Below are 72,089 nucleotides of genomic sequence, written 5' to 3' on the forward strand. Positions count from 1 at the left end.
TAGTATGCATATAATTTTTTTTAATTTTTTATTGTGAAGATACTATACAGAGGGTTACAGTTACATGAGCAAGGGAGCGAGTACACTTCCTATTGAGCATTGCTACCCCCTCCATTGTTTTCCCCCTACCATCCTTACCTCCCTACCTTCCCCGAGGTTCTTTTTTTTTTTTAATTGTGATTAAGTGATTACATAATTTCCCAAATTTCACAGTATTTTGGAATAATGATGCTCATTTAAAGTCACAAGTTCATTCTAACTTTCCTGGAGCAAATTGTCTATCACGGTCTATAACATATAACGGTGTACACATATGCATATAATTTTTAATTACTGTAAATTTACAGAGATTTCATAGTTGTATTTTCATACATGCATATAATGTACATTGTTGAAATTATGTTCCTTTTTTTGGGGGGGGGTCAGTTGTGGGACTTGAACTCTGGGCCTGGGCTCTGTCCCTTAGCTCTTCAACTCAAGGCTAATGTTCTGCCACTGGAGCCACAGTGTTACTCCAATTTTTTGCTGATTTATTGGAGATTAGAGTCTCAATAGACTTTTTGGCCTGGGCTGGCTTTGAACTGTAATCCTCAGATCTCAGCCTCCTGAGGATCTGGGATTACAGGCGTAGCCACTGGCACCCAGCTTGTCCTTTCTCCTTCTGCCGGTCGTTTTTCCCCAACATTCTACCTTTTACTGTCATAGCATCTATTTATTTATTGAGCCAAGCCTGGGCCTTCACTCAGGGCTAGGGCACTGTCTCTGATTTCTCTCTCTCTCTCTCTCTCTCTCTCTCTCTCTCTCTCTCTTTTTTTTTTTTTTTTTTTTTTTTTTTTTGCTCATGGCTTGTACTTTACCATCTGAGCTGTAGTTCCACTTCGGAATTTTTGGCAGTTAAAAGTCTCATGATCCTCAGCTCTTACCTTCCCAACATGTTAGGATTACAGGTATGAATCACTCGTGCCTGACTTGTTATAAAATTTTACTTACCTTCCCAACATGTTAGGATTACAGGTATGAATCACTCGTGCCTGACTTGTTATAAAATTTTAGTAAACATCCTTTTTCAGATTTGTTTCATATTTTGTGATTTTATAATAGGTAAATGAAGCAGCAAGTTAGAGTTGATAAGTTGAAAATGAAACGTTTTGTTTAGAAAATACTACTTAACAAAGATAAATGACTTGATCTTGATGTCCTTGTCTCTGATAGGCCTTCATATTTTGATTATGGCCCCTTTGGTTTGACTTAAAAGTTCTAAGTTTGGGCTGGGAAGATGGCTCAGTGGTAGAGTGCTTGCCTTGCATGCCTGAGGCCCTAGGTTCGATTCCCTAGTACCACATAAGCAAAAAGAAAAAAGCCGGAAGTGGCACTATGGCTCAAGTGCAGCGCCCAGGCTCAGAGTTCAGGCCCTATGACTGGACCCCAAAAAAAAAAAAAAAAGTTCTAAGTTTGTGGTGACTTTGTGTGGGCTTTCTTATGGGCATCCATACTGTTTAGTAAAAAGGTAAAATCTGAGACATAACTGCTTTTCTATATATTTGCAAAAGAACTTCAATCCACATAAGTTTACTGTTAGATTTGGAATTTACTGCTTAATTTTCTCATTGCTTTTAAAAAGCAAATAATAAAAGGAAAGTTCTACAATTTAACCACTAAAGAGAAAGAATAATATTTTTATATTTTAGAATTTCTAAACCTGTTGTGTTCTGATTTTTTTTCCTCTGAACTTTCACAATTTTCCTTCCTTCATTCCTTCCTTTCTCTCTCCCTTTCCTCTCTCCCTCCCCTCTCTTCTTTCCTTCTTCCCTTTCCTCCCTTCTTTCCTCCCTTTAATCTCTTTCTCGAGCTGGTACCAGCACTTTAACTCAGGGCCTAGGCATTTTCCTTTAGTGTTTTTGTTTTTGGTACAAGGCTGGTGCTCAGCTACTTGAGCCACAGTTTCACTTCTACCTTTTGGATAGTTAATTGCAGATAAGTGTTTCATGGCCTTTTCTGCTTGAGCTGGGTTCTAACCATGAACCTCAGATCTCAGCCTCCTGAATAGCTAGATTACAGGTGTGATCCATGGGTTCCTGGCTTCACAATTTTTTTGTATTTGCTATCAAAATGTAATTAGATTATGTCCTATTTCCATTTTGCATATAAAACACTTTTTGTAGGCCATTTGAAAATGGAACATTTCTAAGAGAAAACCATAGCCACAGCCACCATAAGGTGTTCCTTGGTAATTAGCGGTGCGGTCTCTGGGCTAATTTATGTACTATTCAGGAATCTTAGGGGATTGTATCCCTGTGGACAGTTCTTTTGTTCATCAGCTTTGTTTTTGACTTATCAGTCTTGAGCATATTCTTTACCCCACCTATACTTGGAATTGATTGTGAAGATCAAACACTGAACAGTATATTTACTGTTACAATATTTATTTTATTTTTTTGTGTGTGCTGATGCTGAATATTGAATTCAAGGTCTTATACTCTTGCTTGGCTTTTTCAGTGGCCTGGTGTGTGCTACTACTTGAGCTACACCTGCACTTCCAGGATTTTGCTCGTTAATCGGAGAGTCCCTTGGATTTTCTGCCTGGCTGGCTTCAAACCAACATCAGACTGAGCCTCCTGAGTAGCTAGATTACAGGCATGAGCCACTGGTCCCAGACTCTTAAAATATTGCAGCCTCCTGGCTACTTAGGAGAACTGAGATCTGAGTATCTTGGTTTGAAGCCCAAAGAAAAGTGCTTGGGAATCCCAATTAACCAGCAGAAAAGCAGATTGGAGTGTGTGACTCAAGTGATGGAACACCAGCTGTGAGCAGAAAAAAGACAGCAAGAGTATGAAGCCTTGCCTTGAGTTCAAGCCCTCACTATTGGCACAGAAAAAGTGCTCAAACAATAGATTGATAGATCCATTTAGCAAAATGTATTAAATAATTACTGACATGAAAATCTGTTCATATTTAATTAGAAGTATATAATGATGTTTAAATTAGGTACTTTCTGTTTTTTACAGTACTAGAGTTTGAGCTTGAGCTTTGAGGCGTTGAGCCTGGTTCGTTTGCTTGGCTGGTTCTCTACCACTTGAACCATGCTTTCAGACCATCTCTTTGCTGTTTATTCAGACTTGGTGATTTTTTTCTCCCCAGCCTGGCTTTGTCCAGTTTGGGGGGGAAGTTTTTTTTTGTTTTGTTTTTTGTTTTTTGTCGTTCATGGGGCTTGAACTATGGGCCTGAAAAGCCTGTTTAATTAAACTGAATGAGACCAGGTGCTGTTGATTCCTGCCTCTAATAGCCACATGAGGTTGAAATCTGAGAATTGAGGTTCTTAGCCAGTCTGGGCTCAAAAGTTCATGAGAATCCCATTTTCAGTAACCAGTGGAGCTATGCCTCAAGTGGTCTAAAGCTGTAGCCTTGGGCACAAAAGTTCAGGGACAGTGCCCAGGCTCTGAGTTCAAGGCCCAGGATCAGTACCAAAAAAAAAGTTTATGTAAATGAGATGGTGTTATGGATCTAGGAACTCATTACTGAATTAATAAAGTATATCAGATTGACATGTAGTTCTGTGGTTTAGTGCTTGACTTGTTTCTGTGAGACCCTGGATGCAATCCTTAGTACTGTAAGCGAAAAAAAACAGTAGTATTTGGAATAAAATATAGCCTACTTTATCCCTACCTCTAAACAGAAAACATTTATTGTTCTGCAAAGAAATGGAACCTAAAAATCTTTTAGAAGCTAGGTGGCTGGTGTTTCACACCTATACTCCTAGCTATTCAGCCTGAGATATGAGGATCAAAATTCTAAGCCATCCTGGAAGAAAAGTCTGTGTGGCTCTCTTGTGTTCCAAGCTGGAAGTGGAACTATGGCTGTAGTAGAGTGACTGTAGCCTTAAGTAAAAAAGCTAAGCAATAGTGGGAGGCTCTGAGTTCAAGCCAAAATATCTGCATACATACTCCCCCCAAAAAGACTTTTCCAACATTTGTTCTGCCAGTACTTAGAGCCTTCTCATGTCTTGGTGAGATTGTGTTCATTGAAATGAATTCATCAGACTTTATATCCTTGTCTTCCCTTTAATTTGTATTTTATGAAATGCATCCTATAATAGTGTTATTTTAGTAATGTACTATGTATATATTTATTTGAGGTTGCATTGCACTTATTATCTTCTTCTGTTTTAGTGCTTTTTTAGGACCAAAGGATATATTTCCTTACTCAGAAAATAAGGAAAAGTATGGCAAACCAAATAAACAAAAAGGTTTCAATGAAGGCTTATGGGAGATAGATAACAATCCAAAAGTGAAATTTTCAAGTGTACAGGTGAGTCATTGGATATCCACTTAGTTTAGTATTATTTATTCAGTCTTGGAGGAAAAAATACCATCATAGCTATAGGAAAATAAGATGGCATTTAAGAGTCTTAGTAATTTTGGATTAAATTGTGTTCTTATTTATGGAATAAACTTTGACTTTTTATGTCTAGATGAACTACTGAAATTATTATACTGCTAAAGAGACCTCAGAAAACTGAGAAATGCTTGGTTATTTACTCCTAAGAATAAAGTTTAATATATTAGATTTAAAGCCATATGTACTGTCTTTTTTTTCTTTATTTTTTTTTGTCAGTTGTGGGACTTGAACTCTGGGTCTGTGCACCATCCCTGAGCTCTTCAGCTTAATGCTAGAGCTCTACCACTTGAGCCACAGCACCACTTCCAGTTTTCTGGTAGTTAATTGGTGATAGAGTGTCAGGGACTTCCCTTGCCCAGGCTGGCTTTGAATCTCGATCCTCAGATCTCAGCCTCTTGAGTAGCTAGGATTACAGGCGTGAGCCACCAGTGCCTGGTTTCTACTATATTAGCTCTCAGACATTTCCATACATGCATACAAATCGTTGAAAATAAGTTTTATTCTATTTTCATACATGTGTAAAGTACTTAATTTGCCCTCTCCTTGGCCCTCTTCCCTCCTGCTAGTACCTGATCACCCAGAAGAGCCTATATTACTTTCCTTTCATTCATTTTTTTAAGTGAGTATTACACAAAGGAACTTTGCCATGTTATTTCACATATATACATATATGCTATGTTCAGTTCAGGATATTTTTTTGGAGGGGTCAGTTGTGGGGCTTGAACTCTGGGCTTGGGTGCTGTCTCTGCGCTCTTCAGCTCAAGGTGACAGACCAGGGGGTTGTGTGTGTGTGTGTGTGTGTGGTGTGTGCGAGTGTGAGTGTGGGTGGTGTGTGGTGTGTTTGAGCGTGAGTGGTGTGTGTGTGATGTGATTGAGTGTGTGTGGTGTGTGTGTGTGTGATGTGATTGAGCGTGTGTGGTGTGTGTGGTGTGGTATGAGTGTGAGCATGTGGTGTGAGTGTGGTGTATGAATGGTGTGATTGTGAGCAAGCATGTGTGGTGTGTGTGATTGAGTGTGAGTGTGGTGTGTGTGGTGTGATTGAGTGTGAGCGTATAGTGTGTGGTATTTTTGGTGTATGGTGAGTGTGAGTGTGAGTGGTGTGGTATGACTGTGTGATGTGAGTTTGGTATGACTGAGTGTGGTGTGAGTGCTGTAGGTGTGGTGTGGTGTGATCGTGTGTGGTGTATGTGAGTGAGCGTGTATGGTGTGTGGTGTGTGGTGTATGAGCGTGTGTGATGTGTGGGTGGTGTGATTTGAGAGCGTGTGTAGTGTGATTGTGAGTGTGAACGTATGTGGTGTGAGTATAATGGGTGGTGTGATTGAATGATAGCGTGTGTGGTGTGTGGTGTGAGTGGTGTATGGTGTGTGAGTGAGCGTGTGTGTGGTGTAATTGAGTGTGAGGGTGTGGTATGTGTGGTGTGATTGGTCATGTGTGGTGTGCGTGGTGTGTGGAGTGTGACTGTGTGTGGTGTGTATGATTGTGTGTGTGGTGTTAGTGTGAGTCATTCCGTTGTCCTAGGTGCTGGGTGTGAATGTTGCCTTATGCTCCAGGCCGCCCTTCATTGGCTCTCCAGGGAGCAGAGCACAGAGCTTGTGGGTCACCCGCTGCTCTGCGCGGGGCCGGGGTCGTAGGGTCGCTGGGTCAGCGGGGCCAGCAAGGCTGAGGGTTGGCAGGCCCAGCCTGGCCTTGGCTCCCACCCTGACTGCGCCCAACGCCCGCCACTCCATGGCCCCCGCGGTCCTGGAGGCAGAGGTTGGAGGCTCTCAGTTGGAGGCAGTCTGGACCAACTTCACCCTCATCTCAGAGCGACTGGTGAGGAGGGCACCTGGCACGGCAGGGAGGCCGGGTGGGGCCCTGTACCCGGAGGGGGAGCTGCCTGGCCAGGCTCTGGGCCCGCCCGCCCCCCTGGACAGGGCAGCAGGTGCTGCTCCGCAGGTGGCCGCTGGAGGGCGCTGTCTCCCCGGCCTGCAGAGCCGACAGAGGCCTTGTGCAGCCAGGATCCCATTAGTGGTGGAGGGGTGTCTGGTCCAGCGAGAGGGCGGCCCAGGTCAGGGGGTGACTGGCCAGCCGGGAGTGGGGAGGCCCACACGGTGGGGATGGAGGGGTGCGGTGGGAGCAGTGGGGGGCGTAGTGGGGGTGAGGTGTAGGGGGAGGTTCTGGGTGCAGCATGGGAGTTCTGCCCCTGATGACTTTCTTCTCTGCATAGCACCTGATGCCTGGCATTTCCTCAAATCATCTTCACAACACATAGGAGGTGGGCACCTCTGCAGCCCCATCTTTTTACACAAGAAGTTAAGTAATTCAGCGTCAGGTAATCACGTGAACAGGTCTGCCAGAGTTGGAGAACTTCGTCTCTTTGTTCCAAAGGAAATTGGACTATCTGTCTCCAGAATGTGGCTTTGCTCTGTTAAATGGCCCCAGGGCTGGGAAGGTGGCTCAGTGGTAGAGCTCTTGCCTTGCGTGCCTGAGGCCCTGGGTTCGATTCCTCAGCACCACATAAGCAAAAAGAAAAAAGCCGGAAGTGGCACTGTGGCTCAAGTGGTAGAGTGCTAGCCTTGAGCTGAAGGGCTGAGGGACAGCACCCAGGCCCAGAGTTCAGGCCCCATGACTGGACCCCCCCCCCAAAAAAAAATCGCCCCAATAAAAGCTGTTGTCTTCACTTGAAAGGTAGGGGAATCAGGAGATACTTTAGGTGGAGCATAAAAGCCTGTGCAAACATAAAAGATCATCATTCTATTGTTGATATATATCCTAGTAAGGACATTTTAAATGCAATGCAAACATAACACAGATTCCCTGCTGATGTTTCTTACTTAGTAATTTGTGAGTTCGACTTCTGAGCAGATCTTCATTGAGACACTTGAGTCATAGAGAAAAATAACACTTGGCTTTGGAGTTCATCAACTTGGAAATTTTTTTTTACATTTTTTTTATTGTGAAAATACTGTACAGAGGGGTTACAATTACATGGGCAAGATAATGAGTACATTTCTTATCAAGCATTGTAGCCTCCTCCTTTGTTTCCCCTACCCATCCCTTCACATCCCCCCCCTTCCCCAATCCTCCCCGCCCCCTCCCCACCGAAGTTGTAAAGTTCGTTTTCGACATGACAACTTGTACTTCTCATTGTCGCAATGGGTCCACCTGTATCCCCGTTTAAATGACTTGTTTTTCCCTTTCCCCTCCACAAATTATACCGACATCAAATACAGTGAAAGCATAGGTTATACTGTGGGGGAAGGACATACAAAGCAACAAAGAAATAATCTTATAAATGCGTTAGAAACAATCGCATGAAAGAAAACATTTGAATACATATCTTAGGGTTTATTTCCCTAACATCACCTCATCTGACCTTTTCTGCTTGACTCAGACATATACTAGATATTGCAAATAAGGGGAACCATGGGACCTATGTTTCTTTGGGCTTGGCTTACTTCACTTAATATAATTTTCAACTTGGAAATTTTATTATTTTACTTTGTGAAGACAAGGCCTTACACACATGGAAATGAGAAACTAATTCGTAAGTGTACAATTAAACAGACACAGTTTGTATGCAAGTGTACACAGATGTATTAACTGAAGTATGGTATTTGCAGGGGAGAATTCGGATGGTAAAATTCCTCAGGAAAACAAACTCATAGTCCAATGAAATGAATACCAGGAAACTGGCACTTTAAAGGTATGAGTAGGTCAAGGGGAGGGAGGGTGGATGAATGAAGAGAGGAAGGCAACCATAATACTTAATATGTATTCTGTGAAACCAAGAATTGAGAACAGGGCTGGTTTTGGGAAGGTTGGGAGAGAATGATGAAGGAGTGGCATGATCAAGGTGCATTGTATTTATAAACTGACGTGTGCCACCACTGATAACAAAACCACAATATAAAAGGTGCAGCGAACACTGGGAGACATTGGCATAGGTGAGAATTACCTGCCTGACCACTGATAGAACCACACAGGTACTTCAATGGGGAAAACCATTTCACAGAAATCATCTCAGGGAGACAGTGAATGTTTTGTCTTTAGGGGGTATGCAATATTTGGATATCATAGAAAGGAAGGATTCGAGGCACGAGCAGGGGTGGTGGGGGAGGAATATGCCCGGTCCCTTCCTGTGCTGATGAGGTGCAGAGGGACAGTAGGGTTGCGGTGGAGGCGTGGGGAGAGGAGGCTAGAGGAGACCTTGAATGTCACATTGAGGACGGGTTTTGTGCTGCAGCAGCAGAGGACTGTCAGGAGCACAGAGGGAAGATTTCCCCGGTGGTGCTGTGGAGGCAGAGACAGGAACCAGAATACTAATTAGGCGTTCATTGCTAATACGCTCATAGGAGGGGTGGCCAAGAGTAGGATATGAGAGATGTGGAAAGTCAGTATGAAAGCACAGCTGAGTTACTCAAAGACAAATTTCCAAGTGGGTAATGAGAAAAAGAGAAACTCTCTGACACAAAAATAGAACAAGGTGAAGGAATTTGGTGGGGGCGGGTGGTTAAGAAGGTGCCTATTTTGAGATAACAAACTTGCTTCTGGATGTAATGAGTTTTGATGTGCTGTTAGAATGTGACGTGTAGACGTCCACATATAAAATTGCCAAGTGCAGATATCTGAATTCTGATGGTGTGAAGCCCTGGAGTGCCAACGTGAACCGTGAAACCAAGAGCTTCTGAAAAATTTAGGCCCCAAACGCTTTGAGATGTCAAACCTCAACCCGTCACTAAATTATTCACATTTGATTTTGTTCTCATAATGAACAGAGCAAAGAATCCGTTTTTTTCTCACAGATTTTTTTTTTGAAGTTGGCAAAAATAATGGATTTTAAAGAAGTCATCAATGATCAGTGAACTTACTTGGTAGATTCTTTTTTTCTTTTTGGTGAGGAATGACTCACATACTAGAAAGTATAAAATCCAGTGGCAAAATATACACATGAGTCCCCCTATACGTACCACTCCCATCAGGAAATGGAACGCTTCCAGCACTCCAAATAGTGCCTTCCTTATAAGTTAAGGTCTCTCCAGGGTGCTACCTTCCAGAATGACTACCACTTTGAACAATATCCACTTAAGTTTTTTTTGGGGGGGGGTCCGGTAGGAGGGCCTGAACTCTGGGCCTGGGCGCTGTCCCTCAGCTCTTCAGCTCAAGGCTAGCGTTCTACCACTTGAGCCACAGCGCCACCTCTGGTCTTTTTTGCTTATGTGGTGCTGAGGAATCGAACCCAGGGCCTCAGGCATGCAAGGCAAGCACTCTACCACTGAGCCATCTTCCCAGCCCCCACTTAAGTTATTTTTATGCCTTCAGCTCTGTATGAATTGAATCATACAATGATATATCACATACTATATATATAGATCTTGTATCTGTGATAATATATATCTTTGGTTAAGATGCATTTTTCTAGTATAGTTCATGGAAACAAATCTGGAGACGTGGATGCAATTTACACTTATTGAGGAACCATGCCACCCTAGTACATGAGGCCATCGGCCACACATAGGGACTTTGTCTGCATTGGTGTACACACACACACACACACACACACACACACACACACCACAGACATAGGCTGAAGGCCCCTAGGTGAGGTCATGGCAGACTCAGGCACTGGTTATGGCCCAGGTTTTACCCTCTTTTCTCGAGTGGGGGGAAGACTTACAACTCTCATGTGATCATCTTAGGGCAAATGAATATTTTTATTTTACCCCCACTCTTGGGGTAGCGACAGGAAAGTTGTTTAGCCTTTGCAAACTGATTTTTTAATCTAAGTGCTGAAAAGTTAGTTTGCTCTTATAATAGCATAAATAAACACTCTTGGAGCGAGAGCTCAGTTTTATTCTTCCCTCTTCAGCAAAGCATTAAAAACAAAATCACCTCCATTCTAAACACAGAAACCTAGAATTACAGGAAGGACATCTCATTTATTTAATAGTGGTAAGGAAAATACTTTATGGAACAAGGACCAAGGACCTTAGATAAGGGGACTAGAGCCACAGCTACCTGCAGCTGTGCAATGAGTTACAGGCAGGGAGGGAGAGGTGGAGGCCTTGCTATTATGTGCACAGAAACACCTTTCAGTAATCCAGAAGCTCAGGGCTGCCCAGCATGCTTTGTATTAGAGGCTGGGGACACCATATTTCTTTGTATCCTTAGAGTTTCTGTTGCCTTCTGAAACTGATACAATACAAATTGTGTGTGTGTGCATGTATGTATGAAAGAGGAAGCACTTTAGTTCAAATGAGCACTTAATATTCATAATTTCATCTAATTTTAATAAATTATATATGGGAAATACTGAATGGGCCACAAAATATTTTATTATTACTATTTTTTAAAATAAAATGTTTTTCTCCATTTCTTCTGTCCCACCTTCAATTTTTTGTTGCTTTTTTTTCTTATGAGCAAGAATTATATCTTCTCAGATTCTCAAAAATTAATCTGCTTTAAAAGAAGTTAGGGAGAAAAACATTGTTTGAAAAAGAAAACTTAGTCATCCTGTCACCTGAATGCATATTTGTATACTGCTTAGATATTGCTGCTCCAAGTGATTCTGAACAGCTTTTCAAAGGGTGCGTTGGTATGTGGCATTTCAGAGGGAGATATAGCTTAAGTCCACAAAAGGACACATATTAATTGGGGATTTTACTTTATTTTGGCACAGAGTTTTTTTTAAAAAATCACCTGGGTGGATTTTAAGATATAGACAACGTTTCAGATCTGGTTTTGGAAGCCTGATTGAGAAAGTTCTTTCTCCCCAGCATTTAGGACAGCATGTTCTCTCTAAAGAAAGCTGTCTATTTTTCTTTTCTTTGATGGACCTTCAGTTTAGAACAGACACAAAGCTGGGAACACAACCCAAGGCAGAAAAAATTCACTCCTATGTACTGTTGTTCAGGTTGACTGTAGGACACAACCTCAAAGGTTATGGATCGGTGGTGGGGCCTTGTCCCTGCGTGAGCATGTTTTCTGGACTTTGGCTGGAGCTGAATTCCTGACTTCTGAAAGGAGGGATGGGTCTGGGTTTCTAGCGGGAACAGCCAATGGGAAGGAAGAGTGTCTCAGGCAGGCCACACCGCTAAGGCATGCTGTTAACACACCCTCCTGCACACTGTTCGCCTGTGTTTGAAATCCTTCCAGGATACTGGGGTTACTTTTTTTTTTCCAACCAGGAAGAATACATGATTGGATTCTTCTTTTTATCCCTTCCTTCCTTCCTTCCTTGCTTCCCTCCCTCCCTCTCTCACCCATCTCCCCCTCCCCCTCCTGCCCTCCTCTGGAGCTCTTCTTTCCAGCAGGAGCTTGAGAATAAGATTATTATCCAATCAACTCAACAGCAGCCCATGTCAGTGTCCACATGTGCATCTGAGACGAGAAGAGATTCATTTGTGACCTGTAAACTGAAGTCTGCTTAGGTCTGTAAATATGAATAAAGCCCATTCTCCTTAATGATGAAGGTAATCTCCAGTAATGTAATTGTCTTTCTTAACTAGTGGGGATAACCCATTTCTCTCCCCCCCCTCCTCTCACACAAAAACTATGCTTCTCATAGAGTGATCTTTACAAACACAGGGGAAATATGTCTTTTGGTTAATTGCATTTGAAAGAGCTTCCCCCCCCCCTTTTTTTTTCTTTTTTGTATGAGAGACTCTTCTTTCTCCACCACAAATTATGTGTTTTTCTAATAAATATTGTGGTGAGCTGCTGGGGCTCTTATGGGCTAACTGTGGAAGTGGTTGGTGTGTGTGGGACGCACTCCTGGCTTGGGTTAGGTTTGGTGAAAGTTGCTGCTTTGGTTGCTGCTACAGAGGAAGGGCAGTTTCTTTCTGTTGCCATTGTTTGTGGAACTTTGGTGGACCTGGAGTGGATTGTGAGACCCCCCTGCCAGCCCATCCCCTGTGAGCACAGAGCCGTTGTCTCTTTCCATGTGTCATGTGCATTTTCCAAAACATTCAGCTGTGCCTCTAAGAAAGAAGTACAGCTTCTTAAGATGGCCTAGGAATGGAGTTGTTTTCTTTTCAATATGGTTTTGGAAAGAAATTTTAGATGGAAGGTAGAAATCAAGTTGTACAGAAGGTCTTAAGTGTAAGCCAGGAATGCAAAGATTAGACTCACTGGTTTAGTTAGGGCAAATAACTTCACTTTGAATTATTTTCTTCTTTTGAGGGAAAAAAAAGTAGATCTGTGTTGAAAGCAGTGTCTGAGGAGACCAATTTATAACACACAGCAATTGCAGAGACAAGTTAGGTGACACCAAGAGCAAGTGTGTCTAGGCAACCCCTTTAAAAATACCCCAACCGAGGTTATGAAACCACACAGCTTCTTTGAGGAATAACGCATCCAGGGCTAAAGCAGCCTAATTTTATTCAAGGATTTGAAGAGTAAAAAGGGATTTGGTTCTTTAAAAAAAGGAAAAAAGAACAGCCTAGTGAGGATTATTGATCAGTGAGGGATTAAACATTTGCTGGAATACAAAGCGTCAGGAATTATCAACATGGACATCACAGTGGCCGGCCATTCAGCACTTGGAAATGCAAACAGCCCAGTTTCCCACTGATCCAATGGCAGCAGCCCGGAGCTCTTGATTCCCTGTGTGTCCAACTCTGTACTCCCTGCCCCTGGACAGGGATGAGGAGATGGGGTAGGGGTGAAAGGAAACTTACCTTGCTCTTTTAACTTCTGTCTGTCTGTCCCTCTGGAGCAGGCCAAGCACAGACCAGAGAGGGAAAGCACTGGGGAGCCTAGGAGAGGTCCTGAGGTCCAGAGAGGATCAGGAGATCTACCGGGAAACCTCAACTACCACTTCCTCCTGTTGCCAGGGCTGTGGTCCTGTCTGCTTGCCAGCCCGCACCTGCCTCTGTGGTTCACAAGGAAAAGGCACTTGGCACTTGTACAGCCGGCCCCAGGGAGTAGTGCTGGGGCCATCCCGCCCTTTCTGGTTTTGTCTTTTTCTTCCCCCATCAGGTGCCACTGGCTTTGAACCATGTAATTGCATCAATAAGCCATCTCTGGGATGGGTGGGGTGTGTGTGTGTGTGTGTGTGTGTGTGTGTGTGTGTGTGTGTGTCTGTGTCTGTGTCTGTGTCTGTGTGTCTGTGTGTGTGTGTGTGTGTGTGTGTGGGTGTGTGTGTGTGTGTCTGTGTGTGTTCTGCCACCCTGCCTCCTGGAAGGCTTTGCAGGACTGAGGACATTGGTTTGGATCCTGAGGCTGATTTTTATCACCTCTGCATAAGGCTGAGCCTGTGAGGAGAGAAAGTGAGAGGGAGGGAAGAGGAAGTCTGACTTTGCACTTTCAAGAGCATGTGTGATTTTCCAGGATGTACATCATATACATTGAAGCATCTGTGTTGTGGGCTCCCCGGGATTTGCCTGTTCTCAGTGCCGATTCTTTGTGCACCCTGCATACATCCCACCTTTTGGACTGGGGGAGGCAGTGGAGGATGTTGTATAAGAGGACCAGTGTCCTGACCCACGTGCTGGCTGGGTTAAAACAGGCGCACAGATACTTCAAGCTCCAGCCCACGTCTCTACCTACCCCTGGGCAGGAAGAGCCTAGGGTCACCGTCTGCCTCTTGGAGACTCAGTTTCCCCATCCACTGTGAAGTTTTTGATAAAGGCCTTTATTTTGGGTGCCACATTCTCATGCTGAGTCTCCTATTGCCTTCTGTTGTCAACTTGAGGAGCCTTTGAAACTTTGGGGGAGACGTTCCCATCTTTTTCTTCCTTCTTCTTTTCCATACATTGGACTGTGTTGCTATTTTCAGGCCACAAGTGATGAGACTGAAATGTAAGTGTCTTGATGTGCCAGGTGGGGACATCAGGCCATCTGGCTCAAAAGCTGGAATTCTAGGCCATGTTAACTGTCTGAACCGCAGAGGTAGAGAGAGCACACACAGGGCCACACTCCCTGACCCGTGAATGTTACAGATGTGGCCGGACCAGGCCTTGAGACCATGTCAACCCTGGTCCAGAGGAGAAAGGACACACTTCACCCACAGCTCTTTTTAGGGAGCTGGGATTGAGTTCCATCTGTAGAATCGCAAAGTGTTTCTGCGTTCGGAGCCACTCTTTCTCAGACGTCAAGTAAAGACACACAAGGTTGCAATGAGGGTTATGCAAGCCTGTATGCTGGGGTTTGGCTCAGGATAAGCCCTAAAATGAGCACACTTTGCTCATTTTTGCTGTTCAAAATTTTGGTGATCCTCAATGGAATTCTATGCCTCCATCAGAAAGAATGACATTTCCCCATTTGTTAGGAAATGGAAAGGTTTGGAAAAAATTATATTAAGTGAAGTAAGCCAGGCCCAAAGAAACATAGGTCCCATGGTTTCCCTTATTTGCAATATCTAGTATAGGTATGAGTCAAGCGAAAAGGTCAGATAATGTGATGTTAGGAAAATGAACCCTTAAATATGTATTTTAATGTTTTCGTTTCTTTCATGCATGTGTTTCTCACGCATTTATAAGATTATTTCTTTGTTGCTTTGTATGTCCCTCCCCCACAGTGTAACCCCCGCTTTCACTATATTTGATGTCAGTATAACATGTGGAGGAGATGGGGACAAACAAGTCGTTTAAGGATTCAGGTGGACCTGTTGCAACAATGAGAAGTACAAAATGTCATGTCAAAACCAGCTTTACAATGTCGGTGTGGGATGGGGTATGATTGGGTGCGGGGGAGGGGGGAGGCTGGGAAGGTAGGTGAAGGGTAAACAAAGGAGGAGGCTGCAATGCTTGGTAAGAAATGTATGCATTATCCTGCCCATGTAATTGTAACCCCTCTGTACAGTATGTTCTCAAATAAAATAAAATAAAATGTTGGTGATCCTAGGGTTTAAACTCAGGGCCTTGCACTTGTTATACGGATGCTTTACCACTTGAACCTTGCCTCCAGGCTTCCTTTGCTTTCTGCCAATGTTGTATGACTGAGTCTGAACCCACCTCCTCTAGGTTCACTGGTGATGTTGGACTCAGGGGCCCATGTCACCGCACTGTTTTTCTCCCCCAGAAATAGCGTTTTGAGGACCTTTCTGCCCGGTCTGTCCTAGAACCTTGATCCTTCTAATGTCAGCCTGCTAAGTAGCTGAGATGATAGGTGCCAGCCACCAGCATGTAGCTGAGGATGTGTTGTCCCACTGTGATCCTACTGAGCCCAAACCTTAGATGCACCCAGTGATTGTGTTGGCGAATTGACATCATCGGATGAGCAGCATATATGGCTTATTTATTGACAGTCGAGGTCCAAGCCCTGACTAGGCCCAAAGCCTTAGCCTCACTCTTGGTCCATGGAGATGGAAGACTATCCAGGCAGATGTGTCTCAAAACAGCAATGCTGCTGAGTTTGGTGTGTGTGGTTGTTTGGGGTGTGTGTGGTTGTTTGGGGGGTGTGTGGTTGTTTGGGGTGTGTGTGGTTGTTTGGGGGGGGGTTGTTTGGGGGTGTGTGGTTGTTTGGGGTGTGTGTGGTTGTTTGGGATGTGTGTGGTTGTTTGGGATGTTTATGATTGTTTGGGGTGTGTGTGTGTGGTTGTTTGGTGTGTGTGTGTAGTTGTTTGCGGGAGTGTGGTTTGGTTTCCTGCTCATCAGCCTTGGTGGGTGCCATCTTCTCCCCTCCCCATGGGATGCTCTCTGCTCACAGTGGTGTGACCTGTACCCCTCTCTATTCTCAGTGTGTAACCTGTACCTCCTCTCTGCTCTTGGTATGACTCTGTCCACTCTCTGCTCTTGGTAGTGTGACTTGTATCCCTTCTCTGTTTTTGGTGTGACCTGTACCCCCTCTCTGCTCTTGGTGTGACATGTACCCCAGGGCTAATTTAGGCCATTGGGATTTAGAATGCAGTTGGAGGTGGGAAGGAGAGGGGACTGGAGAGGGAGGCTGGGAGAAGAGGTCTGGTCCCACACCTGCTCGCTGCTCCTCAGGGCACCTCTGTGCACTCCACAGGGCCACTGTGAAGCCTGCTGGGGAGGAGCTCTATCCTGGCTGTCCAGGGCCCCGCGGAAGGAAAAGCAAGGGAGGAACGCGCTTGAAAATAACATCGTGACTGTTCATGGGGTAGAGTTCTGCTTTTGCCAGCTTCATTTTTAATGAAAGGATGGAAATGTCCAGAGGCAGGGCGGTGGCTAATGGAGTTGCATTGTCCTCTTCTTATTGGAGTTTCAACAGCAGGGCATCCAAGCTCACTCTCTGAGACTGCATTCACGCCAATGTGCAATATGAAATGGAGTCCCTTCCGCATTCACCTCTCTCTAGTCCCGGGCCTGGAACAGCAACTTAGTCTTCACCTGGTCTGATTTGAAGGGATGATTCTCCAGCGCCCACTCCTTTTCTTATGTTGACAGTGGTAGTGGTGGGGGGGGGGCACAAATTTACATGACAAAGGACATAGTTCACCTTTTTCACCTGGGAAGTACTTGTGTTTGTTTTCTGGGTAGATAAACTACATTTAAATGGCATGAAGGATTAAATAAAGTGTTATATTTATTTCCTTACCATTGTTAAGGACTAAGTACTTCTGGGCTTTCTTTTTCTTTTTTCTTTTTTACTATCTGGCAGCAAAAATGCCAGCTCAAGTAGAAGTGTGGTTCAAGTGGTAAAATGCCAGCTTTGGAAGAAAAAGCTAAGGAAGAGCATGAGGCCACCAGATTGAAGTCTAGGCTTCCAGTCCCAGAGGCAGGCTGTGTGTCACAGCCCATTGGGGTCACCCAGCCCAGCACTGCGTAACAGACAGTGAAAGGGTCAGGACATGACTGCCATCATTTTGTTTTTCTTTGCATGCTAGGCTTTGAAGTCAGGGCCATGCCCTTACTAGACAGAAGTTATACCATCTGAGCAATGCCTCCGGCCCTGTTTGCTTTATTTATTTTTCAAATACGGCTTCCAGGCTGACCCATCAGCACCTCTCATGCATACTTGGATCATTAATGTCAGCTGCCCACGGCACTCATTCTCCCTCCCCCCCCAACTCCTTGGAGTCCAGCTGGAGGCTCACTGTGGACACATCCTCATGGCTGCTGTAAATGGAAGGGACCCTGGTCATCAGCAAATGGCAGTGTGAGGCCAAGCAAGGTCAGAACTGGTCAGGAATCAGGACTGGTAATGACTCTGTGCTTAGGGGCAGGCATAGCTCCTGATGAGTGGGTAGAGGACTGGACTATGTAGCTTCAGTGTATCTGTTTTCGGGCGGTGACTATCATAGACACATTTGGGTTTTGTGAGGTTTTTGAACCGTGAGGATGGAAGTCAGCTTGAGACTCAGCTGTGGATGGGTTGGTTGGTCCGTCCCATGTGCCTGGGACACAGCTTGCTTTGGCAACTAGGTAGCAAGTTGCCCTTACGACGTAAGTTTATGATTTTCTCAAGTAGAGACTATATTAAACTCCACGAAGGCACAAGGCTTGACTTGTTCTGGCCACAACTAGTTCCTCCTATTGTCTCCAGACAGAGCAGCAGCTCCACAAATAAGGGATGGGAGGGGGGCATCACCCAGGAATCATTGTACTTGTAACCTGACTTCTGGAATTGTTACCCTGGGTGCAACCCCATCAAAATACTAATAAAAAAGTCATGTTTTCTTATTTGTTATGAACAAATAAGAAAAATAATTTTAAACAACCACACTCTATAACCCATAGATAATTACTTCTTTTTTTTTTTTTTTAAGAAACAATCATTGGGCTGGGAAGGTGGCTCAGTGGTAGGGCGCTTGCCTTGCATGCTCGAGGCCCTGAGTTCGATTCCTCAGCACCACATAAGCAGAAAAAAAAAGCCGGAAATGGCGCTGTGGCTCAAGTGGTAGAGCGTTAGCCTTGAGCTGAAGAGCTGAGGGACAGCGCCCTGACCCAGAGTTCAGCCCCCATGACCGGACCCAAAAAAAAAAAAAAAAGAAACAATCATTGTTGGAGAGTTTTCTTTGAAATACAAAAACTCTTCTTGGAAGCTTATCTGTGTATTAGACAACAGAGCCCCTGAGTTTGAGTTTGCAAAGACTTGGAAATGGAGACTTTCAGGATGATTGCACTCCTTCCCGGCAGTGTGTTTCCATACCCATGCATTCCCACAAAAATTTCCTCCAGTCATTTTTGGCCCTCTAATCTTTGTTACCTAGTTTAGAAAACAAAACTTGGGGAAAGTCATGTGAATTGAAAGTTGTGCTTTTCTGTATATGGTTAAAGAGATCTTCCTTTGGGAACTGCCTACATTTCTTTGCTGTTTTCGGCAAGTTCTCCTGGCTCTTGCTGCTCTCTTTCTTCCTTAGAGGATTCTGTAAGGTCTATCCATCATCCAGTTACCAAAATGCACCTCACTGGGGAAGGAAAAATAGTTGGCGTAGCTGAGTGTTTGAAAGGAAATAGGAGAAAAGACATGCCTCCACACATTGAACCATCTCTGATGCGCTTTGGGAAATTCATAATGACAGATGGGTTGGGGAGAAGGAGACACACTCCACAGTGGGCTTCCTTTCAGATCCAGAGCTCCTTCCAAGGTGGTCTGAGCTATTCTTAGCAACTGGGGCTCCACACATTCACCCTGCCCCCCCAGAAGAGAAGACTGCTTGAGGCAGCTTTGTTGCTTAGAATTTTGCTCCAAACAAGAGCCAAACCAGGCAATGCAGGCATAGATGTGGAGAAATCTAGAAGTCTATTTCATAGAACTTGAAGGACCAAGGCACCTGACTTCTCAGGACCTGTGCTTCTTCAGTCCTCTGATAGGAGTGAGAAGTTCTTTCTGTCGCATTTGGAATTCTGAAAGAAGTGATGAGAATATTCGTAGGGAATGGTGGAGATAGGAAGGTTCCATAGTCCCTATCTTTTGGACACTTGCAGTGTGGAAATCATTGAAATTGTTTTCCCCTTCTCTTGTTTATTCAACTCTACCTATCATTGGTTGATGGCTCAGATTATCTCCCTTCCCCCCCCCAACCCCCAGTGTAGTAATGCATTTCAGGGTAATGCAGAATTTCAATTTGGGGTGTAGAGTGATATGGTTTGATCATGTGTTACAGAGTTGAAGTTCTGAGACCCCGCCTCCCCCATGGAGTTAGGAACTTTGCGCTATGTAGTCACTCTAAGAGCACCTGTGGATTCTTTCCTAGGCTCTCATACTTAGCCACGGACCATGAGCTTGAGCTCTGCCTCTGATGGGCACCAGTTCAGTGTCCATTTTCACCGTGAACACATTTGTGTGGACAGGACCTTCTGTTTGGGGAGGGGGGGCATACCGTGGTGGCTGTGGCAAGACAGAGAAAATACCTACGTCTGTAAAGGTGTACCCAAGCTGAATCCACAGACTTGTATTCCCAGAATGGCCTCAACTGGTGATCCTCCAGATCTGAGTTCCCTGAGTACCAAGGATTATAGGCACCAGTCATGGATTCCTGGCATGATGCCTAAATATTGCAGCGGATGCAAGGAGTTTGAGAAGTGGCGACTGCCTTACAGGGGGTTGTGAACTCCATAGGGACCACAAATGCCTTTGAGAGGGAAGAGAAGGAGGGAAAACCCTAGGATGTCTTTTAATTTAGTATACTTACTGGAGATACTAGGAACCACTGGAAGTACAGAAACTTAAGCTTTTGACCTTTTTTCTCTGGCCAGAGACTGTTCATTGAATTTGCAGCCCCTTATTCTGCTGCAGATGTCAAATCAGAAGCCATCTATCCACCACAGGCAGCTTTATTAAATGTTCAAATTGGTTATGGAAGTGCCCTGCCCACCTGCACTGGCCTCTTTCCCTTACCCAGCTAAAAAGACTCCTTGCAGACACACCCTCATGGCTGCTTTGCCTGCTGTGATCTCAGCTCCTTTCCAAATGCTTGCCTTGGCAGCTTCCCCTCCATCGTGCCTGTGCCTCTCGGACTGGGTTCCCATGGTGGTTGGATATTGAGCTGCTTGTTAGAGGAGGAAACAAGGGCTGTTGTGTACAATGGCAGGCCTGAACTGGCCCTGAGGCAGGGCAGACGCTCTCCCAGGTGGGACTTGTCAGGGCCCAGGGCAGGCATCCTGTCACTGGGCCTTGGGTCACTGTGGTGAGCAGCGGTCACACTGGAACTTCTCTTTCTCAGAGAACAACAGGTTATATCTGACCAGATTGTCTTCTCTAGGGAATCTGGTTCTCCACCAACTCCTGGGGGATGCCTGGGGCTTGAGTCCATGCCAGGCTTCACTCCTGTCCAGAACTTTTCATTCCAGAAGTTTCAACCACTCAGCCAACCCCCCGCCCTTTGCTGCATTCTCTTCTCTGATTCTGTGGCTTACACTCTTCATTTTCTATGAACTGTGAGTTTCCCTTCTGGCTATCCTTGGTTCCTTCCCTTTAGTTTGATTGTGAATAGGGTCCTACTTTGCTTCTAGAAACTTCTTTCCTTCTACCTCTCATTTGGGGGATACTTTACTATACTTCTTTTGGGGGATTCAAGAGTGTTTATGAATTGTTTCTTAAGTGGGCAAACTGCACATACTCTTTAGAGCAGTTTGTGTGTGGGAGGGTGTGCGTACGTGCAGTTTGTGTGTGTGGGGGGGTGTGTACGTGTACATATGTGCTTCAACACAACTTCAGAAGAGAGGTTCCGCTCCTGATTTCCTGATTCAGAGAATGAGGTACAGAAGATTCAACCCTGAGTAGTGAACAGGGGAGGGCCAGGCAGCCTGAGCTCCAGACCTTGTTCTCTGTACATCACCATCTTATGTGACAATGGGACAAGTCTCAGTGTCAGAGCAGCAAAAGTACTGAGTTGAAACATTCAACCAGGGGAATCTTTTACAGATTATGCCCTCATGAAATGATCGATTTGGCAGGGGTTTGGAGTAACACATGTATGAATTTATTGTAGGAATGTATTAGATCAGTTCTCTTCTCCTCCGTCCTGAGGCTTTGGGATGGTTGCTGACTGGTTCACTTGCAGGAGTTTTCCTGTTCATAGCGCATGAGCAAAATGAGGGTGAGAAAGTGCACAGAGGAAACTGATCATTGACAATTATTTGAGCTCTTCTGCTCCCTCTATCTGATAGTGCCAGCGACTTCTTAACTGGCATGGACTGTTTGCTCTAAGATAGTTTCCTCTTTTCACACAAACTCACAAACTGGTGAACTGTCATACTGTGTCTTTTCAGGAGTATCCAAATGTAAGGCTGGCTGACAGCTAGTTTGTTGACTCCTAGAAGATAATAGCTATTGTCTCCGAACAGATTTGTTTCAAAGATTCTTTACCTGAGTTCTGGAACCACTTGTGAGGTGAAAGATCTCTATCAAGCTGGGAGGAAAGGCCACCATGTTGGGTGCAGCCTGCAGGGAGTAGACTCAGCCATTCTATTTGTACACCCTACATCTCTTTGTGGCTGTGGAGGACCAAAACTTTGAATGCCCTTTCACTATTTGCTGCAAAGTGTCCCAGGCTTTTCATATCTTACTTGCTGAATGGGTTTGAATGGTCAATGCAATCTAAGCTATACACATGGGAACTCAGATAAGCTATACAGGGAATTGTATTTAATCAAAGACTTCAAACAATAGAAATTAAGAGGCAATGGTGTGTTTGTACATTTAGGTTTCACTCTAAAAAAAATAAAACCAAACTGAACAAAAATTGATCTCAGTGCTTAAGAGGAAAATCTGCTTTTAACAATTTCAACAAAGGTTGATTCCCCCCCATCTTAAAAAGCCCCGTCAAACTAACTTCTTAATGATTTATTAACCAATGAGGAAATAATGAGGACTACAATTCCTTTGAATTGTATAAACCTGCATAAAAGATAGATCAAAATGACAGTCCAAGATAAATGAATGTTGAACTGATCTATTGAACTCTTCTAAAATACTCAGGTCGAAAAGAAGCCTAGATCCAGGCTACCTACTTGAACAATAAAAAGACCAGCTCTTGTTGGTTCCAGTTGAGGATGTGGATGGTATGCTTTAGGTCCAGGAGGAAGGTCAATCAGCTAAATATGTCAGAACCCTTGGAGCAGAGGGAGAGCTGTGTGGACAGGCCTTGGGTTTGACCTCAGAGCCTCACCCTGGGTAAGCTGGCCACCACCACTTGGCTGGTGCTCATCACAGCCTTATCTTTTGTGTTTTGAATCTGCTTTTTGTCTTGTCATGGTCTGATGAATATTTGTTAAGTTCTTGTTACTGCTGGTACCAGCTGCATGCCATGGCCATTATGGTAAAGAAGACACATGCTTTCGGCCCTTCAATGGTAAGATCTGGATGAGAAAAACCACTTATTCATCATGTATCGCTACACATACCTGTAATCCAAGCTACTTGGCAGATGAAGGTAGGAGAATTAGGATCTGCGGTCAGCCTGGGCAAAAGAAGAGATCTTATCTAAAAAAAGAAACTAAAAGCAAACAGAATGGGGGGTGTGGCTCAAGTGATAGAGGTCTTACCCAGCAAACATGAGACCCTGAATTCAATCTCCTACACTGCAAGAGAAGGAGGAGGAGGAGGAGGAGGAAGAGGAGGAAGGAAAGCAGAAGAAGAAGGTGGAGGAGGAGGAGAAGCAGCAACAGAAGACGGAGGAAGAGGAGAAAGAGGGGAGGAGGAAGAAGAGATGGGAAAGGAGGGAGAAGAGGAGGAAAGGAAGAGGAGTATGAGACGAGGAAGAAGTAGAAAGGAGAGGAAACAGAAGAGGAGGAGGAAGAGAAAAGATGAGTGAGTTATTTCCAGATAAAGAGAAGGCAGTTTGGGAATGGGGATATTCGATTAGCTCACAAATGGATTTACTGTTACAATAAACACACTATAACTTAAAGGCATCGGAAGTCATAAATACATGAGATACCCGTTATCCACTGAAACTCACAGCTTAGCAGCAGCTGTCCACCTTGTGGTCATGTGGCTGACTTGGGGCTTCTAACTGCGGCCCACTGCCCGAGTTTTGAGAGCAAAGCCTCCTGCATAGTCCTGGCCTGGGAAAAGATCCAAATGCAAAGTTCTAAGTGGAACGAGCAGGGTCATCCATCTAGAGAAGGACTGGTGTTCTGTCCACTGCATCCTGTCTTCCCTTCAGAGTAAAGGACGGATATCCTTCTCCGCTGTGGTCACAGTTGGGAGGGATTGCTTTGTGGGGAGTGGAGGCGTGGTGTAACGATGCCTTGTGTATGAAGACGGCAAGCTATTTTCTCTTCTGGACTCTGTGATCTGTATCATGGTTTGATTGGCTGGAAGCCAATCTCAAGCTAAAATTCCTACCCTGCCCCACCTCCCCTTGGAATACAGAGGTCATTACGTAGTACTCATTGTGTATTTCTGTATTAACTCCTTTCCTGTCTCCATTGTATGCTGGTATCCATATCTTTCTACTTTCCCATTCTCTCATACACCTAGTTTATCAGAGCAGTTCTGGAATACAGGAAGTTATAAATAATTAAAATGTATTAAATTGCCTGGGCCTAGGGTGGAATTTGAGAGCTTTGTTTTGCTCTTCTTTGCTGCCGAGGGGCGAGCCGAGCCATCCTGTTGCTCTCCTGCCTTCCACTCACTTGGCCTTCCCATAGACCTCGGCGGTTTTTGCTGCTGGGTTTGCCATCCAGGCTTGGTTTAGGTTCTCCCTGAATCTTTGTCAGTAACCTTGGTCTAAGGAGCCTGGGTGTCTTTTCCCCTGAGCTCATACTTGAATCACTCCACAGGTTTGTCTTGCCTTTCTTGTCTTCATAAATTGTAATAGCTTCTTTTGTCTTAGACACAGAGGTACAAGGAAGGGTTAAGAGCTGTGGAATGCTGGGTGCTTGCTCCCCAAATCCCTGTAGTCTGGAGCAAGGAGATAAGATTAAATTTTGCAAATCTCTTTACAAGTCCAGTTGAAAATAAGAACCTCCTTACTTTTCTTAGAGGGATAGATCTGTCTGATAGTGACCCTGAGTTTGTAGCCAAAGGCAACTTTTAGAAACCTTGAGTGGTATTGGGCTCTGTCACTGACTGGTAACTCCAGGTTAATGGCTTTGTTGTATGGTTTCATTGTTCTCAGTGGAGTGTTAGCTCCTCCCCATAGTCCAGGGGATAAAAGGTGAATTGTTTGGTATAATATCTAATGATCAATATATATATATATATATATATATATATATATATATATATATATATATATATATATATAACTACTACCATTAGTCTGCCTTCTGCTTATTTGTCACATTAGTTAGTTGGTCTATCTTCTGTAAAGATTATTTATAACAATTATGGTCATTACTATATCCACCATAGAGGAACCATATGAATACACACTTAACATCTTTATTTTTCTGTAAACTTGCCTTTTATAAGTGCTCACTCCTTCTTTTCTTCCCTTCCCTCCCTTCTTTTTCTTCCCTTTTTTGTGCTTGAGCTGAGTCTTGAACTTATGGCCTCTTGCTTGTTTGGCTCTTTTGTTGATGGATGATGCTCAGTCCCTTGAGTCTCACTGACTTTATCTGTCAAGGACTTTGAACAGGACCCTTAGATCTCAGCCTCATGAGTTGTCAGGAGTATAGGGGTGAGATAACAGTGCCAGGCAACTCTTTGCTTTTACTTTTAAAAGCAATGTATTCTTTTATTTATTATCTTTAAGGAATTATACAAAGGAGTTGCTATCTAACACAGCAGTTTAGGAATACAATATATCTTCATCAATATCACCTCTTTCAACCGCTGTTTTGATTCCTCTTTACTTCCTTTCCCTTAACACTTCTCATGACCAATTACTGCATATTCACTTCTGTGGATTTACTGCACAAACATGTGTATGTATGTGCATGCATGTGTGTGTCTGTGTTTGGTGTGCACACTCGGTTCCCACCACAGTCTTTCTAGAACATTGCTTGGCATGTCGTAGCCATGCAAATCTATATTGAATAGTCTTCAAACACCACCACAGTTTCATTAATGAGGCTTTGGATGATACTTGAAGCAGAAAGGGCACTCCTTTGACTGAAGACAGAAGCTCTTCCCAGGGAAGTGGGTGCTTGAAAGACCCAGGGAAGACATGGGATGCATTACTCTTTAAAGGGGCTGCTTGCTCAGGATTCTGTCACGAATTACCACTAGTCTTTGTCACCAGATTGTGGAGTGCCCACTGAGAGCTAGGGAGAAACCAAATGGGAAACCTCGCAGGTGCCCACAGAATGATGTCCCTTTCGATTTCTGTGCAGGGACAACATTTTGGCAGGATCAATACATGTGAGTATCTTAGAATCCTCATATGTCAAGAGCATTTTTCATAAGCAGTCTCTGATCTGCTGACCCCTCTGGGATTAAGAAAGCTGACTGTAAGCACATAGCTAACAATACCCTACGTCCTGATGCATAGAGGAATTCTAAGATGAAGTTGACTCAACACAGGTTCACGCTGAATACACTATGTGTGGAAATTCTGCAAAGCAAGGCTGAGGCACCAAGACAAAGCCCATAGAGCTACTTACACCTGAGGGGGAACAGGAAGCTGACATCCAGGGACAGAGACAATCAAACAACTTTTTTTTTTTTTCAGAGCTGAGGACCTTACTGTTAGGCAAGTGCACTTCCACTAAGCTAAATCCCCACCCCCCACTGCCTCTTGTCTCTATATTTCCTCAATATTTTCCTGACACTTTCACAGAATGTCTTTTTATTTAAAAAAAAAAATCTTAACTGAGGATCATTTCCTTGAGTATGCACAAGTAAGGGTGAATGTTCTTATGTTCTGTATACTTCCCGAATTCTGAGTGAATGCATGCTTTCCTAAACAGAGAAAACAAAGCAGAGCGGTTAAGTTTTGCCCTAGGTCATTAGTGTACAAGTTCAGTAAAGGGAAACTATATTCACCTTTTTTTTTTTTCGCTGTGGGGCCTGAACTCTGGGCCTGGGCACTGTCCCTCAGCTCTTCAGCTCAAGACTAACGCTGTACCACTTGAGCCACTTCTGGCTTTTTCTGCTTATGTAGTACTGAGGAATCGAACCCACGGCCTCATGCATGCAAGGCAAGCACTCTACCACTGAGCTACCTTCCCAGCTTTACATTCACTTTTTATCAATTAAATCCTATGAGTCCTTTTCCTCCCCTTTTTTTTCTAACTACATCCTAATTCCTCAGATGTAGAGGCTCTACTCTCACAGCAATATTATAGCATCCTCTTCAAGAAAGAATATTAGCAGCAGCCATTATATACTCAGGAAACATGGTCTACCCTACCCTGACGCCTACTGGTAACTCCTCTATGAGATGAGTTCCTGGGCAGGTTTTGGACTTTAAGCTACAAGTTAGTTCTGCTATGGCAAAGGGGCCACAGGCAGGACCAGGAAGCAATGCTGCTGTGCAGACTGTGGGGAGCCTATATGTGCTGAAGGTCAGACACTGACCCAGGCAGGAACAAGATGAGGGGAAAGCACATCGCCAGGCATTTGCTTTGCCTGTCTGCTTGTGCTCAGGACATCAATGAAGAAATAGATTCCTTTGTGCAACATATGTTTTAGATTATAGCCTGAAAGCTGTGTATGTGGCACATCAAAGATCTTGGCTGGCATAGCTAATTTGAGGGTAGGCTCATGCAAATAGTAAGAAATTTGAACTAAAGAAGACATCTAAAAGAAATGGGCTTCAGTTATTTTCACAAAACTTATATTGGAAACCTAAATGGACAAGGATTCTAGGAAAGGTTCTGGTGTATCGCCGGTGGAGCCCAGCTATTTAGGAGGAGGTAATGAGAGGGTCACAGTCCATAGATCACTTGGATAAAACTATGAGAATTACCTGAAAAAGCCAAATTAAAGCTGGGTGCTGTGGCTCACACCTGTAATCCTAGCTATTCAGGAGGCTGAGATCTGAGAATCGTGGTTCAAAGCCAGCACAGGCAGGAAAGTGCATGAGACTCTTACCTCTTATTTTCCAGAAAACCAGAAGTGGTGCTGTGCCTCAAGTGGTAGAACTCTAGTCTCAAGCTGAAGAGCTGAGGGACAGCACCCAGGCCCAGAGTTCAGGCCTCACAACTGACAAAAAAACAACCTTCAAATTAAAAGCAAAAGAATTGGTGGTGTCACTCAAGTGTCAGGACATTTCTCAGCAAGCTCAAGTCCTTGATTCTTCTAAAAAGGGGTGAGGAGCCTTTGTCCTTGAGTAGCAAATGACTGTGGTATCATTGCATGGAAAAGCCAGGGAACCCTGGGGGGAGAAGTGGTTTCTCTGAATGCTGTCTGCCCAGGCAGAGCCCTCTGCTCCTAGTCTGTTGGTATTCAGAATGAACAAAACATTGCTGTTGGAAGAGTTCATGCAGTTCTTCCGGAATGTAAAACAATTGAGAATGCCTGGAGGGAGGTGTCCTGAGCCTGCTGTGTGCACCCAGAGCACCTGGAGCTGCCACACCCCTGCGTCAGAGGGGCACCTGGGCTGGGGTTACAGGCCGGATGGCTCCAGCATGGTCCCAGCTCTGTGGCATGGCAGCACAGACTTCTAAACCATTAAGGAGGAGAAACTGAACTCAGCACACCAACTCCCATTATAGTGCACACCTAAGGGAAAGAAACTCCTACTTATTCTGTGTTTTTCTTTTTCTTTGGTGGACTTTTGACCTAAGGGTTTAGCTTCACATTCTGGGCACTAAAATGAGCCATACACCTCTGGGTATCCAAGGATATTGTTTCCTTTGATCATCATGACAACCTTCTGCAGGGCAACCCCATGAACACGGCCATCTTCCAGAGGAGAGAGGATGGGACTGGTGCAGGGGCGCAGGCCTGGTCCTGGCAGGGCTACTTATGATAAGCTAACTTGTATAGTATTATGGAAATGTAAACCCCAGTTGAATTTCTGCAAACAAAATGCCCAGGTGCATCTGTGGGCTTTGACCACAACCCTGGCTGAGCATCCGTGCACTGGCCACTTGTCCCTGCACGCACAGCATTGCCCCTCTGCCCCCAAGCAATCCACCTTTCTCTCTTGCAAGTGCTTTGCTTCTCATTTCACCGGCTTATTGAAGGTGAGCCCCAGCTTCCTCTGGGCGCGTCACACTTGAATTTGTAGGTGCTCTTGTCAGCCTGACCTCCCACCTGCGGATTTTGATTTGATTAACCCCTTTGACTCCTAGCTTTCCTGGTTGTCTCAAGGTGGGATCTTATGCCCCAACCACAACCCTTTAAAATTCAATTTCAGCGCCTTTGCCAGTGTGGCCAACCCTGAGACCCAGCAAGTCTACACATCTGTCTTAGCATACCCAAAGCCAGCAGAGAACCTGCACAATCATTTGGCAGCTGGGTAGGTTCGTCTTTCAGCCCACATGGAGGTGAACTTGAAAATTCCTTCAAGCTTCCGTTTGCTACAGAGAATTTAAACCCGAGCACTAGATGGAACATGTGGCCCTTGGGAGGGTTGGATGCAGCCACATGTTATGGTAGTGAAATGATAAACAGGTGGGGATGATGCTAGGAAAATGACCACTCCGAGAGAGTGATAATTCCCAAATGAATGAATGAACTCACATGGCTGCCTTTGGTGGCTTGGCTCTGTAGACTCTCTCTTCTTCCCACAGTCCATTCACAGGCCATGTGGCATAGTTCATCAGCACTCTGTACTGAAGTTCAGTTTGATAAGGATCTAAGGAACTTGAGAGGGAGATGAGGGTGACCAGTCACTCAGGCATGGATGCCCAGTTTGGGCGTCCATTGTCTGGACTTGACATTGGCCCCGTTGCATGCTGTCTTTGTGATCCTGGACAACTCACCTGACCTCTCAGGGCGTCCATCTCTTCATCTGCAAAAACAGTGATGGTGACAGTGGCGCCTACCGCAGAGGGGTGCTGTGAAGACTGAGGGGTTGTGAGACACAAAACTTCGCATGGCACAGATTACCTGGCAAGGTGCACACAGCCCGTGAGTGGGAGCTGCTCTTCTCTCCCCGAGAGCATGGCAGACATCCTCTCCCCATCACGGGCGGACTTAATAGGTTTTCAGTTTCTAAAAGCCTCCCCGTGTTTTCTATCAACCAGGCATAGGTAATGAACTTGATGTCTTCATAAAGCATGGTATTTTGTGGTGATTATTTTAAGCTCTCTCATGCATTGTCTCATTTCATTAGGTAATGATCATTATGACAAAACAATAAAAAGAGTCCTTTAAAAATGCTTCTGGTGGTACAGATGTCAAACACCAATTACCATAAACGTGATGGCAAGAGTAGCATTGTTTTTCTCACATGATGCTGTGCAATCATTTTCATTGTATGATTTAACTTTTTTCACTGTAGAAAAATTCCTTTTCTCTACATCCCACCTGCCCTGCTCTTGGTGGCTGTGTCATGGAGGGACACGTGCTTATGAAGTGGACACTTAGCTCCCCACCCCTGGTGGAGGAAACCCCAAGTGGCCAGGGCCTCCACAGCACATGGCACATTCTCGATTTCTTCTTATTAGTTCCATGGCAGAACTTAAGTCCTCATGTTTTGTCCAGTCTAAATGTTGTTGGGATTCATGGGAAGGCATGTGATGTGACTGTCCATGGCCTGTCTGTCCCAGGGCCCATGGATATTTCTTTCCTATGTGGATCTGAGATATGTGATTTGTCATGGGCCATAGACTTCATCCTTTATGTCTTCTACAAATGCTGTGATCAGAGCTAAGTGGAACTTAGGATTGAATGCAGGACATCATGGTCACTCCTGGAGCCTTGGTGCACTCAGCCTTTGAAACATTGCTGGCTATGTATGGCAATAGTGATGCTACCCTTTGGTTGTATAGTGCTGGACTGATCATTGTGTTCTATATGCAGCATCTCATTTAAGCAGCATGGTTTGGTTACCTTTTTTTTAAATTGCTGGTTTATATGTGGAAATCTAAGAATTGGAAGAGGAAAGGGGTAGCCATTACATGATACTTTTATATGCATTCTCTCTTTCAACCTTCATAGTAGCTTTTGAGGTAAGCATATTCCTTCCTTACTAGTAAAATACTCAAGGTTCATCAAGAGTGTGGTGGTACATGTGTGTAATCTCAGCAATCTAGGAGGCAGAAGCAGGAAATGGTGAGCTTGAGGCTAGCTTAGGTAAGCTTAGGGAAGACCTTATGTCAAACAAGTGGTAGAGTGCTTGCTTAGTATGGGTTAAATCTCCAGCCTAGCCAAGCTATCAATTGATTAATGAACCATTCAATCAAATCTGAATTTCAAAGGTGCTAATTAATGTTTGGTGCTGGTGGCTCACACTTATAATCCTAGTTACTCAGGAGGCTGAGATATAAGGATCACAGTTTGAAGCCAGCTCTGGTAGGAAAGTCTATGAGACTCTTACCAGATTCCAGAAGTAGAGCTGTGGCTCAAGTGGTAGAGCACCAGCCTAAAAGAGTTCAGGGACGGTGCCCAGGCCCTGACTGCCAAGGCCCAGACCCAGCGAAAAGAAAGTGCTAATTTAGTGTATGATTGAATTGATATTTAAACACTGGTACATTGGGCAATATAACCAATATTCATTCTGTTATCTAGTGGTGGGCCAAACTGTATTATCGAATCAATGTAGTAGAAAGATTTTACTTCTCAGGATTAAAGTTGTTGTTTGAAAGCTCCAGAAACACCAAAATGAAGAAGTGCTGGAGGACAGGGGACATCTTATACCAGCCCTCCTGTGCATCAGGCCCACCACAGAGAACTCATCCTTTACCATCCCAGTGCGCGCGGTGGCGGAGTTCAACACAGACAATTCACACATGGTGGGGCTGGCGTGTCTGTTACTCTGCAGAACCCCTCGCTCCATCAGTACTTGATAGTGTAGCTAAACTCAGCACGGCTCCCCAGTTCTTCTGTGCAGACAGAATGCCACAGACCACCAAGAGCTAGTTCAGGAATGGCTGAGGAAGAGAACAATGGCTTTCCTCCCAGATGCTCTAATGTGCATTTCCAGGAAGTGTGCTCCCCAATCCTGAGAAATGACCCAGTTGACCAGACATGTGTTGGTGTCGGGGGGGGGGGAGCTCTCCCACATGGACAGTATCCTGCTTCCCCAGGTGCATCCCATCATTGCATGCTGATGAACCTGGCCTGAAGGAAGAACCTGGGCATGTGGTCAGAGTCATTGCTTGCTACGTCAAGAGAAAATTCATTTTCCTTGAGGTTTTTTTCCCCCAAGTCACATTTTATGGCTGGAGTTACTCAGCAAATTACTAGGTATAGAAATGCAAAGGTCTTTTTGCATTCTATCGATCTGATTGCAGTGTCATTAATTGAAAGATGGGGTGAGCATGATGGATAGTTGAGAACAGGATTTTACATTCCTGTTGGCCTATTGGAAGAAAGCTGCATGGAGCAGACAGAAGGAAGCCTTTTGGTCTGACATGACTGATTCTTTCTTTGTCAGATCTTGTGAGAGCATTATTCAGCCCTAGTGAGATTTACAATGTGAAAGGGTGAACTGTGTCTGCCCTGAAAGGAAAAATCAAAACCCAAGTTGCTTATTTCTGGAGTTGGAAATAATCCATGTTGTATAACTTCCTCTTAGCGATTCCTTATAGATCACATTTACAACACCCCAATCTGACAACAGCTGATTTTAATCCATTTCACTTGTAATATTGCAGTATTTGCATTCATCCTCATCCCTATGACAGGAGCATGTGAAACTTTAGGAAAGGTGGTATGTGTTTGGGGATATTTGTTTTTAACATTATTTCCCTTATTTGATCATTTGACCTACTATTCCTTGGAATTTGCCCATAAATTCAATCGAGGATTTTTGTGTGTGTACAGAATTGTCCCCATACATATTTCATGGCTAGTTTGTGTGTGAAGGAAAAATTCTTCAGATTGGAAAAGAATATGCCAGTTTATGTTTCACCTGTTTGCAATGGCAAAGAGCATGTCTTTGCTTCCCAGTTGATTGCATGTTAATGAGTCTGGGTAGTTTTCTGTTGTGTTTCTCATGGTAAAGATTTGAAGCTTGGAGTGAATGGGAGGAACAGCTACATTTAAAGCACATCTAAATAGGCCACAGGTCTTCACCCACTCTTCCTGAGCCACGTGCCTTTGAAAACTTGCAGAGTTTGGTCCACATTCTTAATGACTCACCTCCTGTCTCCTCTTGGCCCTCCCATCCATGTTGTTCAGCTTGTCTCTCTCCAGGTGTTTTTTATTTTTTTTTTGTACCTAGCTGTTTGCAGATGTGGGTAGGTAGGATGCAGACATGGTCATGCCTGTGGCATGGTGTCTCTTTGGAGCACCTACTGAAGATGTACAGAGAGCTTTCTGAGCAGAGACAATGGGTGTTGGCTGAGGGTACCACCTCCCTGACCTTAAGTTTGGTGACAAGTGGAAACCATTTCCTCTGGCTTGTCAGCTGCTATCAGAGTTGAAAAGAGGCTGCACTCACGTTGGGAGGCAGATTCTGTGGCTGACTGCACAGGCTGCCTTCCCCATGAGATTGTGTCTAAAAAAAAAATACCTCCAGCGACAGGCAGGCATATGCTGGTGCCTTGGTGTGAAGGAGCTCGCACCTGTGTTTCTTGCTCTTCCCATCCCAGTTCTGGAGTGAGGGGTTAAATGATCCCAGAAGCCCTGCCAGGTTTTGATTTGCTATTGTCTCAGCTTCCTCATAGGTTGTCTTTCAATGGGACTAACAGGAAGTGGCCAGGCAAGATACAGCTTCCAAGGACACATTCCCAGCCACCCACTTCCTCCACCCAGACCCCGTCATTTCCACCAGCTCCCAAGGGTCTAATCAAATCCTGAATCCATCAATAATCAGATCCACTGATCACATCATGATCCGATGAATCCACTGATGATCAGATGTACACTGATCACATCATGATCTGATGAATCCATTCACGATCATCACCCTGATATGATTGGATCATTTCAAAATCCATCATTGACATGGGCAGAAGTGAGCCTCCCCAGTCTCCCCCAAGTTTCTCCATCCAGTCAAGTTGACCAAACAATCAGGGCTAGGACTTCTCAAGCCCTATCACTGGGAGAGGAGGGAGGGGACGTGGGAGTGGTGATGAGGAGGATAGAGAAGAGGGTTTACAAAAAATGGTGTTCAGTAGACAGAAGTGGAGGAAAAGTCCTGGAAACATTTTATTAAGAATTAGGAGACAAAACCTATAGATTCAGAGGCAAGTCAATGACAGACTGGTGGGAAGTTAGGGGGCAGAGGGTCTGCAGGTCTGGAGTCCCAGGCACTGAGCACAGGGGCAGGAAGGCAGGACATCATGTCTAGGGGCATGGGCCAAGATGGACACTGCAGTCCAGAGTGAAACTGCTCTAGGCCTCCCTGAGAAGGCAAGGAGAGGAGTCTATTCTACACAGCTCTCCACCACATGGAAAACATGCGTGTGAGCAGCTCAGGCAGCCAAAGCCATGTCCCACCCCACTTGAGATGGAGGACTGCTGGGGATCTATGGAGGACTCTTCCAAATGCAGCCCCGAAGGCCAGCACGGCAGCTGCGTCCCAGCCAGGGTGCCCTGCTAAGCCTTTTCCATAAGAGCTATTGGTCCATTTGGCTGTCCTCAATGTATTACTCGGTATGTATTGATAGCACAATTGTCAGCCCAGCAAACATTTCCCATTTTAATAGTTCACATGAGATGCTTCATTATTGATCTTACAGCACTAAATAAAAATCTCCTTTGTCAAGGGAACATGAAATGGCTTTTAATGGACACAGCCAAATACCTGCTACTAGTTATGGGAAGAAAAATAATCAACCTGATAGAGGAGATTTGGCTTGGGGATTTTCTGGCCTTTTGGTGACACTGGATATTCCTTCCCCAGCCGACCATCCAAAGGCTGACTCTCAGTGAGAGGAGAAAGAGGAGCCATTGGCCCGAACTTTGCAATGTGCAGGTGGAATGTTTTCTATGCCTCATCTTCCATAGGTCCCCCCACCTCCGTTACAGCCCCAAATGCATGATTCTATCCCCAATAAAAGCAGCTAGGCACTGCAGACATTAACTTCTCACTCAGCCAAAATCTGTTAGTGGATGGTTCCAGGATAGATCCTTCCACTCCTTGGGTTTAGAGCTCTGAGTCCCTATCTCTGTTGTCCTCTTAATTTGATCAACTGGTGCATTAGGACTGCAACCAGACATCTCTGCCATCCCTTTATGTCATCTTCTTCATCTGGGAAGCATGAATAGGGTCCAAAGGCTCCTGGGTTGAAAGCTTGCTGCCATCTGGAGATGAGAGAAATGATTGGGTCATAGAGGTTCTGATTCCACCTATGGGCTCATCCACCAGACATCATAGCTGAATGAACTGTCAGGAGGCAGGGCCTTGATAAGTGATTGGATTGTGAGGGCTCTGACTCTACCAATGGGTTCATCCATCCAGGATGTCACAGCTGGGTGGGATCTGGCTCCTACTTGAAAAACAGGGATCAGGAGGCTCACAATTTAAAGCTAGCTCAGATACACACACACACACACAATTGCAATCAATAAGCAGGTTGTAGTGGCAGCTATGCATGTGGGAGTATCATACAAATAGGAAGTTCACACCAGCCCTGGCAACATGAGACCCTATTTCAAAAGTAAACACCCCATCCTTAACCTAAGCAGTAAGAACTGGGACATGGCTCAAGTAGAGCATCTGCTGAGCAGGCGAGGCCCTGTTCAAATCCTAGTACCACCACAATATAATAATAATAACTTAAGGTACCCTTGGAAAGTCTTGATCGATGTATGTTCTTCCTGGACATCTCCCCTGGGCTCCTCACTGAGGATAGGGGACAGCTTGATTTTTTGAGAAGGGATTAAGAGTTGTGCAATCTCCCTGGCCTTACTAACAAAAGACACTGAGCAGATAAATTTTACAGCAATCAATCTCACCATTAACAAGTGGTAGCCATTTATCTCCATGATAAATCTCATCATTATAAATTGTTTCTACTCCTTATGGAGCTGTTGAGTCATAACTCAGAGCTGAGGCTACATGTGGGACTTACATAGGGCAACAACGGTCCTGGCACCTTATTTCCAAATGGAAGAAACCTGCCAAGGACTCTGGAACTTTACAAATGCAAATAGACCCCCTGAGGCAGGAGAGATGCAGAAACAAGGAAATCGTATCATTTTTAATGAATATTAAAAGTGTCAAACTCAGAAATCAGAAGAAAAAGTAGTTAGTACCCTTCTACCAACTCCATTAAGATGTCAAAACACAGCCAGGGCACCTGTGACTCACACCTGTAATCCCAGCTACTCAGCAGGCTTTAATATGAGGATCACGGTTTGAAGCCAGCCCAGGCAGGAAAGTCCATGAGACACTTATCTCTAATTAACCACCAAAAAGCTGAAAGTAGAACTGTGCCTCAAGTGGTAGAGCATCATCCTTGACCAAATGAAAAAAAAATAACTAAGGGGCAGCACCCAGGCCTTGTGTTCAAGCACCAGGACTGGCACAAAGAAGGAGGAAGAAGAGGAAGAGGACAAAGAGCAGGAGAAGGGAGGTGAGGAGGAGGAGGAAAGCTCCAGTGACTGAGGGATCCTGTATAGTTCAGACCAGAGGCAGGCTCAGCTGACTCCCTGACAGAAGGATGTTTCAGACTTTCATAAGTAGCCCAGACTGTCCTAGAACTCTTGATCTTCCTGCCTCAGCCTTGCAAGTGCTAGGATTTCTGGTGAGTGCTATCAAGCACAGACCTGCCTCCCCCCCCTCTTCCTCAGGATGGGTCACCATAAGCAGTGAGACAGGCTGAGCCCATTCTAGCACCATCAGCAAGTGGCTCCGTGAGCTCCCAGGGAGGAGAAAGGATAAAGTATGAAGGTCACTTTGGACCCTGGATCTCCCAAGGTCACACAGTGCTTAAACCAGAGTCAGGGCCCCCCAACCACAGCACCAGGAGCCCCACATTCCATAGGGCCACTAGTTCCTCTGAGCCAAATAAAGACATGTAGCGAAGGGCAGAAAAGGGATGTCTGTGTCAGGTAATGGATAATGACAGCTCTTCTGTATGTCTTCGGCCATCTTTGGAGAGAGATGTTTGCTTTAGGTTCAACAGAAAGAATCAGGCCGGGAGGAGAGGAGGCAAGCAGAGGCAAAGCAGGGCCTGGTCACCAGTACGTTCAGAACTGGCCAAAGGTGGCTTCAGAAGTGGACTGACAGTTCGTGGTCTTAGGAGAGGTCAGGTGGTGATCCATGGTCTCAAGAGGGGTCAGGTGATGAGCAGCTGCACCTGGCTCTTCGGATGTGAGGAGCCAGGGCCCTGCTGGTCATTGTGAAGGATGATGCCTACCAACTGCCATGGCCACGGTGCTCCAGAATCTATACCCACTGTCACTCCATGGCCACACTCTCCTAACTCCTGACCCACTGCCATGGGTCAGTCAGAGCACTTCTGATTCCCCAAAAGGTGACCATCTTCCTTGATAGCTGTTTGCGGCCATGGGCTCTGACCACCAAGCTCACCCCAGTCTCAGCCCCCCTGTGTGACCCTGGTTCCCATCACCAACCCCTGCACATGGAGTTTCTTCTGGGCAGAGCTCACCCCTTCTCCCCGGGCAGTGGCTCCGAGGACCCCATCCGGGCACAATGGATACACTAAGCAGACACCGAAATGCATGGGCTGGTTTTCCACAGACCTCATTTATCCTAATGGAGCACTAATAACTATGTTTTAAATGTGAATACTGTACTATGTGTCTCCATTAGCTTGCTGTGAGCAGCGAGCAAATGAAGGACAGGATTTCAGGGCATAGAAGGATGGGGAGTAGAGGAAGAAGGAAGCCCCCTGGTGGGGGAGGGAGAGTCTCAAGAGAGCAACTTGGAAAATTCCTGGGTTTCATTACTCTAACCTCGGGGCCTCAAGGACCTCCTGTCCTTACAGGAACTGCCAGTCTCAGCAAGTTCTCCAGCTGCTGTTTCTTGAAAGTGCATCTTAATACCAAAAATGTCCCTTAGCAGGGCTAAGAACACAGAGGTCTCCAGGGGCCCATTCACTCACCCGCTGGCTTGGGGCTGGGGGGGCGGGGAGGGTGCTGTTTCATCTCTGCTATTGCATTAAAGCAGGTAGAAAAGAAAACGGTGGCAAAGAGTGGACCTCTGTTCTGTCTAACTGTGTGTGTGTATATGATTGCTCCCCACCCCATCACCCCAAGCAAAGCTTCATTACTTAGTGGGGATAAAAAAAAAAAAAGCTAGATCAACCTAAAAATAGTCAATAATTACTTTGCAAATGGTTTCAGAGAGCAATTATGCCATTAGTCCAAGTGCCTTTGACTTCAACGAGTTCTCTCAGGCTCTCCACACTGGGAAAGGAGGCTCCAGAGGAGCATAAATGAGTGGCAGGAGACCACAGCATGACTGCCATCCCTACGTACATACACAGGGGCACAACATCCTGCAGAATCCCCCATGGGAAGGAGACCAGCAGTGGCTCCAAGTGACAGCCCAGTAGGGGTCTCAGCCCCTGGGAATATCTGGCCACAGGACAAAGAAGGTGCCATAGGTGCCCTGCCCCCAACACAACTCTTCCATCATCCAGTAACTGGTCTTGGCTGTTCCCACAAACTGAAGCTCAAATACGCACATATATATGTGTATATATATACATAAATATGTATATGGCACATACATATATATGTAGATATATATGCATATATCCTGTAATTTTGCAATTCCAGCCACTAGGGTGGTGGAGTTAGGAATTTGGCTCTCCTGAGACATAGACAGACACTGACACTGCTCACTGCTCACTGCCCCCAGAGCTCGGCACATGTGGCAGGATGGGAGGGATCCAAGCAGATGTTCACCCCCTGCATCATGGGCAGGGAGTTTGTTACATGGAGTACCAACTGTTGAATGTTGGGTGCTACAATCATAGTATCTATTTATGTGGTAATCTCCAATCATGCATCTACCTAATCAGTGCAAATAAGGTGGCACAACCACACTACCTTGGCTACTAAGATGGGAGCCTATCACCACCAATCCATCCACCCACCCATTGATTGGTTTGGGCTAGCTGTCCTCTGGAAACCAGTGTTTTACACCCCAGATCCAAACCACAAGAGCTCCACTCCAAATAAAGGGACACGGTGAGGGGCATGTAAAGGACAATTCTTCCATGGTGGCGATGGGGTGGAAAACAGCTTGGGCACATCATCAGCTATTTTTGGGGTACAGACATTTGCCTTCAGTTAAATAAGGAGACTTTGGCTGGGAATGTGGCTTAGTGGTAGGGTGCTTGCCTAGCATGCATGAAGCCCTGGGCTTGATTCCTCAGTACCACATACACAGAAAAAAACAAAAGCAGTGCTGTGGCTCAAGTTATAGTACACTAGCAAAAGAAGCTCCAGGACAGTGCCCAGGCCCTGAGTTCAAGCCCCAAGACTGGCAAAAAATAAAAAATAAGGAGACTTGAGGACAAAGGTATGCCAAGTTAAAATGGCCACCAGTCCCTGTGTGGCCTAGGTGGTGATCATTCTGGTCCTTGTTTCTGGTGGATTCTGGAGAGGCATGATGGCTGTCTCAGCTGGTCAGGATGAGCATATCCTGTGTCCTGTGGGGTGATCTGTCCTGAGGAGCTCTGCTGGCCCTCAGTGGTGGCTTCATCCCTTGTCAAATTATCAAATTGTCTGGTCCTTCCTGAACCCTAAAGTGATTGCAAAGCAATGGCTGGAAAAATGGTTCAGAGCAGAGACACATACAACATGAGTTAGAGGTATGAGACTCTGCCCCCACTTTTAGTTCATTTGTGGGCCCAACAAAAGTGGCTTTGAAGCAACTGTCACTTGATGCACAATGAGAATTAGTCATTTTTCTTTTTTCTTTTTGGCTGGTCCTTGGGCTTGAACTCAGAGCCTGGGTGCTATCCCTTCACTTTTTTTGCTCAAGGTTAGTGTTCTACCACCTGAGCCACAGCTTCACTTCTGGCTTTTAGGTGGTTATTTGGAGATAAGAACTTCATGGATTTACTTGCCCAGGATGGCTTCGAACTTCGATCCTCAGATCTCAGCCTCCTGCATAGCTAGGATTACAGGGCACCAGGGCGAGCAGAATCACACACACACACACACACACACACACACACACACACACACACACATTTAAATGGGCTTGTCTGAAATGTTTTGCGGGCCATACTGAGGTTGTACTTAGGGCCTCATGCCACACCCAAGCTCTCTTCACTCCAATTATCTTTGAGATGGGGTCTCAACCAATCAGCTGGCCTGTCATAGTCAGTGGCCCAGGCCATGCAGGCCACTTCCCAAACTCCTGAAAACCTCCTTTAACCCTCCACGGACACCATCTGAGGGCTTCCTATACCGAAGAAACTGATCCTTTCTCTCTCAGCTGCACATTTGAGTGATCAAGCTGAGCAGGACTCAACTTCCCACAGCTCCATGGAAGGCAGCCTGGGAGACTACTTCCCACCAGTGGCCTCAGAGGGGCCCTGAAGCAGCAATGCCCTTCTGGCCACACCCCCACACAAACCCCTCTGAGAATGTCTCTTTCCCCTCCCTGTCAAAATCCTCCTGGGGCTTCACAGGAAAACCCTCCAGGGGCTTGACTTGTCAGTGTGAGCTATAATCCCAGGCAGGCCTGGAGTCTAAGCTAAATTGCTCGTGCCACTGTGATGATGAACTCATTCTGCAGGGAATTGGAAATCAATTTTTGTCATCATCCAACAGAGTTCCTTTATCAAGCAGTTCCTGATAATGCAACCGACAAGGAGCTGAAGGGAAACATGGAAATGGGGGGAGGGGCGGGAGGAAACAAGCCTCCGTGTGTGTACATGTGTGTGCATGAACTGTATGTGTGTTTGTGTCTGTGCACATGTGTATATGGATGTATATATGCTCATGTGCATGTGTGCATGCTTGTGTGTGCATACATGTGTTTGCGTGTGCTTGCATGTTGTATGTGTGTATCCCAAAACACACCCTGATCCAATGCTATCCCATGTGCTCCTCATTCTCCCATCTGTAACATAAGACCTGAGGCAATTGGCCTACAGGATGAAAGGTTTCTTTTTGTTCTGGCCCACTTGGCCCTGTTGCTTTGGGTTGTGGAGGGGTAGAACACCTGGTGGAGATCACCAGGTGGGGCAAAATGGCTTCACCCCCACTGGAGACAGACAGAGGAAAAGCAGGGCCAGGCCCCTAACAGCCCCTGCCCGGCCAAGTTTCAATGACCTCACTTCCTCCCTGTGGACCACGCCCCCATTAGCCTTCCTTCTCTAGGCCACACCCCTATGGCCTTACTTTCTTCTCTAGACCCCAATGCTCTTACTTCCTCCCTCTAGGCCACGACTCAAATGCATGGGGTCTCTAGGCCACTTTTCCAATACCATCACTTCCGCCTCTAGGCCGTGCCTCTTACAGGTTCCACTGCCTGCCCATGGTGTGGGGCTGCTGGCCAAGCTGTCAGCCCTGGGCCTTTTCGGGACTGGGACTCAGGCCTTGCCCAGACTCCCCAAGGGGCACCTGGGTCTTGTGGCCCACGCCCAGCCCACCGCAGAGCTGGTGTCTGGAAGCCAGCTGGGCTGCCTTGGCAAGCATCTACGCCCCATGCCCCACTGCTCCTGGGAAGCGGGGCAGGGCTGGACGCCAACTGTCTGGGCCCATATCATTTCAACTATCAGCTGAGAACCCTGAAGCCCAAGGCCAAGACATCAGCCAGGGTCAGCCAGGCTAGGAGCTGCAGGGACAGTGCCCAGGCGCTGAGTTCAAGCCTCAGGACTCGTCCCCATCCCTCTGTGCCCACAACTAATCTTCCCTAAGGTTCATTAGCTGCTGCACTTGTTACACAATCCTCGTAGAACTGTGCTCATAGTAGGTCTGCAAGGAATATCCATGACTCAATAAAGAAGAGACCAGGCTGCAAAAATAAAAAATAGCAATACACACAGGGCCAGGGCCAGCCTTGGCTGTTCCACCCACACACCCACACCCACACACCCACCCACCCACCCACCCACCCACCTACCCACACACACACACACACCCACACCCACACACACACCCACCCACACACGCACACGCACACGCACACGCACACGCACACGCACGGCTAAGCCTTCCAGCCTCCTGAAGCAAAATTTGTAACCCAATAATGTCAGCCCCAACAGGGGGGATGAATTTGATCCAGGAAAAATACCATCCCTGGCAACCCTGAAGAATATTAAGGTCTTAACAGCCCGCGGTTTAGAATTGTCTTGAAAGGCAAGCTGGAAATAATTACACACCTGTTACTCAAAACTCAGCAGTAAAAAGGAATTTACATGAGTGCATAAATTACCTTCCCAGCGATATAAATAGGATATAGGATTTGAGTGCAGGCTGAGATTTCCCAGGATGTCAAGCAGCTGGGGCCCATCCCCCAGGCACCAGAGGACCTCAGCTGAGGGGGGATCTAAAGGCCACTGTCACCAGCCCTGCTGGAAGGTTCCATGGCTCCACAGACCACCCTTGGAGAGGAGTGCTGGCCCCGAAAGTCCAGCCTGAGCTTGGCAGAGAACAAAGCAGTCTTCTTCCCTCTCCTCCAGTCTCCCTTGGACAGAGATTCCCCCAGGGTTTTTTACAGCTCTATGTTCACATTATCTACACTTCCCTTACGGATGCTGGGGACTGTTTCCTGTGGTTCGAGCTACCATGATGATACATGAGGTGGGCTGGTTTAGAAGACATGGAAGTTTCTTTCTCCAGCATTCAAGGTCAAGGGCAAACTTGCTGCACCAGGCCATGGCAGAAGATGCCAGATCAGAGAGCAGGACCTAGGTGAACCTCAACCTCAGGAGCCCTCCTGCCATACCTGACCAACTCTGTTCCATTAATCCACACCACAGACCCACTCTCCTCACTTGGGATTCAGTTCCCACCTTCAAACCTCAGCCATGACACCAACTGCCACTGGTCTGACTCGTGGCAAGCATGGACCAAGCAGTTTGGAATCCCAGACTGTCTTTGCAGGAGCTTTGGAGTCTGCAGAGGCATTTCCACTGGCCCTCCTTGGGTCTGCAGGAAGCATTCCCATTGGTCCTCCTTGGGTCTGCAGGAGAAATGCCCATTGGCCCTCCATGGGTGAACAAGAGGTATTCCCATTGGCCCACCTTGGGTCTGCAGAGGCATTCTTATTGGCTCCTCTTGGGCACACACCCACCTCCTGGACCACTCTTTTTATTGTTTGTTTGTTTATGTGGTGCTGAGGAATGGAACCCAGGGCTCATGCAGGCTAGGCAAGTACTCTACCACTGAGCCACCTTCCCAGTCCCCAATCACTCTTGAGAGGGGCTGGAGTGCTGTGATTGGCTGGGCTTAGGTCACATGCCCCTCACTGGTGATGCTGGTGACGGGAAGAATGGTTTTGTGCCACCACAAAGGTGAAGAAAGGGGACAGGACAACACCCAGAGGAAATGGGGCTGGGCCAGAGGCAATGGTGAAGCCAGGTGTTCGGGGCATCAGTGAAGAAGGCAGCACAGGCCTCTACCCTGTGGCTGGGTCCTTCCCCCTGCCATGGCCACAACCTGGGGCCTGCCTGGTCTGAGGCAGCCAGTCTCTCTCCCAGGGAGCCTGGTGAGTCAGAGAGTAGCCCTGAGCTTGGGCAGGGGGTTTGACCTTCAGCAGATCCTCAGGATGCCCCGGGACAGAGCCACTTGGAAGGCCATCCAGGTAAGCCCAAGGCCCTGTATGCATTGCCAGTGGAAGGGCAGACCGTGGTGTGAACTTCCTGGGAAGCTCTGCACAGAGCTGGGGGCCTGTGAGCTGGGTCCAAAGGGGCAGACTGGACGTCTTAGTAGGGGTTACTTACAGAGCAGGAGACAGCTATGAGCCCCTAGCCTGTACCACCCAGAGAGTCATCACGAGGACCCTGGAAGACAGACACACATATACTACTACCCCTAAATTCTCCTGTGACTCTGTCTTTAACAGAATCTAGGTCAGAGCACCACCTAGTGTCAAGCCCGCAGAGTAGCTGCAGGTGGAATATGGGATGGCCTGCTTGCACCCTGCTTGCTGTCACCCAGGATCCAGCCAAGGGAAGGAGGTCTTGTGTGCTGCAGTTCACCTGGTCCAACAGCTAAGTAATGACTTGCTACAAGATGGTGTTACTCCAACTCCAGCAAGGACAGGACCTATACACCTAGAGATCAGTGCTGTGACCTGGAGCTCAGCACTCCTCATGGATAAACAAACCCCTAAGGGTTCACCTAGCCTCACAGAACAACCTCTCTGGGAAGAGAAGGCTGGATGGTGAATCCAAATTCAGAGGTGCAAGATAAGCAGAGCTTAGTTAAGGTCATGCCAAGGACATGACTGCAGTGAGTCTAGATTCCTTCCTGAAACCCATCTGCAAAAGGGGAGAGGGGCTGAGCACATCAGGGCACACCTGTCATCCCATTTACAGAGAAGACATAGGTAGAAGGATCTCAGTCGGAGGCTGACACTGGGCAAAATTGCAAGGACTTTCTGAAAAAGTATCTATAGCAGCTGGGCACTGGTGGTTCAAGCTTTCCATTCTAGCCAATCAGGAAGCTGAGATCTGAGGATCACGTTTCAAAGCCAGTCCGGGCAGGAAAGTCCGTGAGCTCTTAACTCCAATGAAACAACAGGAAGCCAGAAGTGGTGCTGTAGCTCAAGTGGTAGAGTGCTCACCTTGAGCTGAATAGCTGAAGGACAATCCCCATGCCCAGAGTTCAAGCCCCACAACTGACCAAAAAAAAAAAAAAACTTAATTAAAACTGTTGCTGGTGTGCCAGTGCTTCCTGCCACCATCCCCAGCCTTCACCCCACCAGTCCCTAGAGAGATACCAATTATCTCCCCGGAGGATGTGAAGTGTTCAACACGCTCTCTCCTAAATGACACGAATCTTTAACATATTATACCTAAAAAATAAATTCATATAGCACTTTTCTGAGAAAAAGAAATGCTCCAAGTTTGGATGGATGGATGGATGGATGGATGGATGGATGGATGGATGGATGGATGGATGGATGGATGGATTGTGGACAGATGGAGGATGAATTGATGCATGAACGGATGGTAAAGAGGAGGATAAGGGATGGAGGGTAGAAAGATGGATGATAGATGAATTGAGTGGGTGAATGGATGGATGGGTGGATTGTGGATGGATGAGCATGGATGATAGATGGATAGATTGGGTGGGTGGATGGATGATGTGTAGATATTGGATGGGTGAATGGATTATGGATGACTGATGAGTAAATGGGATTGGATTAATGATGGATGGATGGGTGGATGGACAGATGGTGGAGAGATGGATGAGGGATGGATGGGTAGATAGATGGATGATGGATGGATGAATTGACGGGTGGTAGATGGAAATATATTTGGTCTTTGCTCCTCTTAGCACAGAACTTCAAAAATCTTCTTTAAGAAGATATTAAAGTGAATCATGTTTTGATGGTGAGATTCTTACTAAGCCATCTTGACAGGATTCTTGCTATATCTGGGTGATGTAAGGATGAGCAAACCACCTGGAGAGACTTCAGAAAAGCCCCTAAACTTTGGTGCCATTGGGTTATTATGGGGGAGCACTGCCACCTAGTGTCCAAAGAGGTGAAGAGCAGGAGCCTGAAGAGACCATGAAATGGTCAAAGCAGGGTGGTGGCCCCACCAAAAAATCTAATGATACACTTCTTGCCATGTTGTGTGTGTGTGTGTGTGTGTGTGTGTGTGTGTGTGTGTGTGTGTGTGTGTGTGTGTGTGTGAGTTCTGAGCCATGAATTCAGGGCATGGGTGCTGTTCCTGAGCTTTTGTGTTCAAGACTAGTGCTCTACCACTCAGTCCACAGCTCCACTTTCAGCTTCTTTGGGTGGCTAATTGCAGAAGAGTCTCACAGACGTTCCTGCCCAGGCTGGCTTTGAAAAGTGATCCTCAGATCTCAGCATCCTGAGTAGCAAGGATGACAGAAATGAACCTTGCTTTTGCCACCTTTTAATATTTGCAATTGGTTACATTTTTTATTTACTTTGTTAATTTAGAGGTGATATACAGTGGGATTACATTTACATTCACCAGGTAATAAATACATTTCCTTACATAGAGTATCATCTGTTTCCCTCATCCTCTCCCATTCCCTCTCTTCTATCTGCACCCACGAGTTGCATAGTTGGCTTTCATCCATGTTTAGTACACTCCACTGCCACACTTTTTCACCCTTTTCCCTCAGATTCTATGCCCTCCCCTCCCTTTCCACAGATGTTCATGTGAATACACTATCTATAAGGTAAAGAACACAGAGTCATCATATAAATAAAAAAACTAAGAAAAAAGATAGTTATTTCCATATCTTTGGAGTTCATTTCAGTATGTGTATTATATAAATAAAAAGAGGTGCTTGGGTATTTGAGACTAATAGATTATAGGAGAATTATTTCATAGTCTATGAGATCTGGTTCTATTAAATATTGACCCATGTATCTTACAATAAATATATATTTTAAAAATGACCCATGGCAGCTTTAGAATGTCCTTGTTTGTGATCATTTAGGTAAATGCCCAAAAGTGGGATTGCTGGGTCATAGGGAAGCTCTATGTGGAATCTTTTGAGGAACCTCCATACTGCTTTCCAAAGTGGTTGAACAAGTTTACACCAGACCAACAATGCAGTAAGGTTCCCTTCTGTCCACATCCCTCCAGCATCTGTTGTTATTAAAGTTCCTGATTATAGCCATTTTAACTGGGGTGAGGTAGACGAGCAGAAAAGATCAGAAAAGTTGATGTTATGCAAAATGACTCCAAGATAAGGATTCAAATGTTTTTTTTTTTCCTTTCTTGGGATTGTTACATAAGATGAGTTCTTTATTGCTTTGTACGTCCCTCCCCCACAGTATAACCCCTGCTTTCACTCTATTTGATGTTGGTATAATTTGTGAAGAGGAAAGGAAAAAACAAATCATTTAACTCTGGATACAGGAGGACCCACTGCTACAATGATATGTACAAGTCGTTATGTTGAAAAATGAACTTTACAACTTTGGCTGGTGTGGGGGTGGGGGAGTAGGGGTGTGGGGGTAAGTAGGGATGGGAAGGGGAAAAAGGAGGAGGCAACAATTCTTGATAAGAAATGTACTCGTTACCCTGCCCATGTAATTGTAACCCCTCTGTACAGCATTTTCACAATAATTTTAAAAATGACCCATGGTTTGCCTCATTTGTAAGAACTACAATATGTCTATGATATTCTGTAACAAGCTCTCAATACCCCAAATTGCTAAGTGCATAGGACCACATATAATGAAACATAACAACATGAACTCCAGGAATCAGAAAGAAGAGGCTCTTTTCATATCTTGTATGTAGTTATTATTTTTTTCCTCTTATAGTTTTCTGTACCTTGTGTCTTTTATATAAATTTATTCATTCTTTGGAAAAGAAAGGGAATCACAGAAAAAGCAGGACAAAGGATGAAGTAATGCAACATTAATACTCACTTGGCACTAAGTTGGAAATGAACCTTACAACTGTGGGGAAGGGGACTAGGGATGGGTAACATGGAGAAATAGGGATGGGTTAACACTATTTAAAAACAAATGTATCCATTACCTTACTTATGTAAGTGTATACCCCAGATCATCATCTTTTCAATAAAGATAAAAAATTTAAAAAATGTTTTCCTAAAAAGTCAATTCAGCCAAAGGACACTGGATGGAATCTGCACAAGTTAAAGTAACAAGATTATTGCATGCCAAATTCAGTGCCAGAGTTCTTTTTTTTTGGGGGGGGGTCCGGTCGTGGGGCCTGAACTCTGGGCCTGGGCGCTGTCCCTCAGCTCTTCAGCTCAAGGCTAGCACTCTACCACTTGAGCCACAGCACCCCTTCCGGCTTTTTTCTTTTTGCGTATGTGGTGCTGAGGAATCGAACCCAGGGCCTCTGGCATGCAAGGCAAGCGCTCTACCACTGAGCCACCTTCCCAGCCCTCAGTGCCAGAGTTCTAACAGGCACTAAGTATCCTGGTGCCAGTGGCTCACACCTTTAATCCTAGCTACTCAGGAAGCTAAAATCTGAGGATCACCATTCAAAGTCAGCCTGAGCAGGAAAGTCCATGAGACTCTTATCTCCCAAAAAACACCAGAAAATGGGAAGTGGCACTGTGGCTCAAGTGGCAGAGCCCTACCCTTGAGCTGAAGAGTTTGGGTCAATGAGGCCCAGAGTTCAAGCCCCACCACTGACAAAAAGAAAAAAAAAAAAAGAAAACTGGTACTAAATAAATACTAGAGCCCCTAATTCCTTTGAGGTCCTTTGATACCCTCTTGTTACATGCGATCTTTGGGGAATGATACTGTTTTCCAAAACAGTGGCTCATGGGTCATCGGAATCAAAATCATATGAAAAGCTTGTAAAATGAACATTGTCTCAGTCCCAGACAAGAGATGCATTTGTCTGTATCTAGAGAAATAACCTCTCTGTAACAGTCTGGATCTTAGACTCCCTCTGCGTTCCATTACTTCTGGTTGGAGCTGTACTGCAAAAGATGCTACTCGCTGAGCAAGCCATTAAGAACAGTGTCTTCAAATTCACACATTATGGCTGTCCTCATGAGCTACACTCATATGACTGAGATTTCAGAGGCCAGAGAATGACTAAGATACAAAAGCAAAAACTTTTGGCAGGAAAAACTCATAAATACACAAAGTCCTCTACAGACAGACAACAGGAAAAGCTGGAAGTGGGAATACTGGGTAAGGCCTTGGTCCTTACACACCTTACACAAGAGACCAACACAAAACTGAGGCTAGGAAGCACTGCTCTGACAGTTCAAATCAGCAGTTTACAAGAAGTGGCACTGTGGCTCAAGTAGTAGATTGCTAGCCTTGCACAGGACAAGCTGAGGGACAGCGCCCATGCCCAGAGTTCAAGCCACATGATCGCCAAAGAAAAAAAATCCTCTGTTTACTCACACAAAATGAGATGCTACTTTTTTTTTTTTTTTTGTGGCTCAAGCGGTAGAGTGCTTGCTTTGAGCTGAAGAGTTGAAGGACAGTGCCCAGGCCCAGAGTTCAAGCGCCACAACCAACAACAACAACAACAAAAAAGAAGAAGACCACTGAGGTTAAAAGTCGATATAGAAGCCCAGCAATGGTGGCTCACACCTTATATAATCCTAGCTACTCAGGAGGCTGAGATCTGAGGATCACAGTTCAAAGCCAGCCCGAGCAGGTAAATCCGTGAGACTCTTATCTCCAATAAACCACTAGAAAACAGGAAGTGGTGCTGTGGCTCAAGTGGTAGAGCTTTTGCCTTGTGCTGAAGAGCACAGGGACAGCTCTCAAGCCCAGAGTTCAAGCCCCATGACCAAACAAAAAAAATCTATAGAAAGAATTATCAAATGTGATTATAGACCAGGCACTGATGGCTCACACCTATAATCCTAGCTACTTAGGAGGCTGAGATCTTAGGATCATGTTCAAAGTTAGCCCAGGCATAAAAGTCACCAGAAGACTTTTATCTCCAATTAACCACTCAAAAGCCAAAAGTGGCACCATGTTAAAGTGGTAGAGGACTAGCTTTGAGGCAAAGAGCTCAACGACAGCACCTAGGCCCTGAGTTCAAACCCCACTACCAAATAATTATAATAATAATAATAATAACCATAACCTAAATTGCTAACAAAAAGCAATATTGCTTTACAAACACTCATCTGAGCCAGGCACCGGTGGTTCACTTCTGTAGTCCTAACTACGTAGGAGCCTGAGGTCTGATAATAATAGTTCAAAGCAAGCCCCACAAGGAAGGTCTCTGAGATGCTTATCTCCAATTAACCACCTAAAAACTAGAAGTGAAACTCTGCCTCAAAGTGGTAGAGTACTGGCCTTGAACAAAAAAGCTCAGGAACAGTTCCCAGGTCCTGAGTTCAAGACATGACCAATGACCAATGGAAAAAGAAAAGAAAAGAAAGCACGAGAGACAGAAGGGTAGGGAGGAAGGGAGGGAGTCAGGAAGGGAGGGAGGGAAGGAGAGAGGGAGGGAGGGAGGGAAGGAAGGGAAGAAGGAAGAAGGAAGGGAGGGAGGGAGGGAGGGAGGGAGAAAAATCTCATCTAAGCATTTTAAACATATAAATTTAATCTTCTTTCTTTGCCAGTTCTAGGACTTGAACTCAGGGCATGTGCACTGTCGCTGAGCTTCTTTTGCTCAAGGATAATACTCTATCACATGAACCACAGTACGACTTCTGGCTTTTTCGTTTATATGGTACCTGCTGAGGGATCAAACCTAGGGCTTCATGCATGGTAGGCAAACACTCAACCATTAAGCCACAGTCCCAGCCTCATAAATTCAATCTTTTTAACACTGCTAGATAGATACCTGTTAGAGAGATACCATTATGACCCTGATTTACAAATCAGGAAAATAAGGTCATTTGCCCTACTTAACAGGACTAATATTAGACAAATTGAATTCATACTTCACAGTTTGGCTCCATGATATGTCATTTTAACCTATAATGCCTTTCTGGAAGAAAAGAAATAATTAAAGGAAATAAAAGTAGACATTCTGAAGAAAATAATTCAATGTGTGTTCAATGCTGAAAAATATCAGACAATGGAGTTGGGAGAGACCCTCCAGCCAGGTGCCAGTGACACACACTAAATCCTAGCTATTCAGGAGGTTAAGATCCAGATCATCAAGGTTTGAAGCCAGCGTGGGGAGGAAAGTCCTAGAGACAACATCTCCAAAATAGCCAGAAAAAAGCCAGTCTGGAGGCATGGCTCAAGCAGCAGAATGCCAGCTAAGCATGCATAAGGACTTGAATTCAAACCTCAGCACAGATAACAGTTCCTCTAATGAGAACTGTTTAAACTCCAAGTCTCATTCAAGCCAGGCATCCTCCCACTTAAGCTATACCATAGATGGGATCACAGATATGCACCACCATGCCAGGCTTATTGACTAAAAAGGAGTGGCACTGTGGCTCAAGTGATAGAGTGCTAGCCTTGAGATGAAGAGCTGAGGGACAGCGCCCAAGTCCAGAGTTTAGGCCCCACTACTGGACTCAAAAAAAAAAAAAAAAAAAAAAAAAAAGAATCAACTCAACAAGAGAAAGAACATGTCAACATAAAGATTGGGGGGAGGGGTATGGTCATGGGCCTTGAACTCAGGACCTAGGCATTGTCCCTGAGCTTTTTGTGCTCAAGGCTAGAACTCTACCACTTTGAGCCACAGCTCCACTTGCAGTTTTCTGGTGCCTTATTGGAGTTATCTCATGGCTTTTCCTGTCCAGGCTGGCTTCCAATCATGATCATCAGATCTCAGCCTCCCAAATTGCTAGGATCACAGGTGTGAGCCACAGGCCCCCTGCTGACATAAGAATTGTATCAAATGTTCATAGAAGTCAAAAGTGGAAACAAAGCAGAGGCCTGGTGGCTCACACCTGTAATCCTAGCTACTCAGGAGGCTGAGATTTAAGGATCGCTGTTCAAAGCCAGCCCCAGTAGGAAAGTCCATGAAACTCTTATCTCCAATAAGCCACCAGAAAACCGAAAGTGGTGCTGTAGCTCAAGTGGTAGAGCAAGCTTAAGAGTTGACGGACAGTGCTCAGGCCCAGAGTTCAAGCCCCATAATTGACAAAAAAAAAAAAAAAAGTGGAAACAACTCAAACACCTACTAACTACTGAATAGATAACCAAAATGTAGTATATCCATACCATAGAATGTTCAGCAATAAAAAGAAGTAACATTTTAGCCGGGCGCTGGTGGCTCACGCCTGTAATCCTAGCTACTCAGGAGGCTGAGATCTGAGGATCGCGGTTCAAAGCCAGCCCGGGCAGGAAAGACTGTGAGACTCCTATCTCCAATAAACCACCAGAAAACCGGAAGTGGCGCTGTAGCTCAAGTGGTAGAGCGCTCGCCTTGAGCTGAAGAGCTGAGGGACAGCGCCCAGGCCCAGAGTTCAAGCCCCATGACCGACAAAAAAAAAAAAGAAAAAAAAGAAGTAACATTTTGATACAGGCTACAACATGATAAAGCTCAAGAATATGTCCAGTGAAAGAAGACAAATACTACATATTCCATGATATGAATTAGAATCTGTTAAAAGACAAATGTATATGTTACTGGTAGTTTAAATAATTTTTTTTCAAATTCTAGAATTATGAAGAATACTGTAGCCACTAATAATATGAAAGATTTCTAGTCATTTTCCCTTTCCTAACTAAAAAAGAATGAAACTAATGTGAACTATTGTACCATTAATATATTAATACTTTTGTAGGAAAAAGTCTGGACAAATATTTCCCAAAATATTATTGGCAGTAAACTCTAAGAAGTAGGATTACATTCAAACATGTATACCATCTAGATCTATCCTTGCCAAATTAAGTATGAGAAAAGACTATCCCCTCCCAACCCTCATGATGCTTCTGCAGTTTGTATCTGCCATTACTGTGGTTTAAACTCAGGGCCTTTCAGCATCCCTCAGCAATCTCCTCCTCACACTGGTAATATATTACTTGAGCCATACCTCTGCTTCCAGCTTTTTGCTGGTTAACTGGGCGGGGTAGGGGGAGGTTGGGAAGGTATGGGAAGGGGAAACAAAGGAGGAGGCTACAATGCTTGATAAGAAATGTACTCATTGCCGGGCGCTGGTGGCTCACGCCTGTAATCCTAGCTAGTCAGGAGGCTGAGATCTGAGGATCGAGGTTCAAAGCCAGCCCTTGCAGGAGAGACTGTGAGACTCTTATCTCCAATAAACCACCAAAAAACTGGAAGTGGCACTGTAGCTCAAGTGGTAGAGCGCTCGCCTTGAGGTGAAGAGCTGAGGGACAGCGCCCAGGCCCAGAGTTCAAGCCCCATGACCGACAAAAAAATAAAAAGAAATGTACTCATTATCTTGCCCATGTAATTGTAATTCCTCTATACAGTGTTTACAGAATAAATTTAAAACAAATAAAGAATATAAATAAATAAACGTCTCATGGATTTGACTTCCCAAGCTGACTCTGAACCACATTTATCAGATCTCAGCCTCTTGAGTAGCTAAGATAATAGACATTAGCCACTTGCACCTGGCTTGTAGAATATCTTTTTTAAAAGATTTTATTTATTTATTTATTTGTTTGTTTGTTTGTTTGTTTGTTTGTTTGTTTTCGGTCATGGGCCTGAACTCTGGGCCTGGGCCCTGTCCCTGAGCTCTTCAGTTCAAAGCTAGCACTTTACCATTTGAGCCCCAGCGCCACTTCTGGCTTTTTTCTGCTTATGTGGTGCTGAGGAATCGAACCCAGGGCCTCATGAATGCAAGGCAAGCAATATACTGCTTAGCCACCTTCCCAGGCCCTAGAATATCTTTTAAATAAATTATTTTGAAAACAGAATTAAATATACAGAATATAATCCCCAATTATTTTAGATTTAGCAGAATTTTTCTGTTATGTGACTATAAAAGTTCTACATAGCCAGGTGCCAGTGGCTCACGCCTGTAATCCTAGCTACTCAGGAGGCTGAGATCTGAGAATCCACGGTTCAAATCCAGTGCAGACAAGAAAGTCCATGACACTCTTATCTCCAATTAACCACCAAAAAAACAGAAGTGGTGCTGTGGTTCAAGTGGTGGAGCACTAGTCTTGAGCTGAAGAGCTGAGGGACAGCGCCCAGGCCCAGAGTTCAAAGTCCCACGACTGACAAAAAAAAGTTCTACATATATAGGTTCAATTTCTGTACTTACCTTTTTTAAAACTATATTTAATAGAAAGTTAAATTCTCCTCAAGGGCCCAGTTTTGTAATACCTTAGAATACTGTACTCCACCTACCATAGGTGAATGAACTAAAATTAATCACCTTACTCAAAGGTATAAAGGAATCTATGATACAAAAAAGATGAAGCAAGCTGGGCGCTGATGGCTCACACCTGTAATCCTTGCTATTCAGGAGGCTGAGATCTGAGGATCTCGGTTCAAAGCCAGCCAAGCAGGAAAGTCCATGAGACTCTTACCTCCAATAAACCTCCAGAAAACTAGAAGTGGTGCTGTGGCTCAAGTGGTAGAGCATTAGCCTTGAGCTGAAGAGGTGAGGGACAGCACCCAGGCCCAGAGTTCAAGCCCCATGGCCAACAGAAAAAAAAATCTCATTCTACCTTCAAATGATGCAATTAAATGCATCTTCTCAAAATGTAAACTGAGAGATAAAGTACAAGAGCAATTAACAGTAGAGCTAAAACTAAAAGAATGCTTAAGCAGAAGCAATTAGGGCTACTGAGATGAACAAGAGAAATTAGAATCACAGACATTATGGCAAAATGAAATAATGGCCAAACCCAAGTGGAAATAAGCAGAGACACAAGTAAAAGATTTAGAGTAATGGAAAAGAACAACCAAAGCTCTAGTCTCAGGACAAACTTCACATACACAGAGTTAATAAAGTTCACAAAGAAGCATAATAATCCCTATAGAATCTCTGGACCCAGAGCTATGTTTATAAGCCATCATCCTGTTTGCTCCATTTCAAGATATTTTTACTTCCTTTATGCTTCCATCAAAATTCTTCCAATTAGCTCTGACAGTCACAATTACTTGTTCCTTGCAACGAATAGCATTTTTCAACTAAAAAAAAGAGACTGGAGGCTTACCTTTGAGTATCACCAGTGGCACTATTTGAAGAGTTTACACTCATGGTAAGTCTTGCAACTCCTTAAAAATACCCCACTGTTTCTTAATGATATAGTTCTTTATTGGCGATTGAAATTGTTCAAGATGTCTGTGTTACAGGTTAGGTGGACTAAAGTCTGTTAATATAATAAACAATACAACAGCAAGTTTATATTTGAATCCTGAAAGAACTGATTATTTTCCTTTGGATCTATAGGCTGGTTGCTAATTTTTTTTAAATTATTGTATAACAAACAAGGGATTTTTTATTTTTTTTTATTTATTTTTTTTTTTGGTCCGGTCGTGGGGACTGAACTCTGGGCCTGGACACTGTCCCTCAGCTTTTTCAGCTCAAGGCTAGCGCTCTACCACCTGAGCCACAGCACCACTTCCAGCTTTTTACTTTTTGCTTACGTGGGGCTGAGGAATCGAACCCAGGGCCTCATGTATGCAAGGCAAGCGCTCTACCACTGAGCCACCTTCCCAGCCCCACAAGGGATTTTTTCAAAGAAGGGTTTATTTTTATAAAGCAGCAGGCACTGGTGGCTCACACCTGTAATCCTAGCTAATCAGGAGGCTGAGATCTGAAGATAAAAATTCAAAGCCATCCTGGGCAACAAAGTCCATGTGACTTTTTTTTTGGTCGTGGGGCCTGAATTCTGGGCCTGGGCGCTGTCCCTCAGCTCTTCAGCTCAAAGCGAGCACCCTACTACTTGAGCCATGGCGCCACTTCTGGCTTTTTCTGCTTATGTTGTGTTGAGGAATCAAACCCAGGGCCTCATGCATGTGAGGCAAGCACTCTACCATTGAGCCAACTTCCCAGTCCCATGAGAATCTTTTATCTCCAAATAACTACCAGAAAAACTGGAAGTAGCACTGTGGCTCAAAGAGGGAGAGCACTAGCCTTGACCAAAAGAGTTCAGGGACAGCACCCAGTACCCAAGGTTAAGCCCCACAATGGACCAAAAAAAGCATTGGAAGCAAAAATGACGAAAACATTAAAAAAAAAACCCACAAACATGATCCTTCTTGAAAGAACAGGTATTTACTTTTAATATTTTATAAGAAAAGTTATCCAAAAAATAATAATTGTGGAAAAATAATAACAAATTATGTTTGAACTTGGAAATGGAATATGTAGTACCCAACTGCAGGACAGATAATTCTATTTCTTTTAAAAAAAAAAAAAAAAACAAGCAGCTACTCCTAATGAAGTTTTTTGTTTTGTTTTGTTGGTTCTGGTCCTGAAGCTAAAACTCAAGGCCTGAGTTTTTGGGCTCAAGGTTAGCACTCTACCACTTGACGCACAGCTGCACTTCCAGCCGTTTTAGTGGTTAATTGTAGATGAGTAACAAGTCTCCTGGCTGGATTTGAACCAAGAGAGTCAGATCTCAACCTCAGGAATTGCTAAGATTACAGGCATTAGTCACCTACTCCCTCTGCCCAACCAGATAGTTGTAAAACTATATTGCAACTGAAAAGTCCAAACCACTCCCAAATAAAAGGTCCAATGGTGATTTGTGGTTTCTTTTATTCAGCGTTCCTCAATAGAAATTAAAAAAAAAAAACATGAAAAAGAAATAAAACAAAAAGGGGCTGGGAAGGTGGCTCAGTGGTAGAGCACTTGCCTTGCATGCATGAGACCCTGGGTTCTGTTCCTCAGAACCACATAAGCAAAATGAAAAAAGCTGGAAGTGGCGCTGTGGATCAAGTAGTAGAGCACTAGCCTTGAGCTAAAGAGCTGAGGGCCAGCTCTTCCGGTCGTGGGGCCTGAACTCTGGGCCTGGGCACTGTCCCTCAGCTCTTCAGCTCAAGGCTCGTGCTCTACCACTTGAGCCACAGCGCCACTTCCATCTTTTTTCATTTTGCTTATGTGGTGCTGAGAAATCGAACCCAGGGCCTCAGGGATGCAAAGCAAGTGCTCTACCACTGAGCCACCTTCCTAGCCCTAAAAATTTTTTTGAAAAGCTAACAATCCAATAAAATATACAATTTAAAATGCCCCCTTTTTTTTTTAATTCAGCAAGTCCTGGGAAAGAAAACTACAGTTATCTCTCTCGACAGGTAAACTCTCACTGATAAACAAAAATAAAAAACAAAAGCAAGAAAATTCAGCTGACACTGGTGGCTCACTGATAAGAGGACAATTAAAATTTAAAACCATCCTGGTCAGAAGTCTTTGAGACTGCATCTCAAAAAAATAATAATAAATGAAAGATTGAAATTGGGGCTATGTCCATTTTACTATATGGGCCATGTCCATTTTAATATGCTAACTGCTAATTCTGCTTCTGTAAACCTGCTTGCGCTAACACTGACTCTTCCCCTCCCAGAAATAAGTTAAAAAGTTACAAAGTCCAGATGCAGGCCGGCCCAGGGACAGGGTCTGCAAACATAGATATGTTCTTCTAACGCCCTGTTTAGAAACTCTCAGCAAGGGGGCTCAAAATAAAGACCATCTGGTGAGCCCAGCAAACTAGGGAGCCTGTAACTATGTGGACTCCCCTCCAGAGAAGCCTCCCCCCCCCCTTAGGGAACCAACTAGTTTTCAACAAGTGTTACAAAACTTCCTGTGCAGAGCTGAGCCAATCCTGGGGAGCCTGGGGTCTTATGCTAATCCTGTGGTTTTTGTCTTTAAAAGTGCCTGTAACCTCTGCTCGGGGCTTCCAGTCTGCCTTCGACAGGGAGACCGTTTGCACAAACGCCTAATAAAATCCTCTTGCTTGTTGCATCTGCTGGTTTGGAGTCTTGGTTCTTGGGGTGCCCTCCCGTTGAAGAAAGCATCCCAGTGAGTCTGGGGTCTTTCAATTAAAAAAACAGCAAAAAAGGTAGGGCCAAGGCTCAAGTGGTAGAGGTCCATATATGAACAAGAAAGCTAAGTAAGAGCAACAGGCCCTGAGTTCAAGCCCAATACCAACATAGAAAAGAACAATAATGATTAACTCTCTTGATCATAGAGATATCTCTATAAAAATCTTTTTTACTAATGTGTACAAAAGGCCTTCTTCATAAATTACCTTTTAATAATATAATCTACGGTAATTTTCAAAGGCCTTCTTGCAAAAAGATAAAAGGAAGAAGGAGCCAGGTGCTGGTGGCTCACGCCTGTAATCCTAGCTACTCAGGAGGCTGAATAGTTCAAAGCCAGCCTGGTCAGGAAAGGCCATGAGACTCTTATCTCCAATAAACATACAGAAAACAAGACGTAGCGCTGTAGCTCAAGTGGTATAGTACTCGCCTTGAGGGGCAGTGCCCAAGCCCAGAGTGCAAGCCCCACAACTGACAAAAGAAAAAAAAAAGGAAGAAGGAAAGAGAACTTGTCACTTGCTTTAGCCTGCCTACTTCCTAGAAACCTCTTCTATAGGAGATACTTCAACTTATATAGAGCCAATTTACCTTACTTCAGTATTAAGGAATCTCTGGGTAAATATACTAAACAGAGAGAAAATAATTCACAGCATCCAAATATATGCAAATACTAATAAACCACGAGAACGTCTATTCACAGAAATCTAATATTCTAAGAAGACAATGGGTTTTTGTTATTAATTTTTTTTCATTTTTATCTTCTAATGATTCTACAAAAGGGTTATAGTTTTACATGTACATTTGTTTGTACACTGAGTCTTGATCAGTCACCCCTCCCATCACTCTGTACTACCAACCCACCCATCCAGCAGCCATATCAAGTTCCTGTCCTTCAGTTTTTATTACTTAACCTAGAACTCTGAAAAACATTATTCCTGATTAAGAAAGGGAACAGGTAAAACTTGAAGTGATTTGTTGAAGGGGAAAGAAATAATGAAATAATTATTGACATTTTGAACGTACAAAGACATCCTGAAGGGGCTGGGAAGGTGACTTGGCCATAGAGTGCTTGCCTCACATGCATGAGGCCCTGGGTTCGATTTCTCAGCAACACATAAACAGAAAAGGCTAGAAGTGGCATTGTGGCTCAAGTGGTAGAAAGCCCTAGCCTTGAGCTGAAGAGCTCAGAACAGCGCACTGGCCTGGAGCTCAAGTATCATGGCCAACAAAAAGAAAAAAGAAAAAAATACATCCTGAAGACTAAAAAGAGGAACAAAATACCAGTGTGCTCTGTCTCTGCTCCCACTAAGCAAGCCTCAGAAAGGACCACTGGGGATTTAAAAAAATTATTCAAATAAAGAGACTAAGGAGAAGACACAACACAGTACCAAGAACTAAGTCTCCAGGCTGGGAAGGTGGCTCATTGGTAGAGCGCTTGCCTTGCATGCATGAGGCCCTGGGGTTCAATTCCTAAGCACCACATAAGCAGAAAACGCTGGAATTGGCTCTGTGGCTCAAGTGCTAGAGTACTAGCCTTGAGCTGAAGAGCTGAGGGACAGTGACCAGGCCTAGGGTTCATGCCCCACAACCTGAAAAAAAAAAAAAGTAAAGTCTACCACAAACACAAAATGTTCAAGAGTAATAGACTAATAAAATAGTTTGGCCTAAAAACGTGAAATATCAGCCAAAAGGTCAAAAGGCTGACAAATGAATGACAAATGATGAGGAATGAACGAATGAGTGAATGGCGTGGCTATGCCCCTAGGGGCTGACTGTGGGGAGGCGGAGTCCTACCTGCTCTTCTCTTCCTAGGATGCTCCTCCGAGATCTAGCTGCAGTGGGCCAGGACTGGCTGGGAAGGCTTGTCCCGGCTAACGATGGGGCCCCGTAGCGGCCCAAACCAGCCCGGGGACCCCCGTTCCCCCCACGGCTCCGCTCCACACCTCCCGTCCCAGTCGAACCCTTTACCTCTGGGGGCGTTGTGGTCCAGAGGTCCTTAGACCCCAGAGGCAGCTCCCAGCCTCCGAGTAGGAGGCCCCAAATGAAAACTGTTGGAACCTGAGGGCCTCTAGGAGCCTGGAGAGGGAGGGGGAATACCCCGCCCCCCGCAGCCCCCACTTCTGGGGGCTGAGCAAAGAAGGAACTTCCCTCACACACAGCTCCTAGGACTTTCTCGGGCCTTCCAGGCTATGCCCAAGTCTCACGTCCCGCCCCCCCACCAGCCGTGGGGCCTGCCCTCTGCTCCCGCCGCCTGCCACCAGCCTCTAGCTTCCCGCTTCCCGCTGCCCAGTGCGGGCAGCTCCAGGATACGTACTCGGAGAATGCCGGGCTCTGATTGGGAGAGCTCACCCGCTTCAGCTTTGCCTTCGCCTAGACAGGCGCATGCACTGTTGCTGTGGAGGGGAAAGGAGAGGGAGGAGGCACCGATGCACCTGCACAAGGTGCGCACGAGTGATCCGGCACTAGGCTCTCCTCCTCCCCAAGCCTGCCTTCATGCTCACACTGCCTTGGCTCCGCAGGGGGTTCTCGGGTCACAGAGACTCCTGATCCTAATGGGAGCGCAGCTTCCCGCTCCTCAGCCCTTTTGCCAGCCTACTGAGTAAACATCACCGAAGCCAGAACCCAGCTCCTGCACCTTTACCCCAGCAGGCGAGCCTGGGGGCGCCCCAAACCCCACCCCAGTGCTGGGGGGGGGCGCAGGACCTCCAGGGACTTCTCTGGGGGGCTGCTGCATAGGTGGCTGCATTTCTCTCGCTCTAGTCCCCTCCTCCCATCCTCTTTGTATCCCAGTTTGGGGTGGGGAGATCAAAGGGGTTGGGAGCATGCAGGTGGATTCAGTGCATCTGTTGGTGCTCCTGTTATAAATAGTGTGTAACAGATCTCGATCTCTCTCGTATACACACACCTAGATAATGTGTACAGTACTCTGATTTCTCTTGTTAGCTGCTTCACAATCTGCCGCTGCTTTGGGGAGATTGGAAAACCAAATCCTCTTTTGTTCCTTGGCTTTTGAAAGCCTATTCCCCAATGAACAATGCAAATTGGCAGGATTTTGATTAATGATTGTATGCTCCTTTCCAAAAAGGTGTTTAACACAAAAAAAGCCTTTTATGTTAAACTATTCCGTGTCGATTGTCTTCAACCTGAAAGCAAGGTGTAGGGGTCGACTTTCCCCAGCTCTCCCTCTGGAGAGGCAATGGTCATAAATGCAAATATAAGTTGAGATTAAAACCTCCTTGATTCTTGTGTCTCTGAAATCTTAATTGGTTTGAGTTTAGTCATTTAGATTTAAAAGGAAGATTGTCTGTTTCCTAATACTTTGGCTAGAAAAAGGATAATTGCTTCAAAAGAAAGAGGCTTAAGGAAAGAAAAAAGAATTAACCTGCTCCAACATTTACAAAAATAATGGAAAAATACATAAAGCTAGTAACAGTAGAGCTTTTTACAAGCTCTAAATAATATTTTGTAATTTCTTATGTAAGTTTTAATAGCATTATAAAAATGTGTAGCAAGAACAAATGGTAAATGTACATTTTTAAATGAAAAATTAGTTCAGGGCTGGGAATGTGACTTAGTGGCAGAGTACTTGCCTAGCATACATGAAGCCCTGGGTTTGCTACCTCAGTCCCACAAAAACGGAAAAAGCCAAAAATGGTGCTCTGGCTCAAGTGGTAGAGTGCCATCCTTGAACAAAAGAAGCTCAGGGACAGTGCCCAGGCCCTGAGTTCAAGCCCCAGGACTTGCAAAAAAAAGACAAGGAATGAAGGAAGGAAGAAGGGTGGGTATAATGTGAAAGCTTGAAATCTGTTTATTCAATCATTTAGTATCTACAGAATACAGAGTATATACCCAACATGGAGAGACCTAATAGAAATACTAAAGAGAAATGTTTATATCAAGCCTGAACTCCTACAAAGAATTTATAGAGAACTTTCAATTTTATCAGGGAAGACACTTATAGACTCAAAGAAACTGGAAGAAAGACATGGAAGATACAGATATAAACACAAAAAACAGCAGGAGGCTGTAAAAGAAGTAGAAACTGTGTGCATGAGGGGACAAAGAGGAGTGAGACCAGATGGAAAAATAATGCAAAACCCATTCACATGACCTTTTAGATTTACTAAAAATTGTAATAATAATTAAAAAATCAGATCAAGCTGAGTGCTAGTGGGTCACACCTGTAATCCTAGCTACTCAAGGGTGAGATCTCAGGATCATGGTTCAAAGACAGCCTCAGTAGGAAACTAACCACCAGAAAACCAGAAGTGGAGCTGTGGCTCAAAGTGGTAGAGTGCTAATCTTGAGCACAAAAGCCCAAGGACAATGAACATGCCCTGAACTCAAGTGCCACAACCGACCCCCACCCCAAAAATTTTTTTGTTAAAAACCAGATCATTCCAAAATACCTATATTATTCTTTTAGTTATAAGGTAGTTCTCTGTTATCTCCTTTAGTTAGCATACTACTTAAGAAACCTGTGTGAGGGGCTGGGAAGGTGGCGCAGTGGTAGAGCGCTTGCCTTGCATGCCTGAGGCCCTAGGTTTGATTCCTCAGCACCACATAAGCAAAAAGAAAAAATGCCGAAAGTGGCGCTGTGGCTCAAGTGGTAGAGTGCTAGCCTTGAGCTGAAGAGCTGAGGGACAGTGCCCAAGCCCAGAGTTCAGGCCCCATGACCGGACCCCCCACTAAAAAAAATCCAAATAATATTATTAAACATATACATTCCATGTTCTATGCTAAGTGGCTTCACCTCTGTTCTTTTTCAACAATACAAATATATTTATCACTCGTTCCAATAATGCATGATAATTTTAAAATTGAGTGCAATTACAGAACAGTAAGTCTCTCAAAGCACCCAAAATAGGTAAAGAACTCTTAAACTAAAAAAAAAAAAAAAAAGAACTCTTAAACTTCAACAATAAAAAGAAAGCAAACCAATTCTAAAAGTTGGCTAAAGGCTTTAAAACACATCAAAGAGGATAAGGCAAACAAGCATATGATAAAATGTTCCACATCATATTTCATAAAAGAATTGCAGGGGCTAGGAAAGTGGCTCAGTGGTAAAGCGCTTGCCTTGCATGCCTGAGGCCCTGGGTTCGATTCTTCAGCACCACATAAGCAAAAAGCCAGAAGTGGCGCTGTGGCTCAAGTGGTAGAGCAGTAGCCTTGAGCTAAAGAGCTGAGGGGCAGCGCACAGGCTCAGAGTACAAACCCCACGACCGGGCTCCCCCCAAAAAAATTGTGGATAAAAGAATCGCAGATTAAAAAGAGCCAGGTGCAGATGGCTCATACCTATAGTCTTAGGTACCCAGAAAGAAAACATTAAAGGATCATGGTTCAAAGCCAGCCTAGGCCTAAAAGCCTGTGAGACTCATTTCCAATTAACCAAAACTCCGGGCTAGCCCTATGCCTCAGTTCAAACCCCAAGATTGGCACGAGCGTATACACACACACATACAGCACAGCACAGCACACTTATCAGAATGGCCAAAATCCAGAACATGGACAACAGTAATTGCTAGTGAGAATCTGGAAGAACAGAAATATTAACTTCTGGGCTCTACTTAACATTCCACTTTGGAAACCAGTCTACCAGACTAAATACTCTTTTTTTTCTTGGGGGGGGGGACAACTAGTTTTGGAGTTTGAACTCAGGGCCTGAGCTGTCCCTGAGCTTTTATGCTTAATGCTTGCACTCTAACATCTAAGACACAGATCCACTTCCAGCTTTTGTGGTGATTTATTAGCAATAAGAGTCTCACAATGGGGCTGAGAAGGTGGCTCAGTGGTAAAGTGCTTGCCTTGCATGCATGAGGCCCTGGGTTCGATTCCTCAGCACCACATAGCAGGAAAAGCTGGAAGTGGCACTGTGGCTCAAGTGGTAGAGCACTAGCCTTGAGCTGAAGAGCTGAGGGACAGTGCCCAAGCCCAGAGTTCAGGCCCCACAACTGGCAAAAAAAAAAAGAAAAGAAAAGAAAAAATAAGAGTCTCACAATGGACAAGTCGTTATGTTGAAAACGAACTTTTGGTCGTGGGGGAGGGTTGGGTGAGAGGGTCTGGGGAGGATAGGAAGGGATGAGAAGGGGAAACAAAGGAGGCTACAATGCTTGATAAGAAATGTACTCATTATCTTGCCCATGTAATTGTAACCCCTCTCTACAGTATTTTCACACACACAAAAAAAAGAGTCTCACAGACTTTCCTGCTTGGGCTGACTGCAAACCACAATCCTCAGATCTCAGCCTCCTGAGTAGCCAAGATTACCAGTGTGAGCACCAGTGCCCAGTCAAATGTATTGTTATACAATCCAGCAATCATGTTAGATGGACTGCTAAGTTCCAGTTAGAGCAACAAGGAGATCAAGTAGAATAAGTAGAGCTTACCTGGTTCTTATCAAGAATTGACCAACAAATATTCTGAAATGACAAAACTCATTAGATGTGATGAGAATTTTAGCATAGATATGCCCAGTATTTTAGAACCATTTAGTCAGTAGTAGAATACACAACACAAAACAAAAAAGGCAAAACTTAAAACCTAAAATTTCGACAACATTTAGACATCTTTGCTAACAAAGCATATCAGATGGTTGGGCCTCCATTACTAGGGCCTGTGAAAAGAGCAACTTGTTAGCAAGGCACCTTAGAATAGATGCAGTAGTAAACTTAGTGGAAGGTTAAGGGTCAGATGGGGTCAAACCCTTAACCCACCACGTGGCCAAGATGGCGAATTCAAGATGGCGAATTTCTGAAAGAATGCAAAGAAACCCTGAACAAATAGATCAAGCCTACATTGGCTAGCCTTTGAGAGGGAACCTAGAGGGGGGTCCCTGGGACCCAGCCTGCGTCGCACTCTTCAAGGCACAAGCCAAAAAGTTGTAGAAAAAAGGGTAGAAAGTTGGACATGAATGGCAGAGAGAGAGCAAAGACAGCCTGAAATTAAACTTCTGACCATTGACCATTGCAGTAGCAAAAACTGTGTAAAATTAGGCTCTCTGGCTTTCCAGGGAGCACAGGAGGCATTTCAAAGGGGTTTCACGGCTCAGGCGTGATTCGTAGCACCCCATTAAATGAGTAGAGTCAGTCTGGTGAGTGAAGGAGAGAGCTGACCAGGCTGAAGTGGCATCCCGACTTCCCCCAGAGCCCTTTAGAGAGAAATGGCCAAGCCCCCAAAGCCAAGCGTCCTCGGCTTCAGAAGTGACCGGCCTTTCAGCTAAAGGCTGTAGGAGCTCTCTGGCGTGGCACCACGTCTGGACAGAGACTGAGTAACAGAGAGCCGTAGAGTAGTTTCACTCACCAGAGTAGAGAAGTGGTGTGGACGTGGATGTGAAGGCAGCAATGGTATCGATGCGTTGATTCCGCCGCAGACAGACTGGTTCGCAAAAGGCCGTCAGAACTGCGGGTATTCCTCAGAGCAAAAAGGAAAGAACAAAAAAAGAAAAAAGAGGAAAAAAAAACACAGAAATCCCAGCTTTCATGACTTTAAGCCTTTATCCGAGTCACGGCACCATTTATGTTAGGTTTTTAAAAAGAGGTAACCGAGTAAGAACTGCACCAGCACTCACGTGGTATTCAGGTAAGGGGTAGGTTTATTCAGTAGCCCTGCTGGGACCAGGCAAGGTTGGCACTACACGTGGCTGGCAAAAGAAAGAGCTAGAAAAGAGCAGAGAGAGCAAGAAAAGAACAGAGAGAGCTAGAAACGAACAGAGAGAGAGCTAGAATAGAACAGAGAGAGCTAGAATAAAACAGAGAGAGAACTAGAATAGAACAGAGTGAGCTAGAACAGAGAGAGAGCAGAGAGAGCTAGAAAAGAAGAGCAAGAGAGAGGTAAGAACAGAGAGAGAGCTAGAATAGAATAGAACAGAGAGAGAGGAGAGAGCTAGAAATGAACCAAGAGAGAAAAAGGAGTTTGGGCCTGGGCTAGCCCTTATCTAGGGTATGGGTGGGGAAAGGTGTGGCCACATCAAATTCAGATGTGACCTCAGCGGATGCAGATGTGACGTCTTCCAGGTGTCCCAGTTGCCTAGGTAACGCAGGTACTGGGTGGAGACTTTGCTGCGAGGAGGGTGGAGTCTGCTCGCCATCCAGGAGCGGACCTTACAAGAACTTGCATAGATTTGCTGAGTTTTTTCTTTTTTTAGTAACACTTATGGCTTAAGAGAGAAAGCAGATAATAACCCAATTCTATCTCTTCCATCTTTTGAGCTGTAGAGTGAGAAAGACTCCCACATGAGGCACTGTGAAGGTGGCTCAATGGTAGAGTGCTTGCCTTGCATGCATGAGGCCCTGGGTTCGATTCTTCAGCACCACATAAGCAGAAAAAGCTGGAAGTGGGACTGAGGCTCAAGTGGTAGAGCCCTGGTCTACAGCTGAAGAGCTGGGGGACAGCGCCCAGGCCCAGAGTTCAGGCCACACAACCAACAACAACAACAAAAATAAGATTCCTACATGAACAGAGTAAATATAGTATTGATAAGAAACACAGAATAAACCAGGGGCTGGTTGCTCACACCTGTAATCCTAGCTATTCAGCAGGCTGAGATCTGAGGATCACTGTTAAAAGCTAGCCTTGGCAGGAAAGTCCATGAGACTCTTTTTTTTTTAACTTTCTTTTTATTTTTGGGTCCGGTCGTGGGCCTGAACCCTGGGCCTGGGCACTGCCCTCAGCTCTTTAGCTCAAGGCTAGCTCTCTACCACTTGAGCCACAGCGCCACTTCCGGCTTTTTACTTTTTGCTTATGTGGTGCTGAGGAATGAACCCAGAGCCTCATGCATGCAAGGCAAGCGCTCTACCACTGAGCCATCTTCCCAGCCCTCCATGAGACTCTTCTCTCCACTAGAAAACTGGAAGTGGTGTTGTGGCTCAAGCGGTAGAGTGCTCACCTTGAGCTGAAATGTGCAGGGACAGAGCTCAAGCCCAGAGATCAAACTCCATGACTGACCAAAAAACCCCACCAAACTAACAAAAACAAAAAACTCAGAATAGTAAAGTATTTCTCCTTCCTTCTAAACAAATACATCTTCTTAGCCATTCTCATTACTCATCTCTAGAACTTGTCATTCACTAATACATCATCTTCACACGGATGAAGTACTACTAGTTAGTGAAATTTGATTTTTATAAAAGTTTGTTATTATTATTATTATTATTATTATTATTATTATTATTATTATTATTATTATCTGTCAGTCATGGGGCTTGAACTCTGGGTTTGGGCCCTGTCCCTGCACTCTTGGGCTCAAGAAGAGCACTCTACCACTTGAGCCACAGCACCACTAATGGTTTTCTAGTGCTTTATTGGAGGTAAGAGTCTCACGGACTTTCCTGTCTGGGCTGGCTTTGAACCATAATCCTCAGATCTCAGCCTTCTGAGTAGCTAGGATTATATGCGTGAGCCACGGGCCACCAGCTAAGTTTGTTGTTATTATAAAGGTAATGTGCAGAGGGGCTGGCAAGGTGGTTCAGTGGTAGAGCTTGCTTTGCATGCATGAGGCCCTGGGTTTGATTCCTCAGCACCACATAAACAGAAAAAACTGGAAGTGGCTCAAATCATAAAGTGCTAGCCTTGAGCTGAAGAACTTAGGAACAGGAGGCAGGCCCAGAATTCAAACCCTACAACAATTTCCCCCACCCCTTGCTCAAAGCTGGTGCTCTACCATTTGAGGAATGCCTCTAATCCAGCATTTTGCTGGTTAACGGGAGATGGAGTCTTTAGGTTTTTTTCTGAATGGATTGGGTTAAAATGTTGAGCAACCTTTGTCCAATGAAGCTTGATTCAAAAAAATTTTTTTGAGTTTTAGTAAGGATTTTAGATTAACACGGGGAAAAAACAGAAAAAGAAACATTTCCTGCTCTCTATGCAGGACATGGGAATTAAAGCCTAGTTTGATTCTTGAAATGCAAATAGAAAATTTCTGAAAACTATTAAATATTTCTACATATACTGGTTAAAATCAAGGATAAATGTCTAAGTGTTTATTTCAAATTGAATTCAATATCTAATGATACATTTTCAAAGCATATTATATCATATAGTTTTTGGGTTTTTTTTGCCGGTTATGGGGCTTGAATTCTGGGCCTGGGCGCTGTCCCCCAGCTCTTCAGCTCAAGGCTAGTGCTCTACCACTTGAGCCACAGTCCCCCTTCAAGCTTTTTCTGTTTATGTGGTGCTAAGGAATCAAACCCAGGGCTTATGCATGCAAGGCAAGCACTCTACCACTGGGCCACTTTCCCAGCCCCATATAGTATTTTTTAGTTAACCTTAATTTTAGTTTATCTCATGAAAGTTAAAAGTTCTACCATATGATTAGAGAAAACAAAATATACACTGCCGCGGACCGGGTTCTGTCGGGACGACAGAGGATACCTAGGGGAGGAACCTGGAATAGGATGGGGAGATGGCAAACAGACAACTCACACACATTAGGAGTGGATGCTGAGTGCTGAGTGCTGAGTGCTGAGTGCGATTTAATGCAGAGGATAACAAACTTTTATAACAGAATTCTTCATAAGAAAAGGGGCAAAAGGTTATACAATCTTGCTGCAAGGCTTCGTTCTTGGATGGTCACCAGCTGGTCGCCTGAAAGGGCAAAAGTTTACACAATCTTGCTGCAGGGCTTCATTCTTAGGTGGTCACCTGAAAGGCACTTGTTTCCGGCTTATCTCTAAGAAATATAATGGGTTTCGACGTTTGTCACCATCTCACCATTACCTTATTTCTATAGAGGCCTTAATTATAAGGTTACGGAGGCCTAGATCTAGCAAGTCTCTTAGTAAATGAGAGTGCCAGGAAGTTCTTTCTCCTAAGTAGTTATCTCAGCAATTGCCATACATTCTTTCTGTTCTAGCCGCGCCTACAACTTTTTGTAAATTTCTTACAATTCCTTCTGCTGGAGTGACTTTGTGAAACCTCCAATACTTTTATATTTACTTATAACTTGTCTACTAGCCTCCATAAGAGGGGTTTCAGGGTAGCACTTAACTCTGGTGAGTTAGTCATATTTTTAAGACACTCATCAGATATTGGAGTCATCAACACTCTTAAGAAAGAGCTTTGAATAAGGGAACGTTGACAATGAGTAAGTACAATGAACAGCAGAAACAGTAAAAGATTGATAGGCACTCTTATGAGGAGAAGAAAGACAGAAACACATCTTTTCCCAGGGGTTTTTCCAGCCTTTTCCCAGGAGTAGGCCTCTTAGAAGCCCTATTCTCCGAGGTAGACTTCGGTGAAGTCCCAAAACTTGGAGATAGGTTTCTGTAAAGCCCCATTCTCTGAGGTAGACTTCGGTGAAGTCCCAAAACTCAGAGATAGGTCTCGAGGCCCCTATCATGGTCTGATAGATGGTTTCCCATGCTTAAGCAGACTCTACTGGGGTCGGCGTGGCATTTGCCCCCTTTTTTTTTTTTTTAATTTTAATTTTCACCAGTCCTGACTCCGTGTATCAATTTTATACCAGCTGTACTTGTAAGCTCCAATTTTAAGACATACTCATACCATTTGCGACATACTTAAACTTTCTGAGGTTTGTCTTAAAGACAATCCTTACTTTTCAAATTTCCCCAATTCTCTTTCCAAGGCTTTCTTTACTTCCTTCTTTCTTTACAATTCCTTTCCCAAGGCTTTCATTACCACCCTCTTTCTTTACAATCTCTTGACCATCTTTGTGGCTGTAGTTTAAAACTGCCCAATTTTCCTTTGGCTTGCGGAACCTTTATCTTAGAACAGCCTTAAGGCACCACCGTGATGCAGAAGCTTGCTAGATTTTAAGGCTAAGAGTATTACCTCTATTGATAACACACTCAGGTTATTACCATATCAGAGTCAAACTAGGCTGTGACCATAGAGTGGATTTCCAGTTACTATGCACTGAAGTGCCTAAGACAAGCAAGCCAGTGATATCCTTGTCCCCAATATCCACTGTGGGAAGAGAGGGTTTCTGGATATCACCCAAAAGAATGTCCCACAAGATCTTAGATTTAGCAGCTTTCAACCAGGAAGCCGACTCAGGTGATGGAATCAAGCAGGAGTTCCTCCAGGTGACTGTCAGGCCGTCGTTGAACTTTACCCATTAAGGTGTACAGCAGTAGCAGCAGCAGCAACAGGGTCTCTCGTGCTGGGCTGCAAATTCCTACACAGACTGGTTAAGGATGCAAGTAATACATAGGCTTGGCAGGCCGTGACTCCGTTGGTTTCTAAGAACATTTAGACAATAGCCCAGGACAATTTACCAAAATAACTTTTTTTTACTAACCAGATTTTTTTTTTTTATAAATAGACACAGAAGGCTTAGTCTTGTAACCATCTTTGACAGATGCAGTCTCCACACTTGCACACCTACAGCTGTTAACACTATTCTTTATGCCTTTTTCTAAAAAAAATTATTTTATCTATTTTGCCTCATTTTTTCAAAACTGACTCTGGACTCTTGATCTTAAAAGGGGGTTGATGGGCGAAGGTCCATCTTCTGTAACTTCTTCAAGCTGACTTTAGGGGCGTTGATCTTAGCTAGCCAGGAGCCTATAACCTTAGCCTATTTTACAAAGAGGCTATCAGGGTAAGATGTCATTAAGAACAATATTTAACTTTTGACAACTGCACAGACCTTTTCTCCGGCTACAGTAGTGTAGCTTGTTTAGCACTCTGGTTTGTAAAAAGCATCTTTTTAGATGGCTTAGGAATGTGATCTCTAATGATCCCAAATAATGCCTAAGACAGATATCAATAGAAACACTCTCTCAGGTTTACAAACTTTTTCCTGGGCAGATGAATTTCATGTAACTAGTGTCAGCTCAATAGTTACTGCCAATTAGAGCTTTTGGCACATAAAGGGATTAAGATTTAACCTATCTCCCACATTTTATAACATTAGCTTTTTACTATCACAGAGGACTGGCAAGTTCCTGTCCCTTACAAGGTAGTCATGAACATTAGGCATGCTTATAAACTCTTCCCATGACCTCCCGGCTCTGACCAGTTTTGAAGGGCCATGCACAAATGACTCTAGGATCTGACATTTTTGCCATCCAAGCAGTGGCTTACTGCCTCTGGATGCTCCTCCATTGTTTTTGTCCCAGGAGTGTCTTCTCCACATTGGGATAAATGCCTCATTGGCATTTCCCTTTAGCTGGTTGCTGGATTTGAACTCGGGGCCTGAGCACTATCCCTCAGCTCTACAGCTCAAGGCTAGCTCTCTGCCACTGTGAGTCTCCAGCTTGGGGCTTGAGTACTGTCCCCTGACTCTTTGGTCCAGGGCTAGTACTCTGCTGCTGGCTGAATAGAGGTGACAGTCTCACAGGAACCTTTTTGTGCCCGGGCTGGCTTTGAACCAGATTGCAGATCAAGGAGTCTTACAGAAGGCCATTTTACTCCAATTAAAAGCAACAAGGTGGTCAACATAGAAGTAGCTTTTAAGCATGCTCTTACCTGAAACTTATTAAGAGTCAAAGTTACATCTGACAACTTGTAAGAATCCTCTGTGCTTTGCTTTGGGCTTGCTGGAAACTTAAAAAACCTAGAAGAGCAAACTAGAATAGCAATTATTTTGATAATCCTAATTTTTTCTTTTTTCTTTTTTCTTTTTTTTTTTTTTTTTGCACATTGAGGCCAATGTCAAGAATGATTTTACATTTAAACTTTATATCCAAAAATCCATTCCCTATTTTTTTAAACCTCTTATTAATCACCTTTAACATTTTATACTTTAGTTTTCATTGCATTTTGAAAAGATCCCTTGAAATCTTGAGGCCAAGTGTCACTCATTGTCTCTTGGCTGCTTGTTTTAAAACAGACACACATTAAGATTTTTAAACTCAAATGACAATTTTCCTTAATGCAAGAATTACAGTCACCTTTACTATACCACAAAGCTAGATTTAACATCTTTATAACTTTTAAAAACATCCTAATTGTAGAACATAATTGAAAGTAAGCCACATTATACAAATAACTTTTTACCCTCTTTTTAAGGCCTTCCTAATTTTAATGTTAACACATCCAAGGGAAAGTTTTAGCAATACTAATCAGATCATCACATCATTCATTTTAACCATCATGTTTTCAGTGCCTATCTGCAGGGAAAAGAGACAGAACAACGATGGGCCACTTGGCCCCTCCTATGGAATAGGCAGGCACACACCCAATCTGACTCTTTAGGGTTAGATGAACTGCGTTTGTGCCAGTTTGCCTCATCATGTTTGGACTCCTCCCAGGGCCTGTCCCACTGCATGACCAGCTGAACTGCACTTCTGCTTGTTCACCCTTCACCCCTAAAGATAGGTCTTCTGTTGGTTTCTAAGTTTTTCCCAGTCTCTTCTCTTGGTTCTCAAATGAAATACAGTTTTAGATAGACAGAACAGGTAACATCTTTGACAGTGTTAAACTAACCTTTACATTTAAATTTCTAATATTTATCCCCAAATTTTAGCCAAGGGAATTAGACCCCAAACAGCCAATGCATTTTTGTTAAGCCAGATAACTTGATTACAGTATAAACAGACTTATGCATTTTAAAATATTAGTTTTTAAAATACCAGATTTTCTAATTTGCAAGTTAAAGAACCTTTTAAAAAGCCATTTAAAACAATGTGAAGATTTTTAAAAAATTTTTGGTAATGTCCAAACCTCATAACCTTTTGAATTTTTAAATTTAAACTCACCCAATTGTTACAGCATGCTGACAATTTTTTATCTTTGAACACGTTCACAGACACACACAAAACACACAGATCTTAAAGCGCGCAAAAATCAAAATCAGTTGTACGTACACCTTTTAAAGTTTTTAAACAAAAATTTAAGACAGTATTTCTTTTAAACTAGGTACCTTTGTTGGGCTTCATTTTCCCAGAGCTTGCTTGTTAGCAAGGCAATTCACTAATTAATCTTTTGAATCTCTGTGCTGTTCTCATTCGGCAAGCTGAATCCAGAGTCTGCTGAGTGAGCCTGCCACACTCACCCAAAACTTTCCTACCTCAGAAAACATAAAACGAACACACACACTAAACAAGACAAACAAGTGGCCACAAAGACAAAATCAGGTCTCAGTGAATGGGGTGACATCTCACCACTTACCAGGGGACTCGAACCCCCTCTACTTATTCTAGAGAATTTTTCTTTTTAGATTCTTCTGAGATTTTCAATTATACTCAAATTATACCCCCTCTCTTTTACCTCTTTGAAATGACTGAGCAGGAGGTTGAGAGGAGTAAGCTTGCTTTGTCCTTGCCCCATCTCTGCGACAAGGAGTGTCCAAATTAATAAAACCGAGATAAGAAAGAAAAAGAAGTTAAAATTACACACACACACACACACACACACACACACACACACACTGCTGCATACGGGGGTTGGTAATGTACGCGCACTTGGTCACGCTTTCTCTGGGGAGGTGGGCGATCTGCTCCGGGCACTCCTGGAATTCTAAAAGG

At 44.6% G+C, this 72,089-nt stretch overlaps 2 long non-coding RNA genes across 2 annotated transcripts; both read right to left on the minus strand.

Annotated features, from left to right (window-relative positions):
- Positions 1 to 21,183: 21,183 nt before the first annotated feature.
- Positions 21,184 to 23,493, minus strand: LOC138829885 (uncharacterized). The gene is made up of 3 exons (XR_011372766.1): positions 23,187 to 23,493; positions 22,630 to 22,685; positions 21,184 to 21,295 (listed from the first exon to the last, which is right to left on the minus strand). It is a non-coding gene; the product is annotated as an uncharacterized lncRNA (long non-coding RNA).
- A 9,825-nt stretch (positions 23,494 to 33,318) lies between these two features.
- LOC138829888 (uncharacterized) lies at positions 33,319 to 59,266 on the minus strand. The gene is made up of 3 exons (XR_011372767.1): positions 58,976 to 59,266; positions 53,835 to 53,990; positions 33,319 to 34,483 (listed from the first exon to the last, which is right to left on the minus strand). It is a non-coding gene; the product is annotated as an uncharacterized lncRNA (long non-coding RNA).
- Between the last annotated feature and the right edge of the window lie 12,823 nt (positions 59,267 to 72,089).

The sequence above is a fragment of the Dipodomys merriami genome, unplaced genomic scaffold (assembly GCF_024711535.1).
Source record: "Dipodomys merriami isolate MVZ:Mamm:240054 unplaced genomic scaffold, mDipMer1.0.p SCAF_1780, whole genome shotgun sequence".
Lineage (NCBI taxonomy): Eukaryota > Metazoa > Chordata > Mammalia > Rodentia > Heteromyidae > Dipodomys > Dipodomys merriami.